Source organism: Rhinoderma darwinii (assembly GCF_050947455.1).
Source record: "Rhinoderma darwinii isolate aRhiDar2 chromosome 5 unlocalized genomic scaffold, aRhiDar2.hap1 SUPER_5_unloc_48, whole genome shotgun sequence".
NCBI lineage: Eukaryota > Metazoa > Chordata > Amphibia > Anura > Rhinodermatidae > Rhinoderma > Rhinoderma darwinii.
The window spans coordinates 204,545-276,633 of NW_027461807.1; the positions used below are offsets into that span (position 1 = coordinate 204,545).

Genomic DNA, 72,089 nt, shown 5'->3' on the forward strand with positions numbered 1-72,089 from the left:
CCTGATCTGAGCCAAAAGGCCGAGAAGCGATAACCCGAGCGGCCCTTGCCTTGCCCGAGCCTGTCCCATACTGCTGTTCACCCCTTGCAGCGATTCAGCCTACTCCTAGGCAATTCCATGGGGCCCTGCAGGCTCACACACATTTACAGCTACTAAGCGGGAGGTGAATAAAGGCCGGAGAGGAAGCTACACAGGATTTGCTTCTTTTGCTTGCACCACAATGCAGTGCTGAAAGAGGAGGAATCTACATAAAAACGCCTTCTTGGCAACGCCCAAATGCCCTCCTGCCGTGCAAATACTGGCAGCAGCAGCAGTAAGTGCATGCCCACAGCCACCCCTTGTTCCTTCACAACTTGTATTAGCTTTAATCCAGTCCAGTGCTGCCTGCTGAGCAGCACTGACCAACACTGCCTGGGCCCAGGCTTTTATCTATCTCTGAGGCCCCATTATGATGTCAGAAAGCTGGCTCTGGAATCCTGAGGGCTCCACTATGACACGTGCAAAGTTCCGTCTGAACTTTATATAAGACGGTGAGGCTCAGTCAGTCACTCAGTGTTGCCTGAGAGGGCAACACTGCAACAGCCGGCCGCCAGGCTGTCTTTTTTTTGCACATTTATTTGCCTCCAGGAGGCCACAAGAGGGAGACAAGGGACTGCAAAATGGAAAATAGGCATCCACCAACTTTACAGACAACTTCTCCTTGCTCCTACAACCTCCATCCTTGCACAGTTTGTTATTCTTCTAGGTAACATAGTAACAAATCCAAATTGCTGCTCTCTTTGTAGGCAAGCAAGGCTTTGTTGCAACTGCAATTCTTACTTCTTCTTGAAATGTAGGGACGACAGTACATTCCATCACATCCATGTAGTGTACACAGGTAGGTCCATTGTGGCGGGCAGGCAGGCGGGCGGGCGGCTTTAATGGCCGTTTGCTGTTCCTCTACTCCACTCCGCTATTTGACTGTGGTGCTGCATCAATCAGTGGCTGGCTCAGGTGCAGCTCTTTAACCTACCTAGGAGGGAGGGCGGAGAGAAGACAAGGAAGGTGAATGAGCTGTTCCAATGTGAAATGCCAGAAACACAGAAACACAGACGACACAAAACAAGAGGTGGCAATGTATTAATTAATTGCATTTAATAAATGAGCTCATTATCACACATGACTGTACAAATGCATTGTCCAACAGGTGTTGAAATAATGGGATTAAAAGGGGAGATCCCATCCGAAAGACAAAAACAATAGCAAACACAAATAGCACTTTTGGAATCTGATTTTAGTAAACACATAAGGGAAGGGTGCACCGGTCCTGGAAATACTGCAATACCAGGTCAATGCGTGGAGTGGACAGAGCAAGCTCTATTTCCATCTCCCTGTTCTAAAAATCCATTTAATATATGGTCCCCAGATAGGGGACGTATCAGATATTAAACTGATAAGAACAGATTTTTTACTTTTTTATTGAATTATTCAGAAAATACAATACATTATATCAGAAGAATTTTCCAAAACATGAACAACAGATAAGAACAAAGAACATCAAAGTCCTGACATCAGAAGAGCAACTTAATCTTGCAGAAGCATATTCCATAGATGAATATTCCAAAGGCTTTTTGCTTTCCTCAGTCCCAACCTTTTTTTGTCCAGGAGATAAAAAACATACATCTCGCTAAGAGCCAACTTAATACAGTCCTTCTCTGTAATGGAATCATGTTTAAAAAGCAAGATGTTTCTAACTTTCCACAATGCCATCTTTATACAATTTACAGTAATCCATAGAACTCGACTCTTTTCATTTGTCGGGACATTAAAAACACCATATAGTATTACTTCATGATTCAAAACATTAAGATCGGATACAAATTTCAACAGAGAACCAATATAACGCCAAACATTTTGAGCATAAAAACAATTCCAAAATAAATGTAGAACTGTCTCATCATTAAAACATCCTGCTCTCGTACATTTTGCAGTTCTAACTAGCCTTCTCTTATGTTGAAAATCTCTGGTAGGTAAACATTGGTGTACAATTTGCCATGCTAAGTCCTTGAGTTCATTTGACAGGAAAGCCATATTGGTCATTCTCCATATTTTTTGAGTCCTTTCAACAGAATAATTTAAAACCATTGATAGTTGTTCATTCTTCCTAACTTCCAAATTTAATTTTCTTGTATTACTTAAAACATTTGCATCAAAACCACTAATATCATACATACGAATAATTCTTTCTAAAATAGCATAATGAATTGGGGGAACATATAGAACAGGCGATGTTAAAGACAAGGTTATCCATTTTCTTTTCCTAAAAATATGACCAGCAGCATATCTTAGAAAATACGACCAATAACTATGGCCGTGTAGGCCATTAAAACACATAGAAAAGAATTTCACATATAAAAACCTCTTAATGTTTGGTACATCTTTACCTCCCAATTTCTTTGCTGTAAACATAACCTCTCTTTTAATTTTATCCATTTTTGAACTCCATATAAAATTAAAACAAATCTTATTTAAAAACTTTAAAGTGCATTCTTTTGGTGGGAAAACCATGCTTAGATATAACATTATAGGTAAAAGCAGAGATTTCATAATAAGTATCTTCCCCTCAATAGTTAATTTTCTCATTTTCCAAAAACTAATCTTCTTTTGTACTTTCTCTTTCACTATAGACCAACTTTCATCCCCATTATTCCCACTATCAAAGATAATCCCTAGAATCTTGATCTTATTATATTGCACTTGTACTTCCGTATTGCACCATTCCCCTATTGCAAAGCAATCACATTTCTCTTTGTTTAATCTAAAGGCAGAACCCTCACAAAAGTATTCAGTTTGCCTTATTGCACGTTTCAAGGATGATTCATTTGTGCAAAAAATGTTAACATCGTCCATATAGGCTATAGTCTTGACACTTTGTCCTCCACTCCCAGGAATTGGCACACCTTTAATAATCTTATCTTTCCTTAAAAGGGTTAAAAGTGGCTCTATTGTACATATAAAAAGTATCGGGGAAAGCGGGCATCCTTGTTTAACTCCTGATTGCAAAAACACTTCTTGAGACAGAAAACCATTTACTAAAATACGACTAACACAATTTTTATATAAAAGCGCAATTCTTTCAATAATAAAATCAGGAAAGCACATTCTTTTTAAGACCATCAATAAAAATTCATGCGAGACCCTATCATAGGCCTTTTGAAAATCTAAAGATAAAATCGCCATTCTCTGTTTGCATTGTTTCTGATACCATAAAACGTCTCTGATAAGATTAAGATGATCACTTACTTTCCTCCCTGGCACTCCACATACCTGGTCACTGTGAATTACTTTGGAGATCACTTTTTTCATCCTATTTACTAAGACCTTTGCTAACACTTTGTAATCCACATTTAATAAGGTTATAGGTCTCCAGTTCTCCAATTTTGTCCTATCACCTTTCTTAAAAATCAGAGTAACTACTCCATCACGCCAGGAGGCCGGCAAAATTTTACATGAAAAAGCGTTTTTAAAAACACTTATAAGATCATCTTTTAAGATAGACCAGAAGCATAAGTAAAACTCCACGGGTAATCCGTCAGAGCCTGGTGTTTTCCCCTTAGAGAAACTTTTAAACACACTCAACAGTTCTGGTAAACTCACACTCTCACATAGACTTTCCTGATCAGAGTTCTCAAGTTTTAAATCCATAGCATTTAAAAGGTCTTCAGTAAAAGAATGGTCAATTGTTTTTTTATTAAAAAGATCCTGATAAAACTTCTGCGCTTCTACTAAAATCTCGTCATTTGTCTTCTTACCTTCCATCTCGACAATCATTCCTTTATTTTCCACCACTTTTTTAAAGAAAAACCTTGAACATTTCTCATCATTTTCTAAACATTGCACTTTTGCATTAAAAATCACCTCCTTACCTTTTGCACTTATCGCATTCTTGATATCACTTTTTGTCATTGCAATAACATCATCCATTTCTAGACCCTCTTGTTTTAACCTGTAGTACGTCTGCATTTTTGTGTTCAATACTTTAAACCACTGGTTTTTTTCCCTGGCCTTTTGCATCCCTTTCCTAATAAAAAACTGTTTTATCCATTTCTTTACCTCCTCCCACCATGCCAGAATACTCTCGTATCTAGACTGACCCAACCTCCATTTTTTATATACAAGAATAAACTCATTTTTAATTTGCATATCTTCCAGCAATGTAGTATTGAGTTTCCAGACTCCTCTTCCTTTCTCCAGGCCAGGTAAAGTGACATGTGCATACAACAATTTATGATCTGAGAATATGTTAGATAAAAGAGAAATATTATTCAATTTAACACTATCTGATATTAAAACAAAATCTATTCTAGATTTACAGACATTATTCTCCCAAGTATATCCAGGGTCATTGGGATGTAAACTCTTCCACATATCAGAGAGATTAAAATCCATTGTAAAATTTTTAAGTTGTTTCTCTGTTTTATCCGTTCTCACATGTACACTTCTACTCTCACGCTGTTCACCACTCATATTACAATTAAAATCACCAGCCATTAGAATCGGTGTTGGGCCTGGGATAAAAACTTGCATATCATTAAGCAAATCAGCCCTTTCTTGTTTCTCAGGTGAAGCATATACATTTATCAACTTGATCTCTAACCCATTATACTTGACATTCACCTGTAGAGCTCTCCCAGGAACAATCTCAAAATATGACAATATTTGTATATCTGAACCTCTAAATAAAACCCCAACACCCGAATTTTTATTTATGTTATCTCCAGACCAGACTGATGGCCCAATAGTCCAGTCCTTCCGGATATCACTGTAATTTGGGCTGTGATCAATTGCACATTCCTGTAAAAAATAAATAGAACAGTCCACAGACTCCAAATACTTAAATAAAGCAGCCCTCCGAGTGGGGCTCTTCAAACTTCTCACATTAAGTGAGGCATATTTTAAAGATGCCATCTAATAGATGATTTTATCAGCTGGAGCTCGAACTTTCGGATATAAAGCCCAATAGTGACTCTGGACTTACAAAATCCTCAATATTGAAAGGATCAGACGCTGACATTAGTGGTATTAGAGGCCTTGACATTAACTGACATGTATCAATTTCTTCTGCACTCATCTTTGAGGGTCTTTTAACTCCCAGGGGTTGCTCCTCCCCGTCTTTTTTGCCTTTCTTGCGTTTTGTTTCCCTTGAGGCGACTTCCATGGCTTCCTCACTTGATCTGGGCTTTCCATCAGCTACAGCCTCAGCAGGGAGTGCCCTCCCCACCTCAGCTGCAGCAGCAGAGTGCCCCACAAGCTCCACCCCGGTCTTGATTTTCACTGTTGGCTTCTCTGCAAGTAGTTTTGGCTGCTCAGGTTGATTACTCCCCCCTGGGTCCGCAGCAGGGAGCCCAACCTGGACAGCGCCACTCCTTCCAGCCACTCGATCAGCCCAAGATCTGGACGTACGCATACTGCAGTCCTTAAAGGCATGACCTTCTTCTCCACAAACATTGCAGACCATTGTGCTGCAGTCCTTAGACAGATGACCTTCTTTATTACAGCGACCACAAAAGACAGCCGGACTTTCACAACCATCTGCAGTGTGGCCAAATTTCTTACACTTCCTGCAAAACAGAGGCATCTCTGGGTAAAAGAGATATCCCCTGTCACGCCCAATGGAAAAGTTTGATGGTGGATGACACAGTCCCCCAACACCACCTGGATCTCCAGCCAATTTAACAAAAAACTTGTGTTTGCCAGTCCACAAATCTTCCGAGTTCATGACCTTATGCGAATATTTTATGCTAATGCAGTATTTTCTCAGAAACAAAGCAATGTCCTCCACAGGCACAAAAGGGTTATACATACATACCACCAAAGGCACATCCCCACCAGAATAAAGAATGGTTACGGTCAGTCCATCGAGCTCCGGGTTCTCTTTGCAGGTCTTGAGTACCTCAAATAAATTTTGGCAGGCAGAAATAGAATCCAAGGTCAAAATGTAGGCTCCTTTCCTGGAATCCCTCAGGCAAACAATGGTCTCCTTCTTCACCAACAAGATCTTGTAAAGGATTTCTCTCACGAAGTAAGGTAACTGGAACCGATCCACCTTGCTCTCCTCCACTTCAAATCGAAAGGAAAAACGAATCCGCGCTTCGCCGGCTGAAATATAACGGATGATCACACCCATGATGATCGATCGCCTTTTCGGTCTTGTTCGTAGTCTTCCCCCTATAGCAGCAGGTGGCTTAAGACAGCAAGCTGCCGATGCCACAAGGCCGAAGGAAGAGCGTACTCCCAAGGTCCCCCTAGCTAAACCACTTGAGCTTAGCCAGAAGGCCGAGAAGCGATAACCCGAGCGGCCCTTGCCTTGCCCGAGCCTGTCCCATACTGCTGTTCACCCCTTGCAGCGATTCAGCCTACTCCTAGGCAATTCCATGGGGCCCTGCAGGCTCACACACATTTACAGCTACTAAGCGGGAGGTGAATAAAGGCCGGAGAGGAAGCTACACAGGATTTGCTTCTTTTGCTTGCACCACAATGCAGTGCTGAAAGAGGAGGAATCTACATAAAAACGCCTTCTTGGCAACTCCCAAATGCCCTCCTGCCGTGCAAATACTGGCAGCAGCAGCAGTAAGTGCATGCCCACAGCCACCCCTTGTTCCTTCACAACTTGTATTAGCTTTAATCCAGTCCAGTGCTGCCTGCTGAGCAGCACTGACCAACACTGCCTGGGCCCAGGCTTTTATCTATCTCTGAGGCCCCATTATGATGTCAGAAAGCTGGCTCTGGAATCCTGAGGGCTCCACTATGACACGTGCAAAGTTCCGTCTGAACTTTATATAAGACGGTGAGGCTCAGTCAGTCACTCAGTGTTGCCTGAGAGGGCAACACTGCAACAGCCGGCCGCCAGGCTGTCTTTTTTTTGCACATTTATTTGCCTCCAGGAGGCCACAAGAGGGAGACAAGGGACTGCAAAATGGAAAATAGGCATCCACCAACTTTACAGACAACTTCTCCTTGCTCCTACAACCTCCATCCTTGCACAGTTTGTTATTCTTCTAGGTAACATAGTAACAAATCCAAATTGCTGCTCTCTTTGTAGGCAAGCAAGGCTTTGTTGCAACTGCAATTCTTACTTCTTCTTGAAATGTAGGGACGACAGTACATTCCATCACATCCATGTAGTGTACACAGGTAGGTCCATTGTGGCGGGCAGGCAGGCAGGCGGGCGGGCGGGCGGGCGGCTTTAATGGCCGTTTGCTGTTCCTCTACTCCACTCCGCTATTTGACTGTGGTGCTGCATCAATCAGTGGCTGGCTCAGGTGCAGCTCTTTAACCTACCTAGGAGGGAGGGCGGAGAGAAGACAAGGAAGGTGAATGAGCTGTTCCAATGTGAAATGCCAGAAACACAGAAACACAGACGACACAAAACAAGAGGTGGCAATGTATTAATTAATTGCATTTAATAAATGAGCTCATTATCACACATGACTGTACAAATGCATTGTCCAACAGGTGTTGAAATAATGGGATTAAAAGGGGAGATCCCATCCGAAAGACAAAAACAATAGCAAACACAAATAGCACTTTTGGAATCTTAGTAAACACATAAGGGAAGGGTGCACCGGTCCTGGAAATACTGCAATACCAGGTCAATGCGTGGAGTGGACAGAGCAAGCTCTATTTCCATCTCCCTGTTCTAAAAATCCATTTAATATATGGTCCCCAGATAGGGGACGTATCAGATATTAAACTGATAAGAACAGATTTTTTTTTTTAAAACCATTTCAGTTAGTTATAAGCAACTTATAATGTTTCTCAAAACTTGAAAATCAAATCCACGTTGCTTCAAACTTATCATCATTCTGGTTTGTTCTTTATTTTTTCTTCAATTTACATAAACAATCACAAAAAAAACAGAACAATATTACCTACATCGTATCAGGAATTTCCATTTTTTGAACTTCCATATCCCCTCTGAATCTAGGCCACCACCACGCTGTCTATCCCACAAATACATGACGTAAAGTCTAGACAAAATCATCCTAATACACTCATTTACAGGCACTAATTTCCTTTTAAACACTAACAAGTTTCTCACATCCCACAAACTTTCCATCACACATGCCATAATTAACCACATAATTCTATCTTTCATACGACTACTTGCACCCATTCCAAACATTGCTACTTTCCAATTAACAAATTTTACCCCCGCTAGTTCTTTACACAAACCACCCACCCCTTTCCATACTTCATACGAATAGTCACAATCCCACAACATATGTCTCACACTCTCACTTGCTCCACATCCATTCCTCGGGCAAACCTCAGACCTAATAAGATCCCTTCTTTTCTGCACTTGCCTAACAGGTAGGATATTATGCAGCGACATCCATACAATATCACGCTGTCTGTTTGACATACCACTCACCTTCAATTTACTCCATACACTCTGCACTTCATTAGACCTCAAACCTGCAATTTCACATGGAATTTCATTCGCACGTATTCTCTTCATCACCGCATTCTTATTTTTAAACTCACTCATTGGCACAGCAAGCAAGTCATTTTTCCTCACAAAAACCTCAATCCTCATATACCACACTGGACACTTGAAAGCCACAGGCACACTTGCATCTCTCTTTACCCAATTCAGACCATACAACATCCAACCAGCCAAGTATCTTATCATGAAACCAGTCTTATTATTCCTCTGCACTAACACAGACACCACTTTGATATAATTCAAAGCCAAAAATACCTCAACATTTGGAAAATCCAAACCACCATTCACACACATCTTATACACATACTCTCTCTTCAATTTTTCCATTCTACTCCCCCAAAAAAATGTAAAAATCATCTTTTCCGTCTTCTTAATTTTGTGAGTAGCAAAAGGGAAAACAACTGCACAAAAAAGTAAAATTGGTAACACAACAGATTTAACTATCAAAATTTTTCACGTCAGTGTCAAACTTCTCAGTCTCCAAAAGTTCAGTTTTCGTTCTATTCTCATACCACATTCATCCCAACTTTCATTCCCTCTCAAATCCTCATTAAATTGCACACCCAATATTTTAATAGCACCCATCTCACAATTAACCCCATCCATTCTCACACTCCTATCACCAAAACACTTAAAGCTACATTTACCCCAATTCACTTTAAACGCAGACGCACTACAAAACAACCTCAACAACAATCTCGCTCTATTTATCTCCGCCTCTCTTTCACTAACAATCACCACATCGTCCATATAACCCAATACTTTCAGAAACTTACCATTACTCCCAGGAATTAATAACCCCCTCATAAATTTTTCCCTTCTAACCATACACAACAACACTTCAATCACACTAATGAACAGGACAGGGGACATAGGACAACCCTGCCTGACACCTGACCTTATCCCCACTTTTCCACTCAGAAACCCATTTACGAGAAACTCACTTGTTACGTTCCCATACAAACCTTTCACTGCATACACAAACTTTCTCGGAAAACCCATTTTACACAGCACACTAAACATAAACTCATGCGACACCCTATCAAATGCCTTTTCAAAATCCACAGATAGGACCATACATTTCTGCTTTCTATCCATACAGTCCCCAATCATATCCCTTAGTAACAACAAATTATCAGTCATACTTCTACCAGGCACTGCACACACTTGATCTTCATTCACCACTTCAGCAACAACCTCACGCATCCTATTGGCCAATACTTTACTAAAACACTTATAGTCAGAATCCAACAAAGTAATTGGCCTCCAATTTGCCAAATTTTTCTTCTCACCTTTTTTATATATCAGCACAACCACACCTTCTTTCATAGATTTGCTCAACACACCATGCTTCCACATATACTGACATACCTCAAGCAAATCCCCACCAATTATATCCCACATCCTCACATATAATTCAATTGGGATCCCATCCTTCCCAGGTGTTTTATTTTTACTTGCACTCATCACCACTTTTCTCACTTCATCCATGGTAATATCACCACACAGAGACTCACGATCTTCCTCTCCAAGTTTATTTTCCAACCCATTCAAAACCTCATTCATCAAATCCTTATCATACCACTTCTCTCCATACAACTGGGTATAAAAACCTTCAACTTCACTCATCACATCCTTTCCAGAAACACACTCACCCCTATCATTCAATAATTCATCCATATCATCCTTTTTACCACATATTTTTTTGAAAAAAAATCTTGTACATTTTTCATCTTTGTCTAAGTTCTCAACTTTTGATCTATATATAATTTTTTTCCCTTTTTCCTCTAATAAAAGCCTACTTTCATTCCTTGCGTCCCTCATCAAATCACTCACATCCACACCAAGCTCGCCAAGTTTTCTCAACCATTCTATTCTAACATTCAACTCATTATATTGGTTTCTTAGCATAGCTGCTTTTTTATAGCCCCATTTTTTAAAGAATCTTTTACATTCATTCTTCATCCAATCCCACCACTCCAGCACATTCCCAAAAGATTCCTGCCGCGATTTCCATCCTTTATACGCATATATAAAAGCCTTCACAATTCTTTCATCCTCTAATAAACTTACATTTAACTTCCATACCCCTGCACCACGCACTAAACGAACATCCCCTTCAAAAGTTGCACACATACACACATGGTCAGAAAAGGTCACATCGCGCTGCCGCAAACTCATGCACCCCACATTTTTTGAGAAAAGCACCCGATCTATCCTTGATGTTACCCCTCCTCTATCAGACCTATAAGTGTCGGGTGGTGGCTTTCCCAAATGAACCTCAGCAGCATCTATAAAAGAAAAATCTTTGATTAATTGGTACAACTTTTTACCAGATACATCCATTTTTTCCCCTTCCGTCACACAGTTAAAGTCCCCAACCCAAATCGTAGGAATTCTCCCTGGCAAAAAAAAGGACAACTTCTCTAGGAGTTCTAACCTCTCTTCTTTTTTTGTTGCTCCATATATATTAATTACCCTTACCCTCCACCCTCTGACATTTATCTCTGCCAAAATACACCTCCCCACTTCCACCACAATATAACTTTCTAATTTTAAATTCCTATTCCCTAGCAATATTCCTACCCCATCATTTTTATTTATAGAAGAACCAGACCATATACATTGGCCATATGGCCATTCCTGTTCTGGCACAGGTTCCCTAATACCGCATTCTTGCAAACAATATACATCAGCTCCTAAATTTTTTAAAAAATCCAGAACTGCAGCCCTCCTGGGCTTAGATTGAATCAGTCGTACATTTAAGGATACGACATCAAATGTAGGTTTGGATGCCATATTTTAATTTTCATAGCCAGATAACCGCAGGTTGTCCATTTGCACTTCAGCCTTTGCCTTCTGGAGGCTGGCAACCTAATGTGAAGAAACTGGTCCCTTGATCTTCTAGAAAAGGCTCATCAAACGAAATCACTGATGAGGGGTATTCCTCCTCCCTTCCAGGGGTTACAGGGGGTGACGCGGCCAGCCTGGCTCTCTTAGCCCCCATATCCAGAATTTCGTCTGCAGGTCGGGTGCCTACAGTGGTAAAATCCCCTTGACCTCCAACTCCTTCCAGAAACACTTCATCCAGACTCCAAGAAACAGGAGGAGTCACGGGGACGTCGCCCTCAATTTCTCCCTCACCCTGTAGCCCAGTCTGGGCATCGGATGGGTGAGGAAGATCCTCCTCGACCGGGGCTACCTCCATGCCTGCCCCTTCCTCCACACGTACTTCTACTGGAGATGTGCTTAAAGAAGCCAGATAGTCAGCGGGTACCTCCTCGCCCAACCGTCCAGTTCTCGCTATCATCTCAGCCACTTGGCTCCTGGCTGCCTCTGCATATGACTTCTTCCGCAGAGGGCAGTCTTTGAATGTATGCCCTTCCACCTCGCAGAGATTACAAACAATGCGGTTGACACATTCTTTTGCTTTGTGACCCTCCTGGTTACATCTGGAACACTTCCCTGAATTTTGACATCCTTCCCTTGTGTGGCCAAAAACTTTACAATTCCTGCAGAAGGGAGGACACCTGGGAAAAAACAGATATCCCCTGTCTCTTCCAATGGAGAAGTTCGATGGAGGGAAATGGAAGCCTCCTGGTTCCTCAATATCTTGCCGGAACCGGACCCGAAATTTGTATTTCCCATTCCAGATCATTTCAGTGTTCAAGATTTTATTCTCAAACTTAACATATGCACAATGTCTAGACAGGAATGCCGTGATATCTTGCAAAGGTACATGTGCATTGTAGAGAAAAACAACCAGGAAGACTTCTCCTTCATCATACAGCAGGATAAAAGTAAGTCCTCCAAGCTCAGGATTGTTCACATTTTGCATCAAATTGTAATGGAAAGTATGGCAGGCAGGTAAATCCGTCAATATCAAGGTAAAATGACCAACCTTATGCTCCTGAAGACAAAGGATTTTCTTCCGCTCCACTTTCAAAATTCCAAACAAGATGTTGTTCACCAGGTGTCGTAGGTCCAGGGTCTTCTCTGATCCAACATCAACTTCGATCCGAATGCCGTACTTGACCCGGGTTTCCCCGGCCTTAGCGTGACGTACAATAACGCCCATGTCGATCGCCTTCCTGCCACTGGCTGTCTCCCTATAGCAACAAGCAGCTTAAGCCCCAAAGGGCGATGCTGCAGGGCCGAGAGTTCAGCACTGGACGCCTCTGGTTAGCCACTTGAGCTTAGCCAAAAGGCCGAGAAGCGATAACCCGAGCGGCCCTTGCCTTGCCCGAGCCTGTCCCATACTGCTGTTCACCCCTTGCAGCGATTCAGCCTACTCCTAGGCAATTCCATGGGGCCCTGCAGGCTCACACACATTTACAGCTACTAAGCGGGAGGTGAATAAAGGCCGGAGAGGAAGCTACACAGGATTTGCTTCTTTTGCTTGCACCACAATGCAGTGCTGAAAGAGGAGGAATCTACATAAAAACGCCTTCTTGGCAACGCCCAAATGCCCTCCTGCCGTGCAAATACTGGCAGCAGCAGCAGTAAGTGCATGCCCACAGCCACCCCTTGTTCCTTCACAACTTGTATTAGCTTTAATCCAGTCCAGTGCTGCCTGCTGAGCAGCACTGACCAACACTGCCTGGGCCCAGGCTTTTATCTATCTCTGAGGCCCCATTATGATGTCAGAAAGCTGGCTCTGGAATCCTGAGGGCTCCACTATGACACGTGCAAAGTTCCGTCTGAACTTTATATAAGACGGTGAGGCTCAGTCAGTCACTCAGTGTTGCCTGAGAGGGCAACACTGCAACAGCCGGCCGCCAGGCTGTCTTTTTTTTGCACATTTATTTGCCTCCAGGAGGCCACAAGAGGGAGACAAGGGACTGCAAAATGGAAAATAGGCATCCACCAACTTTACAGACAACTTCTCCTTGCTCCTACAACCTCCATCCTTGCACAGTTTGTTATTCTTCTAGGTAACATAGTAACAAATCCAAATTGCTGCTCTCTTTGTAGGCAAGCAAGGCTTTGTTGCAACTGCAATTCTTACTTCTTCTTGAAATGTAGGGACGACAGTACATTCCATCACATCCATGTAGTGTACACAGGTAGGTCCATTGTGGCGGGCAGGCGGGCGGGCGGGCGGGCGGCTTTAATGGCCGTTTGCTGTTCCTCTACTCCACTCCGCTATTTGACTGTGGTGCTGCATCAATCAGTGGCTGGCTCAGGTGCAGCTCTTTAACCTACCTAGGAGGGAGGGCGGAGAGAAGACAAGGAAGGTGAATGAGCTGTTCCAATGTGAAATGCCAGAAACACAGAAACACAGACGACACAAAACAAGAGGTGGCAATGTATTAATTAATTGCATTTAATAAATGAGCTCATTATCACACATGACTGTACAAATGCATTGTCCAACAGGTGTTGAAATAATGGGATTAAAAGGGGAGATCCCATCCGAAAGACAAAAACAATAGCAAACACAAATAGCACTTTTGGAATCTGATTTTAGTAAACACATAAGGGAAGGGTGCACCGGTCCTGGAAATACTGCAATACCAGGTCAATGCGTGGAGTGGACAGAGCAAGCTCTATTTCCATCTCCCTGTTCTAAAAATCCATTTAATATATGGTCCCCAGATAGGGGACGTATCAGATATTAAACTGATAAGAACAGATTTTTTACTTTTTTATTGAATTATTCAGAAAATACAATACATTATATCAGAAGAATTTTCCAAAACATGAACAACAGATAAGAACAAAGAACATCAAAGTCCTGACATCAGAAGAGCAACTTAATCTTGCAGAAACATATTCCATAGATGAATATTCCAAAGGCTTTTTGCTTTCCTCAGTCCCAACCTTTTTTTGTCCAGGAGATAAAAAACATACATCTCGCTAAGAGCCAACTTAATACAGTCCTTCTCTGTAATGGAATCATGTTTAAAAAGCAAGATGTTTCTAACTTTCCACAATGCCATCTTTATACAATTTACAGTAATCCATAGAACTCGACTCTTTTCATTTGTTGGGACATTAAAAACACCATATAGTATTACTTCATGGTTCAAAACATTAAGATCGGATACAAATTTCAACAGAGAACCAATATAACGCCAAACATTTTGAGCATAAAAACAATTCCAAAATAAATGTAGAACTGTCTCATCATTAAAACATCCTGCTCTCGTACATTTTGCAGTTCTAACTAGCCTTCTCTTATGTTGAAAATCTCTGGTAGGTAAACATTGGTGTACAATTTGCCATGCTAAGTCCTTGAGTTCATTTGACAGGAAAGCCATATTGGTCATTCTCCATATTTTTTGAGTCCTTTCAACAGAATAATTTAAAACCATTGATAGTTGTTCGTTCTTCCTAACTTCCAAATTTAATTTTCTTGTATTACTTAAAACATTTGCATCAAAACCACTAATATCATACATACGAATAATTCTTTCTAAAATAGCATAATGAATTGGGGGAACATATAGAACAGGCGATGTTAAAGACAAGGTTATCCATTTTCTTTTCCTAAAAATATGACCAGCAGCATATCTTAGAAAATACGACCAATAACTATGGCCGTGTAGGCCATTAAAACACATAGAAAAGAATTTCACATATAAAAACCTCTTAATGTTTGGTACATCTTTACCTCCCAATTTCTTTGCTGTAAACATAACCTCTCTTTTAATTTTATCCATTTTTGAACTCCATATAAAATTAAAACAAATCTTATTTAAAAACTTTAAAGTGCATTCTTTTGGTGGGAAAACCATGCTTAGATATAACATTATAGGTAAAAGCAGAGATTTCATAATAAGTATCTTCCCCTCAATAGTTAATTTTCTCATTTTCCAAAAACTAATCTTCTTTTGTACTTTCTCTTTCACTATAGACCAACTTTCATCCCCATTATTCCCACTATCAAAGATAATCCCTAGAATCTTGATCTTATTATATTGCACTTGTACTTCCGTATTGCACCATTCCCCTATTGCAAAGCAATCACATTTCTCTTTGTTTAATCTAAAGGCAGAACCCTCACAAAAGTATTCAGTTTGCCTTATTGCACGTTTCAAGGATGATTCATTTGTGCAAAAAATGTTAACATCGTCCATATAGGCTATGGTCTTGACACTTTGTCCTCCACTCCCAGGAATTGGCACACCTTTAATAATCTTATCTTTCCTTAAAAGGGTTAAAAGTGGCTCTATTGTACATATAAAAAGTATCGGGGAAAGCGGGCATCCTTGTTTAACTCCTGATTGCAAAAACACTTCTTGAGACAGAAAACCATTTACTAAAATACGACTAACACAATTTTTATATAAAAGCGCAATTCTTTCAATAATAAAATCAGGAAAGCACATTCTTTTTAAGACCATCAATAAAAATTCATGCGAGACCCTATCATAGGCCTTTTGAAAATCTAAAGATAAAATCGCCATTCTCTGTTTGCATTGTTTCTGATACCATAAACCGTCTCTGATAAGATTAAGATGATCACTTACTTTCCTCCCTGGCACTCCACATACCTGGTCACTGTGAATTACTTTGGAGATCACTTTTTTCATCCTATTTACTAAGACCTTTGCTAACACTTTGTAATCCACATTTAATAAGGTTATAGGTCTCCAGTTCTCCAATTTTGTCCTATCACCTTTCTTAAAAATCAGAGTAACTACTCCATCACGCCAGGAGGCCGGCAAAATTTTACATGAAAAAGCGTTTTTAAAAACACTTATAAGATCATCTTTTAAGATAGACCAGAAGCATAAGTAAAACTCCACGGGTAATCCGTCAGAGCCTGGTGTTTTCCCCTTAGAGAAACTTTTAAACACACTCAACAGTTCTGGTAAACTCACACTCTCACATAGACTTTCCTGATCAGAATTATCAAGTTTTAAATCCATAGCATTTAAAAGGTCTTCAGTAAAAGAATGGTCAATTGTTTTTTTATTAAAAAGATCCTGATAAAACTTCTGCGCTTCTACTAAAATCTCGTCATTTGTCTTCTTACCTTCCATCTCGACAATCATTCCTTTATTTTCCACCACTTTTTTAAAGAAAAACCTTGAACATTTCTCATCATTTTCTAAACATTGCACTTTTGCATTAAAAATCACCTCCTTACCTTTTGCACTTATCGCATTCTTGATATCACTTTTTGTCATTGCAATAACATCATCCATTTCTAGCCCCTCTTGTTTTAACCTGTAATACGTCTGCATTTTTGTGTTCAATACTTTAAACCACTGTTTTTTTTCCCTGGCCTTTTGCATCCCTTTCCTAATAAAAAACTGTTTTATCCATTTCTTTACCTCCTCCCACCATGCCAGAATACTCTCGTATCTAGACTGACCCAACCTCCATTTTTTATATACAAGAATAAACTCATTTTTAATTTGCATATCTTCCAGCAATGTAGTATTGAGTTTCCAGACTCCTCTTCCTTTCTCCAGGCCAGGTAAAGTGACATGTGCATACAAACATTTATGATCTGAGAATATATTAGATAAAAGAGAAATATTATTCAATTTAACACTATCTGATATTAAAACAAAATCTATTCTAGATTTACAGACATTATTCTCCCAAGTATATCCAGGGTCATTGGGATGTAAACTCTTCCACATATCAGAGAGATTAAAATCTATTGTAAAATTTTTAAGTTGTTTCTCTGTTTTATCCGTTCTCACATGTACACTTCTACTCTCACGCTGTTCACCACTCATATTACAATTGAAATCACCAGCCATTAGAATCGGTGTTGGGCCTGGGATAAAAACTTGCATATCATTAAGCAAATCAGCCCTTTCTTGTTTCTCAGGTGAAGCATATACATTTATCAACTTGATCTCTAACCCATTATACTTGACATTCACCTGTAGAGCTCTCCCAGGAACAATCTCAAAATATGACAATATTTGTATATCTGAACCTCTAAATAAAACCCCAACACCCGAATTTTTATTTATGTTATCTCCAGACCAGACTGATGGCCCAATAGTCCAGTCCTTCCGGATATCACTGTAATTTGGGCTGTGATCAATTGCACATTCCTGTAAAAAATAAATAGAACAGTCCACAGACTCCAAATACTTAAATAAAGCAGCCCTCCGAGTGGGGCTCTTCAAACTTCTCACATTAAGTGAGGCATATTTTAAAGATGCCATCTAATAGATGATTTTATCAGCTAGAGCTCGAACTTTCGGATATAAAGCCCAATAGTGACTCTGGACTTACAAAATCCTCAATATTGAAAGGATCAGACGCTGACATTAGTGGTATTAGAGGCCTTGACATTAACTGACATGTATCAATTTCTTCTGCACTCATCTTTGAGGGTCTTTTAACTCCCAGGGGTTGCTCCTCCCCGTCTTTTTTGCCTTTCTTGCGTTTTGTTTCCCTTGAGGCGACTTCCATGGCTTCCTCACTTGATCTGGGCTTTCCATCAGCTACAGCCTCAGCAGGGAGTGCCCTCCCCACCTCAGCTGCAGCAGCAGAGTGCCCCACAAGCTCCACCCCGGTCTTGATTTTCACTGTTGGCTTCTCTGCAAGTAGTTTTGGCTGCTCAGGTTGATTACTCCCCCCTGGGTCCGCAGCAGGGAGCCCAACCTGGACAGCGCCACTCCTTCCAGCCACTCGATCAGCCCAAGATCTGGACGTACGCATACTGCAGTCCTTAAAGGCATGACCTTCTTCTCCACAAACATTGCAGACCATTGTGCTGCAGTCCTTAGACAGATGACCTTCTTTATTACAGCGACCACAAAAGACAGCCGGACTTTCACAACCATCTGCAGTGTGGCCAAATTTCTTACACTTCCTGCAAAACAGAGGCATCTCTGGGTAAAAGAGATATCCCTTGTCACGCCCAATGGAAAAGTTTGATGGTGGATGACACAGTCCCCCAACACCACCTGGATCTCCAGCCAATTTAACAAAAAACTTGTGTTTGCCAGTCCACAAATCTTCCGAGTTCATGACCTTATGCGAATATTTTATGCTAATGCAGTATTTTCTCAGAAACAAAGCAATGTCCTCCACAGGCACAAAAGGGTTATACATACATACCACCAAAGGCACATCCCCACCAGAATAAAGAATGGTTACGGTCAGTCCATCGAGCTCCGGGTTCTCTTTGCAGGTCTTGAGTACCTCAAATAAATTTTGGCAGGCAGAAATAGAATCCAAGGTCAAAATGTAGGCTCCTTTCCTGGAATCCCTCAGGCAAACGATGGTCTCCTTCTTCACCAACAAGATCTTGTAAAGGATTTCTCTCACGAAGTAAGGTAACTGGAACCGATCCACCTTGCTCTCCTCCACTTCAAATCGAAAGGAAAAACGAATCCGCGCTTCGCCGGCTGAAATATAACGGATGATCACACCCATGATGATCGATCGCCTTTTCGGTCTTGTTCGTAGTCTTCCCCCTATAGCAGCAGGTGGCTTAAGACAGCAAGCTGCCGATGCCACAAGGCCGAAGGAAGAGCGTACTCCCAAGGTCCCCCTAGCTAAACCACTTGAGCTTAGCCAGAAGGCCGAGAAGCGATAACCCGAGCGGCCCTTGCCTTGCCCGAGCCTGTCCCATACTGCTGTTCACCCCTTGCAGCGATTCAGCCTACTCCTAGGCAATTCCATGGGGCCCTGCAGGCTCACACACATTTACAGCTACTAAGCGGGAGGTGAATAAAGGCCGGAGAGGAAGCTACACAGGATTTGCTTCTTTTGCTTGCACCACAATGCAGTGCTGAAAGAGGAGGAATCTACATAAAAACGCCTTCTTGGCAACGCCCAAATGCCCTCCTGCCGTGCAAATACTGGCAGCAGCAGCAGTAAGTGCATGCCCACAGCCACCCCTTGTTCCTTCACAACTTGTATTAGCTTTAATCCAGTCCAGTGCTGCCTGCTGAGCAGCACTGACCAACACTGCCTGGGCCCAGGCTTTTATCTATCTCTGAGGCCCCATTATGATGTCAGAAAGCTGGCTCTGGAATCCTGAGGGCTCCACTATGACACGTGCAAAGTTCCGTCTGAACTTTATATAAGACGGTGAGGCTCAGTCAGTCACTCAGTGTTGCCTGAGAGGGCAACACTGCAACAGCCGGCCGCCAGGCTGTCTTTTTTTTGCACATTTATTTGCCTCCAGGAGGCCACAAGAGGGAGACAAGGGACTGCAAAATGGAAAATAGGCATCCACCAACTTTACAGACAACTTCTCCTTGCTCCTACAACCTCCATCCTTGCACAGTTTGTTATTCTTCTAGGTAACATAGTAACAAATCCAAATTGCTGCTCTCTTTGTAGGCAAGCAAGGCTTTGTTGCAACTGCAATTCTTACTTCTTCTTGAAATGTAGGGACGACAGTACATTCCATCACATCCATGTAGTGTACACAGGTAGGTCCATTGTGGCGGGCAGGCAGGCGGGCGGGCGGGCGGCTTTAATGGCCGTTTGCTGTTCCTCTACTCCACTCCGCTATTTGACTGTGGTGCTGCATCAATCAGTGGCTGGCTCAGGTGCAGCTCTTTAACCTACCTAGGAGGGAGGGCGGAGAGAAGACAAGGAAGGTGAATGAGCTGTTCCAATGTGAAATGCCAGAAACACAGACGACACAAAACAAGAGGTGGCAATGTATTAATTAATTGCATTTAATAAATGAGCTCATTATCACACATGACTGTACAAATGCATTGTCCAACAGGTGTTGAAATAATGGGATTAAAAGGGGAGATCCCATCCGAAAGACAAAAACAATAGCAAACACAAATAGCACTTTTGGAATCTGATTTTAGTAAACACATAAGGGAAGGGTGCACCGGTCCTGGAAATACTGCAATACCAGGTCAATGCGTGGAGTGGACAGAGCAAGCTCTATTTCCATCTCCCTGTTCTAAAAATCCATTTAATATATGGTCCCCAGATAGGGGACGTATCAGATATTAAACTGATAAGAACAGATTTTTTTTTTTTTTTTTTTTATTTTCCTCAGTATAAAGATTCTTGCTATATAATCATAGGATCACCGAAGTGATCTCCATCCAACAAGATCTTAAAACCCATCATTTGGAAATAGATGCAAAGGGAAAAATTATCTAGCTATTCAATAACTAAAAAACACAAAAGGGTCAAGATTTTCTACTTAATTTGCTCCATTCTGAAAATTTCCAAAACTTCTTTGCCTCTTCTTCTCCATTTCTCTTCTTATCCAACAGGTATACCACGAACATCCTAGATAGAAACACTTTTTGACACTGTTTTGGAGATAAAATCAAGTTCTTAAAGACAAGCAAATTCCTTGTATCCCATAAAACTTCTTTAAAGATCGAAAAAATTATCCAGCCGGCACGTGAGTTCTCCATCTGGTTAAAATCTTGACCCACTAAAATTCTCTCAAAACTAAAAATACTAAAACCTGTTAGTGCAGTAAAGATTTTCTCTAAAAGGACAAAAACTTGTTTGGCATAGAAACAACCCCAGAAGACATGTTCTATAGTCTCGATATCCCTACATCCCTCTCTGGGACATTTATCGGTAACTCTTATCCCCCTCCCGTTTAAAAAGGCTCGGGTTGGGAGACACCCATGTAGGGACATCCATGTCACATCTCTTTGTCTATTAGACAGCCCTATCATGCCTATCAATTTCCATATAGTCTCACCTTGTACAGAGTTGCAAAATGGTACTTCACATTGTCTCTCATCCTTTCTAATGTATCCAATTATTTCCTTTTTCTCAGGTCTACTTATGGAGCTTACACCAATCTGATCACAAAAAGACCTGAGGACCACATAGAAGGTAGGTATCTTAAATGCCACTGGTCTCCTCAGATCTCTTTCACACCAGCTCCATTTAATAAACAGCCATCCTGCCAGAAATCTGCACATCTCTGCTGTTCTACTATTGCACTGTGAAATTTTAAAAATCAATAAAAAATAATGCATTTTTAAAAACAAGTCTATGTTGGGGAAACCATATCCACCCAATTCAGTCCTGCTCATTACTTTTTCCCTCTTCAATTTTTCCATCTTCGACCCCCAGAAAAAAACAAATAATTTTCTTGTTGTCCTCTTGATCCATAGCCTCCCCGGTGGGAGAATCACAGCCGTGTATAATAGCAGGGGTAAGATTACCGCTTTTAAAATCAAGATCTTCCCTTTCAATGACAGGTTTCGTAGTTTCCAAAAATTTATCCTACTGTCCATCTTTTCCTCCAATTTCACATAACTTTTTCTTCCCTTCAGATCCTTCTCAAATATCACTCCTAATACTTCAACCTCATCCTTCTTCATCACGCCCGCCACCCTCACGTTCTCCTGCTTCCCAAAATTACACAGCTGACATTTATTCCAATTCACTGCCATACCAGACATACTACAAAAAATCCTCATGTGCAAATTCATCCTATTCAGATCAGCCTGAGAGCAAGCAATAAATACCACATCGTCCATATATCCCAGAGATTTTAAAAAATTACCTGATCCACCGGGGATAAAACTCCCACTCACACACTTATCAGTTTGTATGCTTTTAAGTAACGCCTCTATCACGCAAATAAAAAGAATGGGGGACAAAGGGCACCCCTGGCGTACTCCGGATGAGACTTTCAAAGCTGGACTGGTATGACCGTTGATTAAAATTTGACTACTTGCACCATTATAAAGCCCTTTGATAACTTTTATCATTTTTTCCGGAATCCCTAAAAACTTCAGTGCAGAAAACATAAATTTATGGGATACTTTGTCGAAAGCTTTTTCGAAATCAATTGATTCAATAAATAGTGGTGTGTTATTAAAACCTGCATAATAAATAGTGTCTCTTAAAGGAATTAAATTGTCAGCAATCTTCCTACCGGGCACAGCACATGCCTGGTACTCCCCCACCATTAACGCGATAACCTCTGACATTCTTCCTGCCACTATTTTTGCAATAATTTTGTAATCATTATTTAAAAGTGTGATTGGTCTCCAATTCTTTATATCTTTCTCGTCTCCTTTTTTATAAATTAATGTTACGACTCCTTTTTGCATGGAACTGGATAAAACCCCCGTGTTAAAAACATAATTCACAACACGATAAAATTCAACACCTATAATATGCCAATAAAAGGAATAAAATTCTACAGGGAGTCCATCTCCACCTGGGGTTTTCCCTTTTGCCATACTACCAATCGCTTTCTCCACCTCTTCCACCCTCACTTCATCACTTAGAAAAGCGGCTTTCTCGTCTGGAATATTATTACTTAAAATTTTGCAATAGTCTTTGATTTCTGCCTCACTTGCTCTGCTGTCACCATTAAAAAGTGTCTCATAAAAACCACAAATCTCATCAACCATCGCAAGCCCTGTCACCTCGCCTGATGCAGATAAAATTGACTTAAACATTTTTTTCGGTTTAAAACATTTTTTAAAAAAATATCGTGAACACTGCTCATTTTCTTCCAAGTGCTCTACCTTTGCTTGGTATACTATGTTCCTCCCTTTTTCAATAAGCCATTTTTTAATTTCTTCTTTGATTTCTGCAATTTCTATATCCACGTTTACACCAACATTTTTGAATTTATACAATGTTTCCAATCTCCTCACCATGTTACTCTCTTTCTTTTTCTTCTCCTGTATCCTTTTGTAACCAATATGTTTAAAATATCTAACAAATCTCTCCTTTGCCCAGTCCCACCAGGCCAGGATGTTTTCAAAACATTTTTGTTTAAAAACACAGGATAAAAACACTGTTTTAAAACCCTTCATTACCTCCTCTTCTTGTAGCAGGTTTACGTTTAATTTCCACAGTCCCCTACCAAAGATAAGGGACTCTGCGATATTCAACTCAGTAATTACCATCTTATGGTCTGAAAAAATTGTCGTCACATGGTCGCACTGGGCCGCTTTCACCCCTTCAGATGTAAAAATATAATCCAGTCTGGATCTGCAGCGGCCACTATCTGACACATACGTAAATCTCTCTTCCGCACGTACCATCAGACCGGAGTCTGAATACCGCAGATCCTGCACAATCTGGTTTAAAATATTTGAAGTAACATCTGTTTTGACTTCTGCAGAGCTTTCACGATCATTGGCAGATCTAATGCAATTAAAATCACCTGCAACCACTGTAAAATCCCTACCAGGCATAAAAAGTTTAAGAGACTCTAAAAACGCTGCACGTGCCTGCTTCTCTGCTGGAGCATACACATTAAAAATACGTAGTCTCACGCCAAGGTATTCCACTATTAAAACCATACAGCGTCCAGGTACAATAATATTCCACTCTACAATACTAAAATGATTATTCTTCAATAAAATACCAATACCTTCGTTTTTGTTGTCTGTGCATGGGGACCAAAAGGATTTCCCTTTCTCCCATTCACTCTCATGCGGCACAGATTTTAAGGCACACTCTTGTAAACATAAAATATCTGTGTTCACCTTCTCCAATTCCTCAAAAATTGCCGCTCTCCTGGTATGTGTACAAATACTTCTTACATTTATGGAAGCCACTGTTACCGCCATTACCATAAATAAATAGATATAATTAAACACTGCCATGATAGTTTTTTTAAAGACCGCTCTTTCCTCCCACCTTTCTATTCACTATTTCAGTTAAATCAGGCGATTCTGGATCAGAACCCCTGTTGCTTTGCATCCTCGCAGGTGCAGCAGGATCCCCCTGCCCGCTAGGTAGCCAATTCTCCATTTTGTACCTCTTACTACTGGAAGGAACTGCTTTTTCTGACTCCACAAAGTCCTCCTCACTGCTAGATGGCAGCCTTTGCCCAGGAGTAAGTGACCTATCATCGTCACTCTCCCCTTCTTGGCACTCCATATTCTCCCCCTCCCCCACTGCAGGGTCGGGGCACCCATCTCCAATGCTCTCCTCGTCTGATGACTCATCACTAAGAGTGCTCTGCACCATTCCACAAGCTGTCAACACCCCCAGAAACATACCCTGGTGGGAAGCCTGGAAACCGCCCTCCTGTTCTCTGCTGGTCTCAAGCTCCCCATTACTGGCCAGTAACTCTGTTCCCGCTCTCCCATGAGCCTCGTGGCTCCGTTCGGCGGGACGTCCTTTTCTACCACTATCAGTCACTATACCTGGGGTTCTCTCCTGCGTGTCAGCGTGTGACACCGTTCCCCTCGCTCCGGCGCTGCCTATGTTTCCAGGGACGCCGTCCTCCCTGGCAACAGCTGTCACACTCACGATGCGCTCTCCAACACCAGGCACGCGTCTCTCATTTCTCTGCGCTCTCAGTCCTCTACCTCCTGCCACATCAGCATAGCTTTTTTGCTTTGTACTCCAATGAGTACAGCCTCTTGCTAAATGCTCTTCACTTCCACAAATATCACATTTCTTTCTTTTGCTGCATGACCTTGCATTATGACCGACCTCCCCACAATTTTTACAGCTTTCTCCCGTTTCAGGGCACCTATCTTGTATATGTCCAAAACCATGACAGCGTTTGCAGTATTCCTCTTGGCCATCATAAAAACAAAAACCTCTTTCACCACCTATGGAAAAAACGGCGGGAATATGTCTAACTCCTCCTCCGCCCTCCATTTTCAAACGTACTAGATACTTTCTTTTCCCATTTAGGTATCCATATCTGTTCTTCATTCTCCACATAAAGGTAACTTCATCACAATATTGTTTCAAAAACTCTGTCACTGTTGCATCTGATACTTTTGGATTGTACATATGCACTATTATCATTTTTTTCTTCAACATAAATAAAGGTTCAACTTTAACTTTCCTCATTATTTCTGGATCTTCCTTCAACTTCATCCTTTCCAGATCCGCAAACACACGTTGGCACATATGGGCAGAAGAGAAAGTAACATCATAAATACCTTGTTTGGGGAAGTCTTGCAACCCCAAGATATCTGTTACCTTTAGATACGAAATCTTCTGTATAATCTCCAACACGATGGCATCTAGTCCAATTTCCTCACGATCTTCCACCGCAACGTACAGCCGCACTGAGTCCTCGAGTCCTCGAGACATCTTGTCGCAATTTTACAGGTCAACTTCTTTGCCAACCCGCGATCACCCCCGAAATAACCCAGGGCCCCCCGCAAGGAAGGCCCTGATCACCACCTTCTGACTCCAACCAGCAGAGGTTTCCCACCACCGATCTTAGCCAAAAGGCCGAGAAGCGATAACCCGAGCGGCCCTTGCCTTGCCCGAGCCTGTCCCATACTGCTGTTCACCCCTTGCAGCGATTCAGCCTACTCCTAGGCAATTCCATGGGGCCCTGCAGGCTCACACACATTTACAGCTACTAAGCGGGAGGTGAATAAAGGCCGGAGAGGAAGCTACACAGGATTTGCTTCTTTTGCTTGCACCACAATGCAGTGCTGAAAGAGGAGGAATCTACATAAAAACGCCTTCTTGGCAACGCCCAAATGCCCTCCTGCCGTGCAAATACTGGCAGCAGCAGCAGTAAGTGCATGCCCACAGCCACCCCTTGTTCCTTCACAACTTGTATTAGCTTTAATCCAGTCCAGTGCTGCCTGCTGAGCAGCACTGACCAACACTGCCTGGGCCCAGGCTTTTATCTATCTCTGAGGCCCCATTATGATGTCAGAAAGCTGGCTCTGGAATCCTGAGGGCTCCACTATGACACGTGCAAAGTTCCGTCTGAACTTTATATAAGACGGTGAGGCTCAGTCAGTCACTCAGTGTTGCCTGAGAGGGCAACACTGCAACAGCCGGCCGCCAGGCTGTCTTTTTTTTGCACATTTATTTGCCTCCAGGAGGCCACAAGAGGGAGACAAGGGACTGCAAAATGGAAAATAGGCATCCACCAACTTTACAGACAACTTCTCCTTGCTCCTACAACCTCCATCCTTGCACAGTTTGTTATTCTTCTAGGTAACATAGTAACAAATCCAAATTGCTGCTCTCTTTGTAGGCAAGCAAGGCTTTGTTGCAACTGCAATTCTTACTTCTTCTTGAAATGTAGGGACGACAGTACATTCCATCACATCCATGTAGTGTACACAGGTAGGTCCATTGTGGCGGGCGGGCAGGCAGGCGGGCGGGCGGGCGGGCGGGCGGGCGGCTTTAATGGCCGTTTGCTGTTCCTCTACTCCACTCCGCTATTTGACTGTGGTGCTGCATCAATCAGTGGCTGGCTCAGGTGCAGCTCTTTAACCTACCTAGGAGGGAGGGCGGAGAGAAGACAAGGAAGGTGAATGAGCTGTTCCAATGTGAAATGCCAGAAACACAGAAACACAGACGACACAAAACAAGAGGTGGCAATGTATTAATTAATTGCATTTAATAAATGAGCTCATTATCACACATGACTGTACAAATGCATTGTCCAACAGGTGTTGAAATAATGGGATTAAAAGGGGAGATCCCATCCGAAAGACAAAAACAATAGCAAACACAAATAGCACTTTTGGAATCTGATTTTAGTAAACACATAAGGGAAGGGTGCACCGGTCCTGGAAATACTGCAATACCAGGTCAATGCGTGGAGTGGACAGAGCAAGCTCTATTTCCATCTCCCTGTTCTAAAAATCCATTTAATATATGGTCCCCAGATAGGGGACGTATCAGATATTAAACTGATAAGAACAGATTTTTTTTTTTTTTTTTTTTTTTTTTTATTAAACCATTCAGGTTTTTTTGAATAAAACCGAGAACTGTAGTTGTTCAAACCACCTCTCTATTTTTCAAAAAATCTCATCACTCTGGTTCATTATTTTATTTTTCCATCAAATACAAGATAAGTCAAACAAAATTCCTCAAACTAAATACCTCCATTTTAACATTCGCCATATCCCTTCCGCATCCATACCTTTTTCTAGATCCCATTTATAATAAAAATACAATTTAGCCAATACCATACTAACCACATCCTCCATCTCAAATACTTCTCTTTTATACACATTCAAATTCCTCGTATTCCACAATACCTCTTTCACACAAGTCAAAAAAATCCACAACACTCTATCCTTTTCACTACCCAAACTACACAAACCAAACAAGACAATTTCATACGTCAAACTCTTCAAACCAGTCAATTCTTCGCACAACCCACTCAACTTTTTCCAAACATCCTTTGCATGCTTACACGACCAAAACACATGACTCACATCCTCATCATCCCCACAACCTTCTCTCGGACACCTTTCAGATGCAACCAAACCTCTTCTTTTCTGCACACTCCTTACAGGCAACACTCCATGTACCGACATCCATAACAAATCTTTCTGCTTATTTGACACATCATACGTAACAATCTTCTTCCACACAGACTTAGACTCCATCGAATTCAAACCATTTACAGAACACATCACATTATTCATACACATACTTCTCACAACATTCTTTTCGCTCAAAAATCTCTCCATTCTTACATCCTCTAGCTGGAACTTTTTAATAAATTTTTCAACATACAAATACCACCCTGTGCACTGAAAAGCAATTGGTTTACATAAATTACGTTTTTCCCACCTTAGACGCTGAATCACCGTTCCAGCTAGATACTTCGACATTCTGGAAGCCTTGGATTCTTTAAATAAAAGCTCTACAAAAAACCGTACACAATTAATTCCAATGAAGATCTCCAAATTTGGGAAATCAAGGCCTCCATTTCGTCTGCTTTTCATTAGAATTTCTCTCTTTGCCTTCTCAATCCCGCTCCCCCATAAAAAAAGGAACAAAACTCTATTCACTTTTTTTAACATATCAACAGCAGGAGGAAAAACCAGAGCAACATATAAAATCATAGGTAGAATAATACTTTTGACAATTAAAACCTTCCCCGAAAAAGAAAGATCCCTCATTCTCCACATTTCCAACTTTCTCACAATCCTACCACCTAACTCATCCCAACTTTCTCTCCCTTTCAACTCATCATCAAACACAATACCCAAAATTTTCACACCATCCACCTGTTCCATATCAGAATCACTCACTCGCTCATTACTGAAAAAAAATTTAAATTTGCTCTTACCCCAATTTATTTTAAAAGCAGACGCAATACAAAACATGTTTACAATCAACTTCACTCTGGACATATCATACACAGAATCACACAATACACAAATATCATCCATATATCCCAAAGCTTTCACACGTTTTCCATCACACCCGGGCACCACCAAACCTTTCACAACCTTATCATTTCTAATCATTTGCAACAATGGTTCAATCGCACAAATAAATAGGATGGGAGACAACGGACAACCCTGTCGCACACCAGACATAATACTAAATGATTCGGAAAAAAACCCATTCACCTGCACACAACTCTTTGCATTCGCGTATAAATTCTTCAACAAACTCACAAACTGAACCGGAAAACCCATTCTCTCTAACACTTTAAACAAAAACACATGCGCCACACGATCAAACGCTTTCTCAAAATCTAACGCACACACAATCACCTTCTTATTCCGACCCTTACAATCCTCAAGCATATCCCGCACCAACGCCATATTCTCATGCAATTTCCTTTTTGGTACCGCACATACCTGATCCTCATCAATCACACACCCAATCACATTTCTCATACGATTCGCAATCAGCTTGGCAAAAATTTTATAATCCGTATTCAGCAAAGTAATTGGTCGCCAGTTTTCTAAACGCCTCTTATCTCCTTTTTTATGCAACAGAACTACCATACCCTTCTTCATCACATCACACATATTCGTCCCAGAAAACAACACTCTCATAACATCTATAACATCCTTCCCAATTATGTCCCAATATTTCCCATAGAACTCAGCTGGTATTCCATCGATCCCTGGAGACTTATTTTTAGCCATACTTCCCACCACATCCTTTATTTCACCATCCATAATCTCACCAAGCAAAGACTCACATTCACTTTCAGGAACAAAATTACACACAATATCCAGAAACTCCTCATCATCACCCAAATCACACTTCTTCACATCATACAGTTGTTTATAAAAATCAGACACCACATCAATCACATCCTTACCAAACACCTCTTTATCATCCTTATCCAGTAACACATTCATTCCACTTTTTCCACCACACATTTTTTTAAAGAAAAATCTAGTACATTTCTCGTGATTATCTCTAACCTCCACCTTAGACCTAAATATTATTTCTTTCCCTTTTTCTCGGAACCACTCCTTAATATCTTTTTTTGTTTTTTCCAAATCGTGTCTTACATCCATACCCAAATTTTTACATTGTTGAAGGAACGTCATCCGCATGTTAAAGCGTAAATATTGCAATCTTTTCCTTCTCGCTCTTCTATATCCTATCTGTCTAAAAAACCCACCAATCTTTTTTTTCACCCATACCCACCATTCACACACATTAGAGAAAGAACTTTTCTTTCTAGCCCAAAAACCATATTTTTTCCCAAACCTAGTTTTTACCCTTTCATCACACAGAAAACTGACATTCATCTTCCATACCCCTCTACCATAAAATAAATTATTTATAACAAAAACCCCCAACAAACACTCGTGATCTGAAAACCACACTCTCTCCTGCGCATAATCTACACATTTCATTGCAGAGGTAGAAAAAAAGAAAAAATCCAGACGAGAATCCGTTCTTCCGTCATCGGCATGATAGGTAAATGGACCTGGTTTCCTGGTGACAGCGTCCTGCAAAGCAAAGTCCTGCAAAATTTTATTCCACAAAACTCCAGTGACATCCACATTAGACTCTGTGGACCCAGCTCGGGCCTGCTTCTCCAGGATACAGTTAATGTCACCAACAATAATGACAGGAACTTTACCGTGTAGAAAAAATTTTAAACTATCAAAAAGTGCCAACCTATCAGTTTTCACAGCATGGCCATAGATATTGATTAGCCTAAACTGCCACCCCTTATAGGCTAGTAACACGCAGACACATCTTCCTTCCTGTATAATTTGAGTCTGTTTGATGACAAACTCATTATTTTTGAAGAGGATACCAATTCCATCATTCCTATTTGTGGAAGAAAAAGACCAAATTGCTTCCCCAAACTTCCATTCTTCTTTCCTAGGCATTTTTGATAAACCACATTCTTGTACGCAAACAATGTCGCTGCCCTTAGAGGCCAAAAAGTCCAGGACTGCAGTACGCTTGTGAGCAGAGGAGAACACCCGTACATTTTGTGAGACAATTTTTAATCTCAAAGACATGCGGGCATAGTATGGTTAGTGCAATGGAAAGCCATGAAGAACCAGAACATATCACGTCCCAGGGAAATACATCGCTCTTTCCAGATTCGCCACATTGACTTCACTGAGGAAACCTTCCCCAGGAGAGCTGGGTACTTCTGAGGCCACCTCAGATGACTTAGGGCTAGAACTAGAGTCACTGTCCAACAATGAGAAAGGATTTGCATGAGCCGAATCTTCCAACAAGCCTATCTTCAGTCTCTTCACCGCTTTTCCAGACTTCCCCCTTTTTGAGACAACTTTATGGAAGATTTCCGCACTAGTGGCACTAGGCATCCTGGCCTCCTTCTCGTCCTCCTCCGATATTGACCACTCCACTTTAGCTGAGTCTTCCATTTTTGACTCTGGGCTAGAAAAAGACAAAATTTGCATACTTGCACCATCATCAGGGGAAGCACACCCAATAGGTGGCGCTGTGTCTTCACCTTCCATAGGTATAACCCCAGGTGCTTCATCAACACTTTGCTCTGCAGGAGGGACCACACCCAACTCCATGCTGTTAGTATGTGAGGTTAGAACCTCTCCTAATACAGCTTTCCCTGGGTCCTGACAAGCAGACACAGAAACACTGCCAGCAGGCTCTGAAATTTCCTCAGAAGAGGCAGCAAGGGAACTTGTTGTTCTCACCTGTCTGCCCCATGTTCTTCTCTCTTGTCCTAAGAAAGGAAACACCTTTGGACATTTCCTACAGGTATGGCCAGGCAAACCACAAATATCACACCTGGATGGGGAAATACATGCACTAGCCTCATGTCCGGTTTCCTTGCAATTTCTGCAAACCTTGCCTTTACATGCATCTTTGGTATGCCCGTAGGAAAAACATGATCTGCAAAAGCATGGCATATCTTGGTAATACAGATACCCCTTATTACCACCAATTGAAAAATTAGCAGGAGGATTCATCACTCCTCCAATACAGCTGGAGTCAGGTTTCAGCCTGACCCAGTACTTGATATCACCATTGAAAACTCCCCATAGATTCTTCTGCTCCACACCACCTCTAACATGGGTACAGTAGTGAGCTAAAAAGGCCCTGACCAGCCTTCTATCCAGAAATGGGTTATACATGTGGATGGTAATACATTTCTCCACTGCTGAAAAAAGAGGTTGCACTTCAATAGATGTTAAAGCCTCATGCATGTGTTTCTCCTTGAGCAACTGAAAAACATTTAGACAGTAGGCGGCCTCAAAAAAGGATACATCATACGTAGCAATATTGCTGAAAGCTTGGATACAGAATACCTCTACCAACTTAACTCCAGCCAGGTCCAGAAGGATGTTCTCAATGATGTGCCCAGTATCCACTTCGTCTCTCCTCTGCTCATTTACCACAAAACGAATAGTATTCCGCACTGCTGCCATCTTGATATGGAATGCCCAACGGCACGGTGATCGCTCCCAAAAACGTCGGAGAGGACTCCACGAAAGACCGAACCCCCGGCCCAGACCAGGCAATAAACCTGATCTGAGCCAAAAGGCCGAGAAGCGATAACCCGAGCGGCCCTTGCCTTGCCCGAGCCTGTCCCATACTGCTGTTCACCCCTTGCAGCGATTCAGCCTACTCCTAGGCAATTCCATGGGGCCCTGCAGGCTCACACACATTTACAGCTACTAAGCGGGAGGTGAATAAAGGCCGGAGAGGAAGCTACACAGGATTTGCTTCTTTTGCTTGCACCACAATGCAGTGCTGAAAGAGGAGGAATCTACATAAAAACGCCTTCTTGGCAACGCCCAAATGCCCTCCTGCCGTGCAAATACTGGCAGCAGCAGCAGTAAGTGCATGCCCACAGCCACCCCTTGTTCCTTCACAACTTGTATTAGCTTTAATCCAGTCCAGTGCTGCCTGCTGAGCAGCACTGACCAACACTGCCTGGGCCCAGGCTTTTATCTATCTCTGAGGCCCCATTATGATGTCAGAAAGCTGGCTCTGGAATCCTGAGGGCTCCACTATGACACGTGCAAAGTTCCGTCTGAACTTTATATAAGACGGTGAGGCTCAGTCAGTCACTCAGTGTTGCCTGAGAGGGCAACACTGCAACAGCCGGCCGCCAGGCTGTCTTTTTTTTGCACATTTATTTGCCTCCAGGAGGCCACAAGAGGGAGACAAGGGACTGCAAAATGGAAAATAGGCATCCACCAACTTTACAGACAACTTCTCCTTGCTCCTACAACCTCCATCCTTGCACAGTTTGTTATTCTTCTAGGTAACATAGTAACAAATCCAAATTGCTGCTCTCTTTGTAGGCAAGCAAGGCTTTGTTGCAACTGCAATTCTTACTTCTTCTTGAAATGTAGGGACGACAGTACATTCCATCACATCCATGTAGTGTACACAGGTAGGTCCATTGTGGCGGGCAGGCAGGCGGGCGGGCGGGCGGGCGGCTTTAATGGCCGTTTGCTGTTCCTCTACTCCACTCCGCTATTTGACTGTGGTGCTGCATCAATCAGTGGCTGGCTCAGGTGCAGCTCTTTAACCTACCTAGGAGGGAGGGCGGAGAGAAGACAAGGAAGGTGAATGAGCTGTTCCAATGTGAAATGCCAGAAACACAGAAACACAGACGACACAAAACAAGAGGTGGCAATGTATTAATTAATTGCATTTAATAAATGAGCTCATTATCACACATGACTGTACAAATGCATTGTCCAACAGGTGTTGAAATAATGGGATTAAAAGGGGAGATCCCATCCGAAAGACAAAAACAATAGCAAACACAAATAGCACTTTTGGAATCTGATTTTAGTAAACACATAAGGGAAGGGTGCACCGGTCCTGGAAATACTGCAATACCAGGTCAATGCGTGGAGTGGACAGAGCAAGCTCTATTTCCATCTCCCTGTTCTAAAAATCCATTTAATATATGGTCCCCAGATAGGGGACGTATCAGATATTAAACTGATAAGAACAGATTTTTTTTTTTTTTTTTTTTTTTTTTTTTTAAACCCTCAGAGGTAAAAATATAAGTTCATTATGTTTTTTGCACCTCAAACACTTTCACCAAACTTACACTCTGTATTTAGTGCGTTTCTTTAAGCTCATCATCGGGTCAATGATTTTTCTTTTTTTAAACATATTTATTTACATTTACAATTAAACAAAAAAGGCATACAATCCCATCACCTTAGTCTAAACCCTTCACTCCACCCACCATTTATACTTTAACTACATACCTCCACTTCAAAAATTTCCAAATACCCTCTGCATCTGCTTCCCCAAACCTTTTCTTGTCCGACAAATATACCACATACATTCTATCCAAAATCATCCTCAAACACCCTTCTACCGTCACTTCCTTTCTTCTAAAGACATACAAATTCCTTACATCCCACAAAACTTCTTTAATGATTGCTAACATAATACACCACACCCTCTGTTTTTTCCTATCTAACATTCCCAACCCAAACATTATTACCTCAAACGTCAGTTTTTTAACCCCAACCACCTCTTTACACAAAGGACTCACACCCTTCCACACTTCCTGAGCCACATCACAATTCCAGAATAAATGTAAAATACTTTCACACCCTCCACACCCCACTCTTGGACATGCTTCACTCCTCCCAATCCCACGATTTCTTTGAAACTCTCTCACAGGCAACGCTCCATGCATACTTTGCCATACAATCTCTTTCTGTCTATTTGTTATCCCATCCGTTTCCAAACTCTTCCATACTCTCCCTACATTCACCCTTCTCACCATATTTATAGGACACTGCACTTCTTTTCCTTCAATACATCTCAACATCTCTTTTTTATTTCTCAACACATCACCCTTCCCCAACAACTCATAGCTTTTCAAAAACTTTTCCACATACAGATACCACTTTGGACATATAAGTGCATACGGCACTCTTAAATCTCTCCCTATCCATCCTAATCTGCATAACACACTCCCACTCAGATATCTTACCATACATGCAAATTTCCAATCACCTCCCATCATCCTTCTTACTGCAAACACACTATTCACTCCCAAATATACCTCAATATTAGGAAACCCCATTCCCCCATTCTTTACACTTTTCCTCACAGTCTCTCTCTTCACTCTCTCCATCTTAGAACCCCAAAAAAATACCATCAGCACTCTATTCAATCTTCTCAGCATCATAGACCCTGGCGGAAAGACAAAAGCAACATACAACAAAATTGGTAAAATCACACTTTTAATCACCAGAATCTTCCCAGCAAAAGACAATTCTCTCAAACGCCAGAAATTCATTTTCTTAATAATCTTTTTACCAACATCCTCCCAACTTTCATTCCCATCCAATTTTTCATCAAATTTCACCCCCAAAATCTGAATCGCTCCTTCCACACATTTTACACCTAAATCTTCTCTCCTCCCAATGTTCCCAAACCTCTTACATTCACTCTTATCCCAATTTACTCTAAATGCAGATGCCCCACAGAACAAAGCAACTAACAATTTTGCACGCCTTACCGCAGCATCGGATTCACAAATCACACACACATCATCCATGTATGCTAATACTTTTACTTCTTTCCCACCACAACCAGGAATCTTCACACCTCTCATACATTTATCCTTCCGAAACATCTGTAATAAAGGCTCAATCGCACAAATAAAGGCAATCGGAGACAGGGGACACCCCTGCCTCACACCGGAACCCACACTTATCTCACCACCAACCCATCCATTAATGAGAATCTTACTATACACATTCTTATACAACACTCTTACAACATTCACAAAGTCACTAGGAAAACCCATTCTTACCAAAACTCTAAATAAAAAATCATGCGCCAAACGATCAAAAGCTTTTTCAAAATCAATTGACAGAACATTCAATACTTGTTTCCTCTCCATGCTATCCCATATCACATCTCTCAGCAAACACAAATTCTCACTAATCCTCCTCCCCGGCACTCCACACACTTGCTCCTCCCCAACCACCTGACCAATCACATCTCTCATCCTATTTGCAATCAGCTTAGCAAACACCTTATAGTCCACATTCAACAAAGTAATCGGCCTCCAATTTTTAACATCATTCACATCCCCTTTCTTATAAATCAAAACCACCACCCCACTTTTCATACTTTCAACCATCCTACCATTCTCCCACATAAATTTATAAACTTGCACCATATCATCCTTAATCACATCCCACATTTTTATGTAAAATTCCATCGGTAACCCATCATCCCCTGGGGTCTTATTCACAGCCATACTATCCAACACTCTCTTTACTTCATCCTCCTCAATGTTTCTCATCAAATTTGCATATTCAATTACTTCCACCCTATTTTCAATCATACTCACCACTTCAGCCTCCAAGTCCCTATCAATCTCTTTCACTGCATACAATTCTTTATAAAAACTTTCAACCACAGAAAACACTGCTTTTCCTTTCACCACCCTTCCATTTTTATCATACACTCTCACCAAATCCTCCTTTTTCCCCACTACTTTTTTGAAAAAATACCTAGAACATTTTTCCCCCTTTTCCAATTTATCTAATTTTGACTGATACATAATCTTTCTACCTTTTTCTAACAACCATTCCCTCATCTCATTTTTCACACAATCAATCTCCTCATCCACACTCCAACCTCTCTTTTTAACCTTCTGGAGAAAATTCAACCTTATATTATAACATTCATACCTCTTCCTCCTCTCCACAGCTTTCCTATAACCAACCTTTCTAAAAAACACACGTGTTCTTTCTTTAACCCAATCCCACCATGTTATTATATCCACAAAATCACCTTTTTTCTCACACCAAAACCTATATGTATCCACATATTTTCCACAAACACTCTCATCATCCAACAAACTCACATTTAATTTCCATAAACCCCTCCCACTCCCACAATCCTCATCCCAGACCAACTCACACTTAATGCACTCGTGATCAGAATATCCTACCTTCATTTGCATATATCCCTTACCCATCACCCCCTTAGAAACAAAAATCATATCAATTCTACTGCTGTGTCTCCCACTATCCGCATAATAAGTATCTACTATAGGGTTAACACCACACAGGTGCACTACATCCCTCAATCCAAAATCAGTGAGTACAGACTTTAGCACATTCCCAGACACATCCAAATCCCCTCTAGTATCACAGTTAAAATCCCCCACCCACACAATATGTTCCCTACCTGGCAAAAACAGTTTAATTCTCTCAAACAACTCCACTCTCTCTTCCTTTTTTGCAGACGCATACACATTAATTACACGCACATTCACACCACATACTTTTATAACCACTAACAGGCACCGCCCCTCCTCAATCACTGTGTAGCTACAAACCTCCACCCTGCTACTCCTAACCAACACCCCAACACCATCATTTCTATTGTGACTAGAACATGACCATATTGCTGCACCAAAACCCCACTCCTCCTGCTTAACTATATACTCTATCCCGCACTCCTGCACACAAATTAAATCTGCTCCACTGAAAGACAATTCCTCCAAAATGGCTGCTCTCCTGGCCCGGTTTTTAAACACCCGGACATTGGAAGACAAAATTTTAAACGACATTTTATAACTGCCCTAGGCAGAAAAAGGTGAAAAAACACAAAGCAGAACCCTCAAACTTTCCGGGTTAAAGGCCCGGGAGAGTTTTCTTCACTAGTCTCATACTCCATGTTCGGCTCAAACAATGCCTGAAAGGCGTTCGCCGTCTCCACACTTTGCGTCTCCACCACTTCAATTCTCTGTTTTTTTGGAAAGTTCCCCACTCTCTGTGGGCGAAAAGACATCTCCACTTCTCTCACTGGACTCAACACTCCAGAGGAAGACCATTCTGATATCCTCTGAGATTCTTCTACCACAGGGCTTGGCATGTCCTCAATGAAAGTTTCCTCAATTGCCTGCACCTGCGTGCTATCTCGCTCAGCCTCAGCCAATATTGCATCAAGGATTTCTTTCTGCCTTTGCTCCTCCACCTCCCTTTCTATCCTTAACCTCTCATTGGCTTCCTCTTGCTTCTGGATATTCTTCTGTCTCTGTGCCTCTCTTTCCTTTTCCTCTTTCTCCTTTCTCTTCTTGCCCACTGGGCAATCTCTATACAGGTGCCCCACTTCACCACACAAATCACACGATCGGGGTTCCGTACATGCACCTGCCTCATGTCCAGCCAGCTTACAATTCCTGCACACCTTCACCCCAGGGCAGCACTCCTTAGTGTGACCAAACTGGTGACAGAACCGACAAAATTTTGGCATATTTTGATAATACAAATATCCTCTATAGCCAGCAATGGAAAAGGACAATGGAGGGCTCTTAACTCCACCAATACAATCCGGGTCCAGCTTAAACTGGACGAAAAATTTATAAGTTCCATTGAACACTTTCAATGAGCTGGTCATTTTGGTTCCCCCTTTCACACTGGTGCAATATAAACTCAAAAAGTTCTTGATTAAGTCCAGCTGGGTAAATGGGTTGAAGACATGTACAAATAGTACCCTCTCTCCCATAGCAAATAGAGGCACAAAAGAGACATTTTTCAAAACCTCACAGTTAGCATTCACTTTTAAGGCTTCATAGAAATTTAAACAGTCATTTTCTTCTTGAAAGGACACATCATACAATCCTTGCTTTCTGTTTTCTTGCACGCAGAATAATTTATAAAGAGGGATACCTGCCATGTCGACCACCAGCTTCCTTCCAACAAATTCAACGGTGTTCTTACCAGAATCACTTGGGTCTACCTTAATTCGTATGGTTCTCTCCACCGGTGTTGTCCTTGCTGCATCCATGCTGACTATACCTGCCGATCCACGATCACAGAACGATCACCACTCTGGTTCCTCCCAAGGGAAAACCCGCACCCCCTGACCAAGACCAGAGCAATAAACTCTGATCTTAGCCAAAAGGCCGAGAAGCGATAACCCGAGCGGCCCTTGCCTTGCCCGAGCCTGTCCCATACTGCTGTTCACCCCTTGCAGCGATTCAGCCTACTCCTAGGCAATTCCATGGGGCCCTGCAGGCTCACACACATTTACAGCTACTAAGCGGGAGGTGAATAAAGGCCGGAGAGGAAGCTACACAGGATTTGCTTCTTTTGCTTGCACCACAATGCAGTGCTGAAAGAGGAGGAATCTACATAAAAACGCCTTCTTGGCAACGCCCAAATGCCCTCCTGCCGTGCAAATACTGGCAGCAGCAGCAGTAAGTGCATGCCCACAGCCACCCCTTGTTCCTTCACAACTTGTATTAGCTTTAATCCAGTCCAGTGCTGCCTGCTGAGCAGCACTGACCAACACTGCCTGGGCCCAGGCTTTTATCTCTGAGGCCCCATTATGATGTCAGAAAGCTGGCTCTGGAATCCTGAGGGCTCCACTATGACACGTGCAAAGTTCCGTCTGAACTTTATATAAGACGGTGAGGCTCAGTCAGTCACTCAGTGTTGCCTGAGAGGGCAACACTGCAACAGCCGGCCGCCAGGCTGTCTTTTTTTTGCACATTTATTTGCCTCCAGGAGGCCACAAGAGGGAGACAAGGGACTGCAAAATGGAAAATAAGCATCCACCAACTTTACAGACAACTTCTCTTTGCTCCTACAACCTCCATCCTTGCACAGTTTGTTATTCTTCTAGGTAACATAGTAACAAATCCAAATTGCTGCTCTCTTTGTAGGCAAGCAAGGCTTTGTTGCAACTGCAATTCTTACTTCTTCTTGAAATGTAGGGACGACAGTACATTCCATCACATCCATGTAGTGTACACAGGTAGGTCCATTGTGGCGGGCAGGCAGGCGGGCGGGCGGCTTTAATGGCTGTTTGCTGTTCCTCTACTCCACTCCGCTATTTGACTGTGGTGCTGCATCAATCAGTGGCTGGCTCAGGTGCAGCTCTTTAACCTACCTAGGAGGGAGGGCGGAGAGAAGACAAGGAAGGTGAATGAGCTGTTCCAATGTGAAATGCCAGAAACACAGAAACACAGACGACACAAAACAAGAGGTGGCAATGTATTAATTAATTGCATTTAATAAATGAGCTCATTATCACACATGACTGTACAAATGCATTGTCCAACAGGTGTTGAAATAATGGGATTAAAAGGGGAGATCCCATCAGAAAGACAAAAACAATAGCAAACACAAATAGCACTTTTGGAATCTGATTTTAGTCAACACATAAGGGAAGGGTGCACCGGTCCTGGAAATACTGCAATACCAGGTCAATGCGTGGAGTGGACAGAGCAAGCTCTATTTCCATCTCCCTGTTCTAAAAATCCATTTAATATATGGTCCCCAGATAGGGGACGTATCAGATATTAAACTGATAAGAACAGATTTTTTGATTGAAAATTGCTTTATTGACAATCAATCGTCATCATACAAACATTACTGCGACGCAGCGCAAGCCATGAAGCAGCAAATAATAAATAATAACAGTCGTCAAACATAACATGACAGTATAATACACAGTACAGGCTAGCCTATGCTATACATTACACCACATGCTACACTAACATTCTTGCATTCACTAAAGCCAAACAACAAAGCATTACAGACAAGTGATGGGATAGGGGAGTGGGTAGGAGGGGATAGGGAAGGGGGAAATCACAGGCCCGAAGCTTTATTGAAAGACAACACACAAGAAGGGAGAGTGGGGGGAAGGGGAGTGTCAATCCTCTTCCTCATCGACGTCCGGGCTGTCCCAGGTGGAATAGTCTCTGAGCAGGCTGTGGATCAGCCTGCGGCAGTCCTGGACGGACACACTCTCTCTCCGCAAAATCAGACGGTTCCTGGCAAACCATATAGCGTCCTTAAAGCAGTTCATAAGGCGCCAGGCTTCCTGGATTGCTCCATCCGTGGTATTCCCAGGAAATAGTCCATAAAGTACCGAGCGGTACGACAGTCTGTTCCTGGGTACTGAGTCCTTGAGTTCATGTTCCAAGGCTTTCAACAGACCCTGTGCAAAGGGGCACTGCCAGAAAATGTGCAAAGATGTTTCCTCCGTGAAGGGGCACCTGGGGCAGTACCGGGTCTTGCACAGGTTGCGGGCATGCATGAATGACCTAAGAGGCAGTCCTCCCTGGATGGCCATCCATGAAATGTCCTTGTGCCCGTTGGTCAACCTGCCAGATGACACGTTAGTCCAAACAGTCTCCAACGTGTCGGCATGAAGCCCTGGAACAAACTCCAGTGAGTCCTTTGCTCTGATGTGCTTGTGGATCGTCTTAGGTTTCCACAAGTCGGGCTTAAGACCCTCCAGTTGATGCTCCCTCACAAACCGGACGACATCTCTGTAGAACCAGGGAGCGTGCCAGTTGTAAGGGAAGGAGCTGTCCCACTTGTCCCAGCCAAAACCTCGCCAGAGGGGAAGGAGGAAGTAGCGGGACATGGCCTTGCCCGCAGAGCCGTTTGCTGTCCTCAGAGTCCTACGAACACAGTCACATACAAAAGCGATCCGCAGCAGAGTGGGAATGTCGGGTATACCCTTCCCACCTTTGCGGGGCTCCTTGTACATAACAGTCCGCTTTACTCTGTCCATTTTCGAGCCCCAGATGAAGCGAAACACAGTCCTGGTAATGGCCCTCGAGACGGTGGCAAGAGGGGGCCATGCCTGCGCAGTGTATTGTAGCACAGGCAAGACTTCGTTACGCAGGACCATTGCTTTGCCCTCAATAGTGAGTTGTCTGAGGCTCCACAGTCCGATCCTTTGGTTGACTTTGGCCAAGCGTTCTTCCCACGACTTTAGGGCTGCACCTTCCTTACCGAACCAGACTCCCAGAATTTTGATGAAGTCCGGCTTGATAGTAAACGGGAAGGAGCCAGGAGAAGGCAGGTACCACTTTCCGAAGAGCATGGCTTCCGACTTCCCGCAGTTGACTTTTGCCCCTGAAGCGCGTCCGAACTCCTCACAGGTCTGGACGAGTGCAGTCACCGAACTCTGGTCAGCGCAGAAGACGGTCACGTCGTCCATGTACAGCGAGCATTTGACCTCGAAGTGTCCTGGACCTGGTGCGGTGATCCCTCTGATCTCTCCATTCTGCCGGATAGCCTCTGCGAAGAGCTCTATAACACAAACAAAAAGGAGAGGTGAAAGAGGACAGCCTTGTCTAACCCCCGACGATACAGGAAAGGGGTCAGTCTTCCAGCCGTTCACCAGCACCGAGCTGTAAATGTCGCAATACATCAGGTTAACATACAAACAGAACAACCTGCCAAGCCGCAGCCTACGCAGAGCCTTACCCATGAATTCGTGAGAGACCCGGTCAAAAGCCTTCTCCTGATCCAGACTGACCAGGGCCGCGTGTGTACGGCGGCTTTGCATGTAATGCACCGTGTCCCTCACCAGGGCAAGACTGTCGGCCACCCTACGGCCAGGAATGCCGCAGGTTTGGTCCGATCCGATGATCTGTCCGATGACAACCTTCAGTCTGTTGGTCAATACTTTGGCGAGGATCTTGTAGTCCACGTTCAGGAGAGAGATGGGACGCCAGTTTTTCAGGTCACATCTCTCCCCCTTCCGCTTATACAAGATCGTGATCATGCCTTCTCTCAAGGACGGTGGCATTCTACCCTCCACCACCATCTCCTCATAGAGCTCCAGCAGGTCCGGACAGATCAAGTCCCCCAGCGCTACATAGAGCTCTGCTGGGAGACCATCACTGCCCGGGGTCCTGCCGGGTCTGAAGGATTTAGCGGCAGAGAGCAGTTCCTCCACCGTCAGGGGTACGTCCATAGCCTCCGTACCTGCAGGATCAAGATGATTAGTGATACCTGACAGGAATTTATCGGCGGCTTCGGGGTCAGTGGTTTTCCGGGAGTAGAGGCTTCGGTAGTAGTCTGTGACGACTCCCATCACCTCCTTCTTCCCAGAATGCATGTTTCCGGTCTCGTCTCGGAGTTCCTTCAGGGGCGTGTGGCCGGCATGGAGTTTCCTGAAAAAGAACGAGTTACATTTCTCACCCTTCTCCAGGTTCTCCACCTTGGAACGAAAGATAATTCGCTTGGATTCCTCCTCAAAGTGCCTTTTCAGGCCCTTTTTGGCTTCCTCCAGCTCCTTCCTGACGTCCCAGCCGCATTGAAGGAGGTCTTGCAGGGATCGCAGCTGACGCTGCATCTCTCTGAAGTCTCTCTTCCTCTCACACGCCTGTTGACGACTTTTTGCCTGAAAGAAACAACGAAATTCAACTTTAACATATTCCCACCAGTCACAGGTTTTGTCAAAGAAAACTTTATCATTCCTCCAAACAATATAGGCGTCTCTAAGTTCCGCCAGTACCTCCTCTCTTTCCAGCAGGGCACAATTCAGCTTCCAGGAGCCAGGGCCGGGAGGAAAACCGTGGCCGATGGCACCCTGGAAGAGAATGGCCCTGTGGTCAGAGAAGAAGCAGGGGATCATGGAGTGCCCATGCTGCTTGACTGCCCGGGAGGTGAACACAAAGTCAATCCGAGAACGAAGTGAGCCATCGGGTCGGCTCCATGAATAGTTCACAGAGCCGATCCCCATGGAGCCCACAACGTCCTGCAAGGATGCTTCGGTTACCATCTCGATAAGCAGTTTGGAACTGACATCCAGCTTGATTGAAGTGCCGGAACTTCGTCCATCCTCTTCGATGGGGCAGTTGAAGTCCCCGGCCATCACCACTGCCCTAGTGGTGGCGAGCTGGGTCCGCAGGGTCTGGAATAGTTCCAGGCGCTCAGCCTTCATAGGGGGAGCGTACACGTTGATGAGCCTAATCGGCTCTCCCGCCCAGGAACCGTCTACGACCAACAAGCGGCCGCAGACGAGCTCCTGGACAGAGTCAACAGTAAATACGCTTCCCCTAATCAGGATGGCAACCCCTGCAGACTTACAGTCGCCCCCACCAGACCAGTAGGACGGGCCATGGGTCCACTGCCTGGCCAGGTGATGATATGACCTGGAAGAGGGGAGAGTACATTCCTGCAGCATAAATATATCACTCGACTGCTTGGAAAGAAAAGTTAGCACCATCTGACATCTAGTCCTATCTCTAACACTCCTCACATTGAGGCTAAAGATGTTAAGTTTAGCAGCCATGGGGGAGAATAAAGAAGGTTAGTGCAAACGATACACCTTAGTTACCAGTCCGGTCGGGCGGATCCTCCTCGCTTGGTGGGTCCGAAAGATCCAGCAGGCCCTCTGACAAAAATTGTTCCAGGATTGTAGCCACCTGGATGTCTGTTGTGAAGTCGATGACCTCAGGTTCAGACACGAGTTCCTCCACCATCTGCTCCATTTCCTCCTGCTGCGCAAGGGAATCTTCGCAGATTTCCACGACTTGTCGCTTTGAGGACTCAGCCGCTGGGCTGTCCCTCACCTTTCTCTTCCTCTGGATGGCACCTGAGGAGACAAGAGGGGGAAAATCCTCCAGGGAGAGGACTCCAGCAGCTGGAGAGGAAGATGTTAGTGCTGCTGGAGCTGGGGAGAAGGGAGGCTGGGTTGGGAGAGGTGCAGGTGACAGGACCACTGAGATGGGTGGGTAGGAGAAGGTGAGAGCCTCAGTGGGGGTGACAGGGGTTGGGGACGGGGGGGTGGGGAGGGCCGGGCGAGGGAGGGTGGGAAGGGTAGGGCGAGGGAGGGCCGGGAGAGGGGGGGGAGGGACTGTCGTCTTCTTACCATCCTTCTTTTTCCCGGTCTTCTGTGCCGCTGGAGCTCTGGCTGGGGCGGGGTTCCCTCTGGCTGGAGCTTTCGCTGCTACAGTTGCCCAGGATCGATCCCTCTTCGGGCAGTCCTTGTAAGAGTGGGCTGCTTGTCCGCAGAGGTTGCACATTGTCCGTTTCGGGCAGTCTTTGGTCTCGTGTCCTGTTACCCGGCAGTTCTTGCAGGCGTCCTCCTTGCAGTCCTTCATCGAATGACCCTTCTTGCTGCATCTCCTGCAGATCTGCGGCATGTCCGGGTAGTAGATGAGGCCGTAGGAGTTGCCCAGCGAGAATGACTGGGGCAGGTGCTGGAGGCCGTCTTCCGCGCTTGAATCCTTGTTGAGTCGGACGATTACCGACCACTTGCCAGTCCAGAAGCCGAGTCCGTTCAGGATGTGGGTGGGTTCCCTCACCACTGTGCAGAACCGCTTCAGGAGCGTGGTGATGTCTTTGCCGGGGGTGTGTGGGTTCCGCATTGAGACCGTCACCCGCCTTTCCTCTCTTTGGACAGGGCAGTTGCCCACAAAGCGAGAGAAAGGGGATTCAGGCCTCGCCGCTTTCACCATCTCCCAGTACCTTCTGCAGATGTTGATCGAAGCGAAGGTCACGAAGAACATCCCGGTCATGAAGGCCTGGATGCTGATGGTCTCCGGCTTAGCGAAGCCCTGGTCCAGGAGCATCTTCTGGCAGAACACTTCTTCCGTCATGTCCGGCACTCTCCCGTCCACCTCCTTCAGCTTCAGGGCCACCGTCTGCTTCATCCAGGGCTCCAGGGTTGGAGCAGCCTGGTTCGGCTTCCTGGTGGCCTGTCCGCTTGAGGAGGCTTCAGGAGGAGATGTCCTGGCCTGGGCCGGCTCACCTGGTCCATCAGCCTTCTCCTTCTGGGTGGCAGGGTTGCTGGTTGAGGCCATGGCTTCTTCCAGCTGTTCCTGTCGCTTGGGGAGGATCTTCGATAGCTCTTTCCCGAAGGGGGCGGAGCTATGCAAATCTTCTCCTTGCTGGCCGAGGTTCTTCCACGAAATTTCTTCCGCAGCGGTTCCTCGTCGAGCTTCTTCTTCTGCGGCCGAGCTTCTTCGAAGATCCCCTTCAGCAGCGGCTCTTCTCCGAAGTTCTCCTTCTTCTTCCCGGCAGCGATCTCCCGGAGCTTCTTCCTCGATGGCGGCTTCTCCCTTCTGGATCGTCGTCTTCGCTGGTTCTTCTCCGCAGTTCGTCGCCGGCTTCGTCTGGAACGCTCTTGGATCGCTAAGCTAGTGTTTATAGCCCCCAGTGGTTCTCCGAGCTATCTATCCTTACAAGGACTGATAAGAACAGATTTTTTTGATTGAAAAATGCTTTATTGACAATCAATCGTCATCATACAAACATTACTGCGACGCAGCGCAAGCCATGAAGCAGCAAATAATAAATAATAACAGTCGTCAAACATAACATGACAGTATAATACACAGTACAGGCTAGCCTATGCTATACATTACACCACATGCTACACTAACATTCTTGCATTCACTAATGCCAAACAACAAAGCATTACAGACAAGTGATGGGATAGGGGAGTGGGTAGGAGGGGATAGGGAAGGGGGAAATCACAGGCCCGAAGCTTTATTGAAAGACAACACACAAGAAGGGAGAGTGGGGGGAAGGGGAGTATCAGTCCTCTTCCTCATCGACGTCCGGGCTGTCCCAGATGGAATAGTCTCTGAGCAGGCTGTGGATCAGCCTGCGGCAGTCCTGGACGGACACACTCTCTCTCCGCAAAATCAGACGGTTCCTGGCAAACCATATAGCGTCCTTAAAGCAGTTCATAAGGCGCCAGGCTTCCTGGATTGCTCCATCCGTGGTATTCCCAGGAAATAGTCCATAAAGTACCGAGCGGTACGACAGTCTGTTCCTGGGTACTGAGTCCTTGAGTTCATGTTCCAAGGCTTTCAACAGACCCTGTGCAAAGGGGCACTGCCAGAAAATGTGCAAAGATGTTTCCTCCGTGAAGGGGCACCTGGGGCAGTACCGGGTCTTGCACAGGTTGCGGGCATGCATGAATGACCTAAGAGGCAGTCCTCCCTGGATGGCCATCCATGAAATGTCCTTGTGCCCGTTGGTCAACCTGCCAGATGACACGTTAGTCCAAACAGTCTCCAAAGTGTCGGCATGAAGCCCTGGAACAGACTCCAGTGAGTCCTTTGCTCTGATGTGTTTGTGGATCGTCTTAGGTTTCCACAAGTCGGGCTTAAGACCCTCCAGTTGATGCTCCCTCACAAACCGGACGACATCTCCGTAGAACCAGGGAGCGTGCCAGTTGTAAGGGAAGGAGCTGTCCCACTTGTCCCAGCCAAAACCTCGCCAGAGGGGAAGGAGGAAGTAGCGGGACATGGCCTTGCCCGCAGAGCCGTTTGCTGTCCTCAGAGTCCTACGAACACAGTCACATACAAAAGCGATCCGCAGCAGAGTGGGAATGTCGGGTATACCCTTCCCACCTTTGCGGGGCTCCTTGTACATAACAGTCCGCTTTACTCTGTCCATTTTCGAGCCCCAGATGAAGCGAAACACAGTCCTGGTAATGGCCCTCGAGACGGTGGCAAGAGGGGGCCATGCCTGTGCAGTGTATTGTAGCACAGGCAAGACTTCGTTACGCAGGACCATTGCTTTGCCCTCAATAGTGAGTTGTCTGAGGCTCCACAGTCCGATCCTTTGGTTGACTTTGGCCAAGCGTTCTTCCCACGACTTTAGGGCTGCACCTTCCTTACCGAACCAGACTCCCAGAATTTTGATGAAGTCCAGCTTGATAGTAAACGGGAAGGAGGCAGGAGAAGGCAGATACCACTTTCCGAAGAGCATGGCTTCCGACTTCCCGCAGTTGACTTTTGCCCCTGAAGCGCGTCCGAACTCCTCACAGGTCTGGACGAGTGCAGTCACCGAACTCTGGTCAGCGCAGAAGACGGTCACGTCGTCCATGTACAGCGAGCATTTGACCTCGAAGTGTCCTGGACCTGGTGCGGTGATCCCTCTGATCTCTCCATTCTGCCGGATAGCCTCTGCGAAGAGCTCTATAACACAAACAAAAAGGAGAGGTGAAAGAGGACAGCCTTGTCTAACCCCCGACGATACAGGAAAGGGGTCAGTCTTCCAGCCGTTCACCAGCACCGAGCTGTAAATGTCGCAATACATCAGGTTAACATACAAACAGAACAACCTGCCAAGCCGCAGCCTACGCAGAGCCTTACCCATGAATTCGTGAGAGACCCGGTCAAAAGCCTTCTCCTGATCCAGACTGACCAGGGCCGCGTGTGTACGGCGGCTTTGCATGTAATGCACCGTGTCCCTCACCAGGGCAAGACTGTCGGCCACCCTACGGCCAGGAATGCCGCAGGTTTGGTCCGATCCGATGATCTGTCCGATGACAACCTTCAGTCTGTTGGCCAATACTTTGGCGAGGATCTTGTAGTCCACGTTCAGGAGAGAGATGGGACGCCAGTTTTTCAGGTCACATCTCTCCCCCTTCCGCTTATACAAGATCGTGATCATGCCTTCTCTCAAGGACGGTGGCATTCTACCCTCCACCACCATCTCCTCATAGAGCTCCAGCAGGTCCGGACAGATCAAGTCCCCCAGCGCTACATAGAGCTCTGCTGGGAGACCATCACTGCCCGGGGTCCTGCCGGGTCTGAAGGATTTAGCGGCAGAGAGCAGTTCCTCCACCGTCAGGGGTACATCCATAGCCTCCGTACCTGCAGGATCAAGATGATTAGTGATACCTGACAGGAATTTATCGGCGGCTTCGGGGTCAGTGGTTTTCCGGGAGTAGAGGCTTCGGTAGTAGTCTGTGACGACTCCCATCACCTCCTTCTTCCCAGAATGCATGTTTCCGGTCTCATCTCGAAGTTCCTTCAGGGGCGTGTGGCCGGCATGGAGTTTCCTGAAAAAGAACGAGTTACATTTCTCACCCTTCTCCAGGTTCTCCACCTTGGAACGAAAGACAATTCGCTTGGATTCCTCCTCAAAGTGCCTTTTCAGGCCCTTTTTGGCTTCCTCCAGCTCCTTCCTGACGTCCCAGCCGCATTGAAGGAGGTCTTGCAGGGATCGCAGCTGACGCTGCATCTCTCTGAAGTCTCTCTTCCTCTCACACGCCTGTTGACGACTTTTTGCCTGAAAGAAACAACGAAATTCAACTTTAACATATTCCCACCAGTCACAGGTTTTGTCAAAGAAAACTTTATCATTCCTCCAAACAATATAGGCGTCTCTAAGTTCCGCCAGTACCTCCTCTCTTTCCAGCAGGGCACAATTCAGCTTCCAGGAGCCAGGGCCGGGAGGAAAACCGTGGCCGATGGCACCCTGGAAGAGAATGGCCCTGTGGTCGGAGAAGAAGCAGGGGACCATGGAGTGCCCATGCTGCTTGACTGCCCGGGAGGTGAACACAAAGTCAATCCGAGAACGAAGTGAGCCATCGGGTCGGCTCCATGAATAGTTCACAGAGCCGATCCCCATGGAGCCCACAACGTCCTGCAAGGATGCTTCGGTTACCATCTCGATAAGCAGTTTGGAACTGACATCCAGTTTGATTGAAGTGCCGGAACTTCGTCCATCCTCTTCGATGGGGCAGTTGAAGTCCCCGGCCATCACCACTGCCCTAGTGGTGGCGAGCTGGGTCCGCAGGGTCTGGAATAGTTCCAGGCGCTCAGCCTTCATAGGGGGAGCGTACACGTTGATGAGCCTAATCGGCTCTCCTGCCCAGGAACCGTCTACGACCAACAAGCGGCCGCAGGCGAGCTCCTGGACAGAGTCAACAGTAAATACGCCTCCCCTAATCAGGATGGCAACCCCTGCAGACTTACAGTCGCCCCCACCAGACCAGTAGGACGGGCCATGGGTCCACTGCCTGGCCAGATGATGGTATGACCTGGAAGAGGGGAGAGTACATTCCTGCAGCATAAATACATCACTCGACTGCTTGGAAAGAAAAGTTAGCACCATCTGACATCTAGTCCTATCTCTAACACTCCTCACATTGAGGCTAAAGATGTTAAGTTTAGCAGCCATGGGGGAGAATAAAGAAGGTCAGTGCAAACGATACACCTTAGTTACCAGTCCGGTCGGGCGGATCCTCCTCTCCTGGCGGGTCCGAAAGATCCAGCAGGCCCTCTGACAAAAATTGTTCCAGGATTGTAGCCACCTGGATGTCTGTTGTGAAGTCGATGACCTCAGGTTCAGACACGAGTTCCTCCACCATCTGCTCCATTTCCTCCTGCTGCGCAAGGGAATCTTCGCAGATTTCTACGACTTGTCGCTTTGAGGACTCAGCAGCTGGGCTGTCCCTCACCTTTCTCTTCCTCTGGATGGCACCTGAGGAGACAAGAGGGGGAAAATCCTCCAGGGAGAGGACTCCAGCAGCTGGAGGGGAAGATGTTAGTGCTGCTGGAGCTGGGGAGAAGGGAGGCTGGGTTGGGAGAGGTGCAGGTGACAGGACCACTGAGATGGGTGGGTAGGAGAAGGTGAGAGCCTCAGTGGGGGTGACAGGGGTTGGGGACGGGGGGGTGGGGAGGGCCGGGCGAGGGAGGGTGGGAAGGGTAGGGCGAGGGAGGGCCGGGAGACGGGGGGGAGGGACTGTCGTCTTCTTACCATCCTTCTTATTCCCGGTCTTCTGCGCCGCTGGAGCTCTGGCTGGGGCGGGGTTCCCTCTGGCCGGAGCTTTCGCCGCTACAGTTGCCCAGGATCGATCCCTCTTCGGGCAGTCCTTGTAGGAGTGGGCTGCTTGTCCGCAGAGGTTGCACATTGTCCGTTTCGGGCAGTCTTTGGTCTCGTGTCCTGTTACCCGGCAGTTCTTGCAGGCGTCCTCCTTGCAGTCCTTCACCGAATGACCCTTCTTGCTGCATCTCCTGCAGATCTGCGGCATGTCCGGGTAGTAGATGAGGCCGTAGGAGTTGCCCAGCGAGAATGACTGGGGCAGGTGCTGGAGGCCGTCTTCCGCGCTCGAATCCTTGTTCAGTCGGACGATTACCGACCACTTGCCAGTCCAGAAGCCGAGTCCGTTCAGGATGTGGGTGGGTTCCCTCACCACTGTGCAGAACCGCTTCAGGAGCGTGGTGATGTCTTTGCCGGGGGTGTGTGGGTTCCGCATTGAGACCGTCACCCGCCTTTCCTCTCTTTGGACAGGGCAGTTGCCCACAAAGCGAGAGAAAGGGGATTCAGGCCTCGCCGCTTTCACCATCTCCCAGTACCTTCTGCAGATGTTGATCGAAGCGAAGGTCACGAAGAACATCCCGGTCATGAAGGCCTGGATGCTGATGGTCTCCGGCTTAGCGAAGCCCTGGTCCAGGAGCATCTTCTGGCAGAACACTTCTTCCGTCATGTCCGGCACTCTCCCGTCCACCTCCTTCAGCTTCAGGGCCACCGTCTGCTTCATCCAGGGCTCCAGGGTTGGAGCAGCCTGGTTCGGCTTCCTGGTGGCCTGTTGGCTTGAGGAGGCTTCAGGAGGAGATGTCCTGGCCTGGGTCGGCTCACCTGGTCCATCAGCCTTCTTCTTCTGGGTGGCAGGGTTGCTGGTTGAGGCCATGGCTTCTTCCAGCTGTTCCTGTCGCTTGGGGAGGATCTTCGATAGCTCTTTCCCGAAGGGGGCGGAGCTATGCAAATCTTCTCCTTGCTGGCCGAGGTTCTTCCACGAAATTTCTTCCGCAGCGGTTCCTCGTCGAGCTTCTTCTGCGGCCGAGCTTCTTCAAAGATCCCCTTCAGCAGCGGCTCTTCTCCGAAGGTCTCTGTCGCAGTTCTCCTTCTTCCCGGCAGCGATCTCCCGGAGCTTCTTCCCCGATGGCGGCTTCTCCCTTCTGGATCTTCGTCTTCGGTGGTTCTTCTCCGCAGTTCGTCGCCGGCTTCGTCTGGAACGCTCTTGGATCGCTAAGCTAGTGTTTATAGCCCCCAGTGGTTCTCCGAGCTATCTATCCTTACAAGGACTGATAAGAACAGATTTTTTTTTTTTTTTTTTTTTTTACTTCTTTTTTTTTACTCAGATCACAAGTCTCAAAACTTAAAATCACCATCTTTTTCTCTTCACAGATCTCAAGACTCACATCATCATCGTAAAAGGTAAGTATATTTATACATTATTTCCCCCTAAATATCTATTCTACACTCCCATTACAGAATTCCATTTCTTTTGCTTCCATTTTTCTTCTGCTTTCTCTATTCCTAGTTCTTTCTTTTCTTTCCAAAAATAGATAAATAAATAATTTAGGCTTAGACGTATGCAATCATCAACAGTTAAAGCATCCCTTTTAAATAGTAAAATATTCCTGGACCTCCATAGCGCCATTTTAACTGATGCTAAGATCAGCCAAACTATTTGAAACTCATTTTCCCCGATTCCAATTCCATAAAATATCAAGTTAAAATTAAAATAGTTAACTTTACTCACCATGCTCACCAACTTACTTATCTTTTTCCACACTTTTTGTGCAAAATCACAATTCCAGAAAACATGCATTGTGGTTTCATCATCAATACAACCACTTCTAGGACATTGGCTATTCCGATTCAGTCGTCTTTTATATTGGAAATCCTTTGTTGGTAAACAATCCTTTATCATACACCATAATAGATCTTTGTGATCATTAGACAAACAAAGATGGTTAACACATTTCCAAATGTTTTTAACTACCTGGGGAGTAAACCGTTCAATCGGGCTGCAAATGGTTCTACCCTCTAAGACTTTTAATATTTTTTTATGATTAATAAGAACCTCTTTTCCTTCTTCTGCCAGATTGAACTCTCTTATAATTTTCTCTAAGATTAAATAGTACTCTGGAGGCAACCACCTATATGGTCTCTTTAGATCTATATTGATCCATTTATACTTCCTTATGAAAAAACCAAAATTATATATTACAAAGGCTCTCAACTTTGATTCAGGTCCACATAGGATACTAATACACTGTGATAAATACTTACAAAATAAAAACTGTCTAAGATCAGGGAAACCCTTACCACCATTTCCTTTCGATTTATATAACTCTACTCTCCTTACTCTCTCCATTTTTGAACCCCAAAAGAAATTAAAACATACCTTAATAATTCTTTTCATCATAATGTTTGAGGGCATAAAAACAGCAGATACATATAAAATCAGAGGCAATAGAACTTGTTTAATCACTAAGATTTTCCCTTCCATTGATAGGCACCTTAGTTTCCAAAAATCCACCTTCTTTTTAACCCTTTCCAAGAGAGATTCCCAATTTTTTATACTTCCACAGTTTTGTGAGAAATGAATACCTAGAATTTTCATATCTACTACACTTAATAATTTACATTCCCTTTCCAACTTAAGATTCCCTATCAATAAAACCCCTGATTTTTCCCAGTTTATTTTAAAACCAGATGCACCATTAAACCATTCAACTACTCGTAATACCCTATTAAACCCTCTCAAACTTCTAACTAAAACCGTAATGTCATCCATATATGCCACAATTTTAACTCGCTCATTTTTATTCCCTGGTATAAAAACACCATCAATAACTTTATCCCTTCTTATTGCACATAAAAGTGGTTCCACGGCACAAATAAAGAGTATTGGCGACAAAGGACACCCTTGCTTCACTCCACAATTCATTTTAACCTTTTCCGATAAAAAGCCATTCACTGAAATTTTACTGAAACAACTAGAATATAAACTCTTAATACACTTAATAAACATATCAGGACAACCAAGCTTTTTTAAAACCTGAAATAAAAACAAATGGGAAATTCTATCATATGCTTTTTCGAAATCTAATGAGATCAATGCCAAATCCTGATCACGATCTTTAAAATCCCATAATACATCTCTAATCAAGAGTAATGAATCTGTAATTTTTCTCCCTGGCACAGCACATGTCTGATCCTCCTCAATTACCGATGAAATTACTTTTTTCAAACGATTAGCAAATAATTTTGCATAAATTTTATAATCCATGTTTAGTAACGTTATAGGCCTCCAATTCTTTATCATTTCTTTATCCCCTTTCTTAAAAAGTAAAACAATTAACCCTTCAGACCATGATATTGGCATTTTAAAAGAGGATAGCACCCTAAAAATGATATCACAAAAATCCACACCCACCAACTTCCAAAAGACCCTATAGAACTCTATCGGTAAACCATCCAAACCAGGTGTTTTCCCATTTGAAAAGCTATTAACAGTATTATAAATTTCATTTTCAGTAAAATCTTCAGATAAAAGACCTATTTCTTCTTTATTAAAATTTTTATCTAGTTGATTGATAAAGTGGTCCCTTAAAGAACCATCACTCTTTTTTTCAGAAAATAAGTTATCATAAAACTCATGTGCCTTTTTCAATTTACCTTCCAAAACCACCTCTCCCTCCAACTTGTCAATATAATCTCTCTTATTGATGATTTTTTTAAAGAAGAACTTTGAGCATTTTTCATCACATTCCAAAATTTTTACTCTCGAATTAAATATGATTTCCCTTCCTTTTTCATACAAACTTCTATTAATTTGGCTTTTAATGCCTTCAATCTCATCATCCATCATTACACCACTCTTTTTCAAGACATAAAAACACTGGAGTTTCGTATTTAGAGATTCATATAATTCCACTCTCTCTCTCGTCTTTCTTTTACTAATACGAATGAAAAATGTTTTGATCTGAGATTTTGCGAACTCCCACCATTCAAAAACATCCTTAAAACTGCTTTTCCTACACTGCAACTTTTTATAGAATGAACCAAATTCCGATTTTACGTTCTCATCTTCTAATAGTTTTGTATTCAATTTCCAATGTGAAGATTTTTTGCTTTCCATTCTCTCACATTCTAACGTACATTTGATCAATCTATGATCGGAAAAACAGTTAAAATCAGTTTTAAAAGATAACCCTTTAAAATGCTCTGATACAAAAAAAATAGTCTATTCTAGACCTAGAGTTTTTCCTACTCCATGTAAATTCATCTTCTTTCTTTTTGCCACATATTTCCCACATATCTTTTAAATTACTTGATGAGAGAATTCCTTTTAGGCATGATACTGAACCATCTTTCTTATTTTCCAGATGGCAGTTAAAGTCTCCTCCAATTATAATAGGGTCCGAACCTGTAAGGAACAACTGCAGAATTTCAAAGAGCTGGATTCTCTTACTCTTCTCTGTGTATCCATACACACAGAAACATTTGATTTTTTTATTAGTCTTCTTCACTTCTATCATCATTATCCTCCCCGGATAAATCTCTTGAATTTTCTCCACTTTCCACTCCTTACTACATAAAAAACCTACTCCATCGCTCTTTTGCTCATTACCTCCTGAAAAAAAGGCTTTTCCTTTCCAATATTTTTTATAGAACTCATAACACATACTTTTCTCTATATTACATTCTTGTAAAAAAATGAAATCATAAGCTTCATTATTAAAAAAGTCATATAAAGCAACTCTCTTTTTTGAATTTTTTAACCCCTGAACATTCAGGGAAGCTATACTGATCATCTTTTAATGACAATTCCAGGGCTATCTCCCCCGCCCTCATCAGTGGTAGAAGGATACTCGTTTATCCTCAAAGCCTCCGAACTAACAGAGCTTAAGGGTGACACGACTTCCAAAATTTCTATCACTCTTCTTTTTTCACCACTAATATTTCCACGTTTCGCCTCTGCTTCATCATCTAAACATCTTTTCAAATTACCTAATGTCGTTTCCATTACCTCTTCAGTAAGGCCCTCCTCTTCCACAGGACTATCTGAAGGGGTTTCCCTCACTACAGTGATACCTTCTGTTTGTCCAGATCCCCCAGCTTCAGATCCCTGGGTTACCACTACTTCAGGTATTTTTTCCACTTTTTCTTTTCCTCTTTTTCCTTCCTAATTTCTTTTTTCTCTTGCCTCTTTTCTTTTCCCTCTCGTCTCTTCTCCTTTCTCTCCTTCTCCTTCCTCTCTTTCTCCGTAGACTCTCTTTCCTCCTCCTGAACCTCCTCCTGAACCTCCTCCTGAACCTCCTCCATTACCTCTTCAACTTGCTGTGGTTCAGGTATTTCTTCCATACGTTTTGGACAATCTGCCTCTTGATGAATACTCATCGGGCAGTCCATACAGCGTTTACAGTTATCATCACTGTGGCCGTATTTCTTGCAACTTCTGCAATAGGGAGGCATCCCTGAAAAAAATAAATATCCTCTACTACGATTTATAAACACCACAGGCGGGGGCCTACAGACTCCTCCTTCTTCCTGTGGATCTTTTTTAAACGTAGCATAATATACTCGCTTTCCATTCCACACTCCGAAATCCGTCATCCCATGTTGCTTTAGGGAGAGTTTTTCACAAAAATTCCAGAGGTATGATTCCACCTCTTGGTCCGTTATAAATGGACTATACATTTGTATGGTTAACAATTTTGCCTGAAATTGAAACAATGGGGCAATTTTTATCCCCTTAAAAACATCTCGCCCCTTATTAGCTTCATAAAGGGTGTATGCCTTTTCGCATAATGCATTTGTTTCCAAAGTCACATCATAAATTCCCCTAGAGAAGAAGGTTTGTATACAAAAGAAGTTCTTCTTCTCCAATTCCATAACCGGTATTAGTATTTTGTCATAAAGGTACCTTAGATTTTTTTCTTGTCGGACTTCTGGGGACACGAAGAACCGAATAGTATCCTTTAAGCCATACTTATCATCAAAGAAGTCAGGCCGATTATCCTGAAATCCTCGCCATTCTCCTGGTGTTCTCCTTCCATAAGCCATATTCCAACGAATTTCTTCTTCCTCCACAGCACGAAAAAAAGCCCTTGAAAAGAGCTCGATCGCCTCCTGATTCCAATGGAAAACACGAAATCCACACGTCCAGCGAAAGAATCCCTCCACGAATAGGTTCCAGATCCTCCAAAGAAAAAGGCACACCAGCTTTCAGCCACCCCTCAATAGCAGCAGTTCGGTCCGAAAACCGAAAAGGCCGAGCAGGTAGGTTTCCACCAGTGCACCTTGCCCTCTGACTTCAACCCACTACAGATCGAAGCCAAAAGGCCGAGAAGCGATAACCCGAATGGGCCGGGCGTTGACCGAGCCAGCCTAATACTGCTGTTCACCCCTTGCAGCGATTGATTCAGCCTACTCCTAGGCAATTCCATGGGGCCCTGCAGGCTCACACACATTTACAGCTACTAAGCGGGAGGTGAATAAAGGCCGGAGAGGAAGCTACACAGGATTTGCTTCTTTTGCTTGCACCACAATGCAGTGCTGAAAGAGGAGGAATCTACATAAAAACGCCTTCCTGGCAACGCCCAAATGCCCTGCTGCCATGCAGATAAACACTGGCAGCGGCAGCAAGTGCATGCCCACAGCCACCCCTTGTTCCTTCACACCTTGTATCAGCTTTAATCCAGTCCAGTCCGGTGCTGCCTGCTGAGCAGCACTGACCAACACTGCCTGGGCCCAGGCTTTTATCTCTGAGGCCCCATTATGATGTCAGAAAGCTGGCTCTGGAATCCTGAGGGCTCCACTATGACACGTGCAAAGTTCCGTCTGAACTTTATATAAGACGGTGAGGCTCAGTCAGTCACTCAGTGTTGCCTGAGAGGGCAACACTGCAACAGCCGGCCGCCAGGCTGTCTTTTTTTTGCACATTTATTTGCCTCCAGGAGGCCACAAGAGGGAGACAAGGGACTGCAAAATGGAAAATAAGCATCCACCAACTTTACAGACAACTTCTCTTTGCTCCTACAACCTCCATCCTTGCACAGTTTGTTATTCTTCTAGGTAACATAGTAACAAATCCAAATTGCTGCTCTCTTTGTAGGCAAGCAAGGCTTTGTTGCAACTGCAATTCTTACTTCTTCTTGAAATGTAGGGACGACAGTACATTCCATCACATCCATGTAGTGTACACAGGTAGGTCCATTGTGGCGGGCAGGCAGGCGGGCGGGCGGGCGGCTTTAATGGCTGTTTGCTGTTCCTCTACTCCACTCCGCTATTTGACTGTGGTGCTGCATCAATCAGTGGCTGGCTCAGGTGCAGCTCTTTAACCTACCTAGGAGGGAGGGCGGAGAGAAGACAAGGAAGGTGAATGAGCTGTTCCAATGTGAAATGCCAGAAACACAGAAACACAGACGACACAAAACAAGAGGTGGCAATGTATTAATTAATTGCATTTAATAAATGAGCTCATTATCACACATGACTGTACAAATGCATTGTCCAACAGGTGTTGAAATAATGGGATTAAAAGGGGAGATCCCATCAGAAAGACAAAAACAATAGCAAACACAAATAGCACTTTTGGAATCTGATTTTAGTCAACACATAAGGGAAGGGTGCACCGGTCCTGGAAATACTGCAATACCAGGTCAATGCGTGGAGTGGACAGAGCAAGCTCTATTTCCATCTCCCTGTTCTAAAAATCCATTTAATATATGGTCCCCAGATAGGGGACGTATCAGATATTAAACTGATAAGAACAGATTTTTTTTTAAGTTGACTACCCCAACTTTGGGGGTAACCGTTTATTTAAAATTTTTCAGGTTTTACAATAAATTAACATTTTTCAACATTTTTACAGGGATTCACATTTTACAACAATGGTTAAAAAATAAATACAAATTGTCAGATTAAAATCATACAATTTATAAAAGGGCACTTGGTGGCATCATATTATAGAATTCCATTCGCTAAAAAACCATTTTCTACTTAAAACAGGAGAGAATTTTTTGTCTAAAAGATAATATTTGTGCATTTCATAAAAACAAATTCCTAAAATATCATTCACAGATAAAATTTCATGTTTGAATAAAAGAATATTCCTGGCCGCCCACAGAGCTGCTTTAACGCAGTTAGTAATCTTCCATGCCATAATTTTCTGAGTCCTTGTTGGGCACTCCAGACATCCGTAAAATACGCCTTCACTTGTAATTCTTTTTATTCCGGTTATCTTCTTCATCAAGGGGAGGATTTTTGTCCATATTAGTTGTGAAAAATAACATTGCCAAAAGAGATGTAAGACTGTCTCGTCATCGCGGCATCCTCCCCTTGGACACGCAGCCGAGTTGGTCAGTCCCCTTCGATGCTGGAATGCCCGGCATGGAAGACACTCGTGGGCGCAGCTCCAGGCCAGATCCTTCTGTGAATTAAAAATGAATTTAGCATTAACCATGCTCCAGATAATTTTGCATTTGTTTTCATTAAAATTGCTAATGGGGGCTATTAAAACATTTTCTTTTATTTCCTTTAAAACATATTTACTATTTTTTACATCTTCTATTCTTTTGTCTTTTAGGTTAAAAAGGTTCACTATTTTTTCTAAAATCTTATACTGGTCTGGCAGGTTAAAAGCATATGGCGAGCTTAAAACCGTAGAGAACCATCCGTACCTCCTCATAAAATAGCCAGTGTTAAAACGGATAAAATAAGACCAGTAGTGTTCCTTAAAAACAGTATTAAGACACAGTGTAAAAAAATGGATTAAAAGAAATGCTTTTATATTTGGAAAATCTTTACCACCCATTAGCTTTGGTAACATCACTTTTTCTCTCCTGAGCTTCTCCATCCTAGAATTCCATAAAAATGTAAAACATGCCTTGGTAATCTTTTTTAATAAAATATCAGGGGGAGGGAAAACCATACTTAGATATAATAAAATTGGTAAAATCACCATTTTTGTGATTAAAATTTTTCCCTCCATTGTCAGTTTTCTAAGATTCCATAAACAAATTTTCTTATTAACTTTTTGTGCCACCAAGTCCCAACTGATAAAACCATTGTTTGACTCATTGAAGGAGACCCCTAAAATCTGTACAGACTCCGACACAGGGACTGGAATGTCCTGTAAAATCATATTGCCAATATTTAAAATATTACTTTTATTAAAATTGACTTTAAAACCGGAGGAGCAGCAAAATTGGTATATCTGTTGTAATGCTTTTTGCAGTGACGGGGCGTCCCTGCACAGGACCGCGACATCATCCATGTACCCCACCACTTTTGCCTCTAGTCCCCCCCCGCCCGGCAGGGGGACTCCACATATCTGCCTGTCATTCCTCAATCTGCAGAGTAGAGGCTCGATCGCACATATAAAAAGTAGTGGGGACAAGGGACACCCCTGCTTCACTCCGGAGTTTAAAAGGACATCCTGTGTCTTAAAACCCTTTACTAAAATCTTGCTCGTACAATTTTCATAAAAGGCCTTCAGAGACTGTAAAAAACCTTCTGGTATACCCATCTTTTCTAAAACCTTAAAAAGATAAAAATGTGATACTCTATCAAAGGCTTTCTCGAAATCTATGGATAAAACCGCCAATCTGCCTTTTCTCTCCTTCGTATCACCAATAGCATCTTTTAAAAGGTTTAAATTGTCCCATATGCTCCTCCCAGGTATCCCACAGACTTGGTTGGAGTGGACGATTTTCTCTATAACAGCCTTTAGTCTATTCGCGCAAATCTTGGCCATTATTTTATAGTCTGCGTTTAGTAAGGTGATAGGCCTCCAGTTTTTAATATCTGTTTTGTCCCCCTTTTTATAAAGCAGGGACACCTCACCTTTCTTCCAGGACCCCGGGAGGGCTTTTGTTCTAAAAACTTGAGTAAAAAGGGAATAGAGATCCTCTTTTAAAACTCCATAAAATGTGACATAAAACTCTATGGTATACCATCAGGGCCAGGGACTTTACCTGTTTTAAAACTCTTGATGGTATCTAAAATCTCCTGTTCCGTAATATCCTGTAATAAAAAATCTTTGGAGACAGGATTTAAAACAGCGTCAACCTCCTTCAATGAGTCGTTCATCAAATCAACATTAACAAGCTTTATATTAAAAAGATCCGCATAAAATCTGTGTACCTTTTTTAAAATATTGTCAGTGTTTGTATCTCCATCAACATTGTCTAACAGGGTATGCTTATCGTTAATTTTCTTAAAAAAGTACCTGGAGCAGGTCTCATTTTCCTCGAGGTGTTTCATTTTTGAGCGAAAGACAATTTCCTTACCTCTCTGCTCCAGGCACTGGGAGATCTCCTTCCTAATCTCCATAATCTCCTCCTCCACCTGCATACCCTGTTCTCTGAACTTGTATTGGGTCTGCAGCCGGGTATTCAAATTAGCAAAAAAATCCTGTTTTTCTTTTGCTTTTCTCCTTCCGATTTTTATGAAAAAATCTCTTATTTTTATTTTTATTTTCTCCCACCATGAGACTATGGACATATTTGGATGTCTTACCCGTCTGCAGCCCTTATAAAAGGTAATAAAATCAGATAAAATTTGCGGATCATCTAAAAGGGAAACGTTCATTTTCCAGGCTTTTTTGACAGTATTTTTCCCAATATCATTTTTAACTTTAAAATACAATAATTTATGATCAGATAAAACATTGGGATTAAGATCACATTTAAAAGGCAGTACTTGATAAGAGCAGAATATAAAATCGATCCTGGAGCTACAGTTCACATTGCTCCAGGTGACGCCGGCCTCTGCAGATAAATTGCTGTTACATTTCTTAAAAACATCAGTAAGTTTAAAATCAGTAACTATATCTTTTAATAATGAGGAGGTTTTGTCATAATTCCTGCTTACTGAGTTAGAGAACCGGCGTTCCCCCTTTAAAATACAATTAAAATCACCCGCTAAAACAAGTGGCTCTGAATCGTTTAAAAAAAGGGGTAAAATCTCTAGCATTCTAGCTCTTTCATTCTTGTCCGAGGACCCATAAAAATTTAAAAACTGCCATCTAATACCGTCTATAAAAGCTTTGACCAATAAAATTCTACCTGGTAAAATTTCATTAAAACTGTCAATTAAAACGTTCCCTTTAAATAAAATGGCGACACCTGCGGCTCTGGAATCGTTAGACCCGGACCACACTGAAGGTCCGAGTCTCCAGTCTTCCTTATATTTGTTGTAGTTCGTGCGATGTGGGATACAGCATTCCTGTAGGAAAAAAACGGTGGCGGAAAAAATAGAAAGATAATCAAACAGGGCAGCTCTTCTCGTCTTGGAATGCACGCTCCTAACATTTAAGGAAATGCCACCTAACTCTGCCATGAGGAAAAGGGAAAAGAGACAGTCTTATGTAATCTTACCCGAGGTGGCCTCAGCAGTCCTCGGCGTTACCAGAGACCTCACTCGAACTCTCATCGCCCTCCGACTTCAAACCGACTGTATAACTTGAGGAGATTGGAGAGGAACTCATGTCAGACAGCTGACCCCCCGCCATACCTGAGGCACTGATCGAAAATGGGTCCCATATGGACTCCACGGGCAAGGTTTCTGGAGCATCTCGTATGGCAGCCTCCTCCCCTACGATAGGGGCAGGAAACGCACTCGCGGCCGTTTCAGGGACTTCTGTCACCTCAGAGGTGGCTATGCTTGTCTCCCCCAACTGGCGAGAAGGGGGGAGACCTTCAGCTGGTGCTTCCGGGGGTGCGTCAACTGGTTTCCCTGCTTTCGCTCTAGCAGGTACTCCCATCGGCACCCCCGCTGCCACCTCCGAGTACGCCCTACGCCTCTTAGACCTTGCTGCCGCTCCGCCCGGGTCCTCTGCCTCAGGTACAGGCTGACCCAGCACCTCCTGCGGCCCAGGCGGATCAGCTTCATCCGAACTACCCATCTCCTCCGTTTCCTGAGGGGGCTTTTTCGTCCGCTGATCACTGGCTCTTCTCTTAAACCGCCTTTGCTCCTTTGGGTCACCTGTTTGGGGGGGTCTGCTGGAGGTGTCCATGTCATCAGCCTCTTCACCTCTTGGTTCCTCTCCTTGTGCGGGGGCGATCTGGCCTGCTGGCTGCTCTGGACGCCTCGGCCGGACCTCGGGTTGTTCCGATCTGTGGGGACAAGTAGCATATAGATGACCAACTCGGCTGCAAAAACGACACCTTTTCCCCAGAGGGCAAGTTTTGGCCTCGTGCTCAGAGCTGCCACAGTTCCTACAGGTGCTTTCGCAGAACTCTTTGGTGTGACCGTACTTTTGACATTTTCTACAGAATGGAGGCATTCCTGTGTAAAAAAGATCTCCTGCCATATCACCTAATTTAAAGCGTGCTGGCGGCAACATTATCCCCCCTGCTGTATTGGCATCTCTATAACAAGTTACTAAAAATCTCCACTTTGACGTCCAAACTCCAACTTCGTTCATTATTTTGCCAATACATTTTACACTTTTGAAATAGGGGGATAAAAAGGACATCACATCTTTTAAATCAGCAAACGGGCAGTACATTTTTATCACAATCATCTTAGTGATGTCCAACACATGTTCGTAAAATTCAATACCGTCCAGTCTCGGATCGTTTTTTACCATGTATGCCGCCAGCAGATCTTGGAACACTCCATTCTGTACAAAAGTTATGTCGTATGTTCTTCTCCTAGGATAGTCTTGTACCGCCAATATCTCCCGCTTCTGAATGTTGAAAATGCCAACAAGCACGGTCTCCACCAAGAACTTCAGGCCGCAGGTCGTCGCCTTCTCTTCTGATACAATAACACGGATTGTATTCTTTATCCGGGCATACGCCGGTATCTCACCAGGACTTTCGTCCATGGTGAGGGGTTTTCAGGGAAAGTTACGCCACCCGTTGGTGACGTAACGTCTACGCAGCTTTCCCCTTTTCGGCCGAAGCCTACACGGGGGATATGTGGATCGCAACTCGTTGCTCAGGACTAAGCCTCTCTCCCAAATAGCAGCACGGGGGTGAAGTCCAGGCGAACCTGGACGATCCCCCGAGGCCGAGAGAGAGGGTACCTGAGCACCTCCCAACTAAGACCAGGCAGCACTGACTACAAGTAACCAGCACTACACTTGATCTCAGCCAGAAGGCCGAGAAGCGATAACCCGAATGGGCCGGGCGTTGACCGAGCCAGCCTAATACTGCTGTTCACCCCTTGCAGCGATTGATTCAGCCTACTCCTAGGCAATTCCATGGGGCCCTGCAGGCTCACACACATTTACAGCTACTAAGCGGGAGGTGAATAAAGGCCGGAGAGGAAGCTACACAGGATTTGCTTCTTTTGCTTGCACCACAATGCAGTGCTGAAAGAGGAGGAATCTACATAAAAACGCCTTCCTGGCAACGCCCAAATGCCCTGCTGCCATGCAGATAAACACTGGCAGCGGCAGCAAGTGCATGCCCACAGCCACCCCTTGTTCCTTCACACCTTGTATCAGCTTTAATCCAGTCCAGTCCGGTGCTGCCTGCTGAGCAGCACTGACCAACACTGCCTGGGCCCAGGCTTTTATCTCTGAGGCCCCATTATGATGTCAGAAAGCTGGCTCTGGAATCCTGAGGGCTCCACTATGACACGTGCAAAGTTCCGTCTGAACTTTATATAAGACGGTGAGGCTCAGTCAGTCACTCAGTGTTGCCTGAGAGGGCAACACTGCAACAGCCGGCCGCCAGGCTGTCTTTTTTTTGCACATTTATTTGCCTCCAGGAGGCCACAAGAGGGAGACAAGGGACTGCAAAATGGAAAATAAGCATCCACCAACTTTACAGACAACTTCTCTTTGCTCCTACAACCTCCATCCTTGCACAGTTTGTTATTCTTCCAGGTAACATAGTAACAAATCCAAATTGCTGCTCTCTTTGTAGGCAAGCAAGGGTTTGTTGCAACTGCAATTCTTACTTCTTCTTGGAAATGTAGGGACGACAGTACATTCCATCACATCCATCTAGTGTACACAGGTAGGTCCATTGTGGCGGGCGGGCGGGCGGGCGGGCTGCTTTAATGGCTGTTTGCTGTTCCCCCTACTCCACTCCACTATTTGACTGTGGTGCTGCATCAATCAATCAGTGGCTGGCTCAGGTGCAGCTCTTTAACCTACCTAAAAGGGAGGGCGGAGAGAAGACAAGGAAGGTGAATGAGCTGTTCCAATGTGAAATGCCGGAAACACAGAAACACAGAAGACACACACACACACACACAACAAGAGGTGGCAATGTATTAATTAATTGCATTTAATAAATTAGCTCATTATCACACATGACTGTACAAATGCATTGTCCAACAGGTGTTGAAATAATGGGATTAAAAGGGGAGATCCCATCAGAAAGACAAAAACAATAGCAAACACAAATAGCACTTTTGGAATCTGATTTTAGTCAACACATAAGGGAAGGGTGCACCGGTCCTGGAAATACTGCAATACCAGGTCAATGCGTGGAGTGGACAGAGCAAGCTCTATTTCCATCTCCCTGTTCTAAAAATCCATTTAATATATGGTCCCCAGATAGGGGACGTATCAGATATTAAACTGATAAGAACAGATTTTTTTTTTTTCAGTTGGCTACCCCCTCGCGGGGGTGTCAATGATTTATTACTTAAAATTCAAAAACATTTACAATAAATTACAGCTTTTTACAATGAATTACAGTAATAAAATCAATTTACATAAAAACACATAAAAGGGGACATGGTGGCAAATTCTTATATATTGGAGTTCCATTCTTTTACAAACCATTTATTTGAAAGGGTGGCATTTCTTTTTTTATCTAATAAATAATAAATGTACATCTCGCTAAAACAAAGACCTAAAACATCGTCAACAGATAAAACATCGTGCTTAAAAATCAGGATGTTCCTGGCCTTCCACAGAGCTTCTTTTACGCAGTTCATCGTCTTCCATGCAATAGTCTTTTGGTTCGCGGTTGGGCATCCAAAGAGTCCATATAAAATCATTTCGTAACTCAAGTCCTTTAGGTCTGCCATCTTCTTCATTAGAGGGAATATCTTTATCCAAATATGTTTTGTAAAATCACAAGTCCAAAAAATATGACGCACTGTCTCCTCAGCCTGGCAGCCTTCCCTCGGACAGACAGCAGACCTCGTGAATCCTCTCCTGAATTGGAATGCCCGGCATGGAAGACATTGATGAACGCAGCTCCAGGCCAGGTCCATCTGTGTATTAAAAAGATAAAACACATTAACCATTTTGAAGATAAAAGCACAGCGTTCATTATTAAAATTTTCAATATTAGTGACGACTTAATTTCCTCTTATGTCTTTTATAAGTTTCTTACTGTTTATCATGTCATTAAAATTTTTCCCTTTAAAATTAAACAAGGCCACTATTTTCTCTAAAATCACGTAATTTGCTGGTAGATTAAAAGCATAAGGTGAGGTTAAAACAATTTCAAACCACCCCATCCTTCGCATAAAAAACCCAGTATTAAAACGTAGAAAATAAGACCAATGATGTTGTTTAAAAAGAGAATTAAGACAGAAACAAAAGTACTTGATTAAAAGAAACCTATTAAAATCTGGAAAGTCTTTGCCACCCTTTGGTTTGATTTTCATTACCGTCTCACGTTTAAGTTTCTCCATTCTGGAACTCCAAAAGAAGGTAAAACAAGCTTTAGTAATTTTTCTTAATAAAACCGTGGGAGGAGGGAAAACCATGCTTAAGTATAAAAGCAAAGGTAAAATTATCATTTTAATTATTAAAATTTTTCCCTCCATGGTAAGCTTCCTCATGTTCCACATGCATATTTTTTGATTTACCTTCTGCGCCACCATGTCCCAACTGATAAAACCATTGTCGTACTCACTGAAGGAGACACCTAAAATTTTAATATTATCAGACACAGGAACCGGTATATCTCTAAGAGCCATGCTTCCTATGCTTAAAATATGACTCTTGCTGAAGTTTACTTTAAAACCGGAAGCACAGCAGTAAAACTAGATTTGCCTAAGGGTTCTCTGAAGCGACAGGGCGTCCCTACATAAAACCGCCACATCATCCATGTACCCCACTGCTTTGGCCTCTACGCCGCCTCCCCCGGGCAGGGGGACTCCACGGATACACTTATCGCGGCGAATTGCGCATAACAGAGGCTCCAATGCACATATAAAAAGCAGTGGGGACAAGGGACACCCCTGCTTCACCCCAGAGTTTAAAAATACGTCCTGTGTCTTAAAACCATTCACTAAAATTTTGCTGGTGCATTCTCTGTAAAAGGCTTTAATAGATAATAAAAATCCTTCAGGTATACCCATACGTTCTAAAACCTTAAAAAGATAAAAATGAGAGACACGGTCGAACGCCTTCTCAAAGTCTATAGATAAAATGGCTAATTTACCTTTTCTAGACCTCGTGTCCTCAATCACGTCTTTTATTAGGTTTAAATTATCCCAGATGCTGCGGCCTGGCACCCCACACACCTGGTCAGAGTGTATAATGTGGGGTATTATGGCTTTTAATCTATTTGCACATATTTTAGCCATAATTTTATAGTCGCTATTTAGAAGGGTTATTGGTCTCCAATTCTTTAAAACTGCGATGTCACCCGTCTTATACAGCAGGGAGACCTCACCCTTCCGCCAGGACTTAGGCAGCATCTTGGAATTAAAAACATCAGAAAAAAGGTTAAAAAGATCCTCTTTTAAAATGTCATAAAATTTTACATAAAACTCACTGGGTATACCGTCCGGTCCGGGAACTTTCCCTGTTTTAAAACTCTTAACAGTTTCTAAAACCTCCTGCTCCGTCAGCTCCTGTAATAAAAAATTCTGGGAGACAGGGTCTAAAACAGTAGTAATCTCCTTCAGTGAGTCACGCATAAAATTATGATCCACAGTCTTAACATTAAAAAGGTCAGTGTAAAACTCATGAACTTTACTTAAAAGACATATATGTAGAAGAATGATCGAGGCACTCACCGAAGCTGGCAAAAAATTCGTTCTTTATTACAAAAGAGGATCTAGGTCAGGATGTGGAAATGCCTACGGCCGTTTCACGTGCTGGTACACGCTTTCTCAAGGCCCTAGCGTCACTTCCTTCACCTGCCTTTTTATACACAAATTAGTACACATTGTTACATAACAAAAAATTAAAAAAGACAGGGAAATGCACAGTATATTTAGATGGTTCATACAATTAGTACATTCCAATCTTAGAATATCAAAATTACAATACAAAAATTCTCTAAAAACAAATAAGGTTCATGTTAAAAACGAACTAAGATCATTCCGATCATTGAGACCGAGCGGTCCTAGTGCACCTGTCAGAGAAATAATCTCTGCCTCTCTCTGCAGCAGAGATTTGTGTCTGTCTCCTCCTAACACCAATGGCTGAATGTGAACAATTCGGAGAGAAATTAATTATACCATTTCCCAATAGACCATACTGGTATTTCATCCCAAAGGTACATAAATCTATGGAATTTCCTCCGGGCCGCCCCATTATAGCGGGAATTGGATCAGTTACTGAGCCACTTTCACGCTATTTGGATTGGGTTATGCGCCCATTATTAAAGAATATTCCTTCCTATTTACAGGATACACAAGATTTCTTGTCAATAATTATGGACTTTGGTTGGCAAAAAGGATTTAAATTGGCTAGTATTGACGTCGAAAGCCTATACACCCGTATCCCTCAGGATGCCGGTGTACAGGCCGTTAGACGTCAATTGCAGTATACTAAAAGTGATCATGCGTTTATTGACTTCATATGTGAGGCATTACAGTATGTGTTGAGTCACAATTCCTTTCAATTTGATGACATCTGGTATCGACAAAAGTCAGGAACGGCGATGGGTACTCCCGTAGCTCCGACTTTTGCGAATTTATTTTTAGCGGATTTTGAAGAACAAATGATATACAATCTTTCGAATCCCTATGCCAAATACCTACAGTTATACCTACGTTATATAGACGACATTTTTGTAGTGTGGTCTGGTACCCAGCAGGAGTTTCTAGACTTTGTAAAATACCTCAATGCAAATTCGTCAAATATGAGTTTTACACATAAATTTGGTAATCAAGAAATTGAGTTTTTGGATGTATATGTAACAATAGAGGAGGGAGCAATTCAGACTAAAGGTTATCGAAAACCAACAGCCACTAATACATTGTTGCGGTATGATAGTTATCACCCTAGACATATAACTAAATCTTTACCTTATGCTCAATTTTTGCGTCTAAGACGAATTAATAGTAGTGACTTGACATTTTATAAACAGGCAGATGACATGAGTCAAAAGTTGGAAGCAAGAGGTTATCCGGTACAACTGGTAAAAGATGCTTTAAATAGAGCTAGTGTAATTAAACAAACATCGTTATTCCATCATAAAAAACATAGTCGAAAAACTCCTATGAAAAAAGATCAGAGATTTGTTCTATCCTTCGGTTATAGCCCAATGAGTGATGTTATTCGAACAAGTATTCGAAACAATTGGCACCTAATTGAGAATGATCCATTACTTATGGAAGTCGCAATTAGGAAACCAATTGTATCCTTTCGTAGATGTAAAAATTTAAAAGATATTTTAGTCAGGGGACGTTTTTCCCAAAAAGAGAAGTGCAAAGAAAATTGGCTGACAGCTAATAGTCCAAAGGGTAACCACAGATGTGGTCAATGCAATTATTGCAATTCCATAATACGTACAAGGAACCTGAATTTAGGGGGCATTACGTTTGAAATTAATGGATTAATAACCTGTAGGACTCAATATGTTGTTTATGCAGTAATTTGCGATTGTGGTAGATTTTATATAGGAAAAACTATACGACCTATGTATGTAAGATTTCGTGAACATATAAGATCACTAAATACATGTGAGGGATGCCCTAGGTTGATACAACATATGCAGGAGAAACATGAAAACAACGCTCGATGTATGCGATTTGTGGGTATTGTTCACATTCAGCCATTGGTGTTAGGAGGAGACAGACACAAATCTCTGCTGCAGAGAGAGGCAGAGATTATTTCTCTGACAGGTGCACTAGGACCGCTCGGTCTCAATGATCGGAATGATCTTAGTTCGTTTTTAACATGAACCTTATTTGTTTTTAGAGAATTTTTGTATTGTAATTTTGATATTCTAAGATTGGAATGTACTAATTGTATGAACCATCTAAATATACTGTGCATTTCCCTGTCTTTTTTAATTTTTTGTTATGTAACAATGTGTACTAATTTGTGTATAAAAAGGCAGGTGAAGGAAGTGACGCTAGGGCCTTGAGAAAGCGTGTACCAGCACGTGAAACGGCCGTAGGCATTTCCACATCCTGACCTAGATCCTCTTTTGTAATAAAGAACGAATTTTTTGCCAGCTTCGGTGAGTGCCTCGATCATTCTTCTACATATATATCCAGCTTTTTGTGCTATTCTTTCGAAGAGCAACTCCGTGGCAATTTACCTGCAATTATCCAATAGTAAGCAAGCCATATTTCAACTCCTATTCCGACTGTGCGGTTTTGGTAGTGCCAGCCTCTTTCCTTCTTCCCATTGATTTACTTAAAAGACCCTGTACATCTGACACACCTTCTATATTTTTGATAATTGCCTTTTTGTTATTTATTTTCTTAAAAAAGTACCTGGAGCAGGTCTCGTTCTCCTCCACATGTTGTATTTTTGAACGGAATATAATCTCTTTACCTTTCTGCTCCAGGCACTGGGCTATCTCCTTTTTCAAATTGGTGATGTCATCTTTAACGTCTATGTCATGATCTTGCATTTTGTACAGGGTCTGCAGACGGGTATTGAGAATTTTAAAAAAAGCGTATTTCTCTTTGGCTTTCGCCACGCTTTTCTTAATAAAAAAATCTTTTATTTTCTTTTTCATTTTCTCCCACCATGCACTGATGGGAGTACGTGTGTCTCTTACCCGCCTGCTTTCTTGGTAAAATTCAATAAAATCTGCTAAAACCTGTGGATCGTCTAAAAGGGAAACATTCATCTTCCAGGACTTTTTACATACAATATTATTAAGATCATGCTTTACTTTAAAAGATAAAAGCCTGTGATCTGAAAACACATTGGTTAAAACTTCACAATTAAAAGGCAGTAAATTTTCAGAACAAAAGATAAAATCAATCCTGGAGCTACAGGTGGCGTTGCTCCAGGTAACGCCGGCTTCCTCTGGACTGCTCCTGTTACATTCTTTGTATATGTCTTTTAATTTAAAATCAGTCACGATATCCTTGAGCAGTCCAGAGGTCTTGTCATAGTTCCTACTCGTACTGTTGGTAAGCCGGCGTTCTCCTCTCAGGATACAATTAAAATCACCTGCGAGGATAAAAGGCTCAGATGTGTTGATAAAAAGCGGTAAAATCTCCAGCATCCTCGCTCTTTCGTTCTTTTCTGGTGATCCGTAAAAATTTAAAAACTGCCACTTTACACCATCAATAAAAGCTTTAACCATTAAAATACGTCCTGGTAAGATTTCTTGAATAAAATCAATTAAAACGTTTCCCTTAAAAAGAATGGCGACCCCTGCTGATCTGGACTCGTTGGATCCAGACCAGACGGATGGACCATACTTCCAATCCTTTTTGTAATTTTCATATCTCATTGTATGGGGAATGCCGCACTCCTGCAGGAAAAATACAGAGGCTGCCAGGCAAGATAAAAAATTGAAGAGAGCAACCCTTCTCACTTTTGACTTGGCGCCCCTCACGTTGAGGGAGATTCCCATGAGCTCAGACATCGTGGAGAGTTAAAGCAAAATTCTGATTTTAAAATAATAAATAATAGGCGTACTTAAAATCAGATTGCTCCTCCACCAGCAATACCCGAAACCTCACTTGAACTCATGGCCCCGCCCTCATCCGACTCAACTGAAAAGAGGGACGAGGCAGGAGAAGAACTACTGTCGCTGAGAGCTGAGCCAGCAACACTCACCTCGTACACGGGGAGCCCAGACTCGCACAGCCTCACCTGGGTCTCTCTCGGTTGACCGACTGGGTCCATGTCTGGTGGGTCCCCCAAGGGCCCCGCCTCTCCCCCCTGGGCCCGTGAAGGCCGGTCTAGAGGGGGAGGTTGTGCGCATGGCGGGGTGTCCGATAATACGGAGGGAGCAGTGCCCGTCCTCCTCACCAGTGCAGGCGAGGAGGGGGTCCCAGGAGGAGCCACATCTTTCCGCACGGACGTATCCATCTGCTCCTCCCCTGTCTCCCTCCTACTGGCACGTTCTTGCTTCCCCTTTTTACGGGGACCCACCTGTACCCAGTCTTCTCCTTCCGAGTCGGTCTCTAGAGACCCAGGATTAGGAGCAGGCCCGGCACCGCCTGAGCAACCAGCCGTCTGGGATGCCACAGGTTCATCGATGGCCTGCTCCTTTTCTGCCTTCCTCTTGGCCTGCCGTTTTTCCTTGGCGCTGGGCTCATTTTTATCCCCTGAGGTCGCTGGCTGAGAGGCACCTGTTTTGGCTTCGGCTAGCCGTACTCTTGAAGCCCAGGTACCTCTCTGCTCTTTCGCCGCAACAGCTTGTTCTCCTCCTTGAGGACGGGACTGCTCTGCTGGTGGAGCACGTGGGGGCACCTCGGGTTGCTCATCTTCTTCGCCTCGGTACCTATGTGGACAAGCATAATAAAGATGACCAGTTTTTTGACAAAAATTGCATTTTTTCTCTTCTGTACATTCTCTCATTGTGTGTTGTTTACTTCCACAGTTCCTGCAGGTGACATCGCAGTTAAAACTGGTATGTCCATAGGTACCGCAGGCCCTGCAGAAGTTTGGCATTCCTGAGAAATAGAGGTCGCCATTCACATTCCCAAGTTTAAAACGAGCAGGTGGTAGCTTCGTTTCTTGGGTGGAGGGGTCCTTTATTAGCGTAACAATAAATTTCCATTTGACGGTCCACACACCGCACTCGTTCATAACTCTCCCCAGCAGCTTAACGTTCTTAAAGTATGCAGCAAGAAACGCCGCCACTTCCTGATCTTTCACGTATGGGGAATACATTTTAATCACTACGAGTTTGGTTACTTCAAAAGCGTGTTCAATTACCTGGACTCCCAAGGCCATGAGTTCACCTTGTTGCCTCTCAGCTTTTCCCATGGCATCACGGAGGATTCCTTCTCCCATGAAAGTCACGTCGTACACTCCACGCCTTGGGTAGTCCTGGATCGCCAAAATCTCGTTCTTGTGGACCGCCAACCGCTTTTCCAAAATATCGTGGACAAGGAACTTGAGACCACGAGGA

The 72,089-nt window shown here is 43.5% G+C and overlaps 5 non-coding genes and 4 pseudogenes across 5 annotated transcripts; all 9 read right to left on the bottom strand.

Annotated features, from left to right (window-relative positions):
• Window positions 1–1,290: 1,290 nt before the first annotated feature.
• Window positions 1,291–1,481, bottom strand: LOC142695627 (U2 spliceosomal RNA). Its single transcript, XR_012863721.1, has one exon. It is a non-coding gene; the product is annotated as a U2 spliceosomal RNA (small nuclear RNA).
• Window positions 1,482–7,593: 6,112 nt separating this feature from the next.
• On the bottom strand, window positions 7,594–7,778 carry LOC142695654 (U2 spliceosomal RNA). Its single transcript, XR_012863741.1, has one exon. It is a non-coding gene; the product is annotated as a U2 spliceosomal RNA (small nuclear RNA).
• Window positions 7,779–13,971: 6,193 nt separating this feature from the next.
• Window positions 13,972–14,162, bottom strand: LOC142695629 (U2 spliceosomal RNA). The gene has a single exon (XR_012863723.1). It is a non-coding gene; the product is annotated as a U2 spliceosomal RNA (small nuclear RNA).
• Window positions 14,163–20,263: 6,101 nt separating this feature from the next.
• LOC142695673 (U2 spliceosomal RNA) lies at window positions 20,264–20,456 on the bottom strand. Its single transcript, XR_012863751.1, has one exon. It is a non-coding gene; the product is annotated as a U2 spliceosomal RNA (small nuclear RNA).
• Window positions 20,457–26,888: 6,432 nt separating this feature from the next.
• LOC142695698 (U2 spliceosomal RNA) lies at window positions 26,889–27,103 on the bottom strand (annotated as a pseudogene).
• Window positions 27,104–33,378: 6,275 nt separating this feature from the next.
• On the bottom strand, window positions 33,379–33,583 carry LOC142695665 (U2 spliceosomal RNA; annotated as a pseudogene).
• Window positions 33,584–39,741: 6,158 nt separating this feature from the next.
• LOC142695646 (U2 spliceosomal RNA) lies at window positions 39,742–39,929 on the bottom strand. Its single transcript, XR_012863733.1, has one exon. It is a non-coding gene; the product is annotated as a U2 spliceosomal RNA (small nuclear RNA).
• A 17,566-nt stretch (window positions 39,930–57,495) lies between these two features.
• On the bottom strand, window positions 57,496–57,664 carry LOC142695697 (U2 spliceosomal RNA; annotated as a pseudogene).
• A 6,614-nt stretch (window positions 57,665–64,278) lies between these two features.
• LOC142695716 (U2 spliceosomal RNA) lies at window positions 64,279–64,479 on the bottom strand (annotated as a pseudogene).
• Window positions 64,480–72,089: the final 7,610 nt, after the last annotated feature.